Source organism: Caretta caretta, chromosome 2, assembly GCF_965140235.1.
Source record: "Caretta caretta isolate rCarCar2 chromosome 2, rCarCar1.hap1, whole genome shotgun sequence".
Taxonomy (NCBI): domain Eukaryota; kingdom Metazoa; phylum Chordata; order Testudines; family Cheloniidae; genus Caretta; species Caretta caretta.
The window spans coordinates 90,897,297-90,969,385 of NC_134207.1; positions in this window are offsets into that span (position 1 = coordinate 90,897,297).

Here is a 72,089-nt window from a genome sequence, read left to right on the forward strand (position 1 = left end):
GAAACACCACTGTGGTGAGACAAATGACCAGACTCAGAACTCCAAATTTCCCCAAAGGCTCATGAACCTCCCTTCCCTTCCAGGTAGAAAGTGAGATTTCCTTGCATAAATTTGAAGGGAGAAGTTCTGCAGCATAGCACATTCAGGACTATTGTCATAGCATATGCTATAGCGATTTGCAATGAAAGCAGATAAGAAAAAGCTTTCTTGATTACACAATACTTCATGAAATTGCTGTATTTCCATGATTTTTACTTTTTCATCGTGACTTTTCCTAAAACCTGCCATTGTTGAATCATAGCTATAATCCTTGCCAATCCCCTGAGTCATCCAGACTCATCTAATCATAGTTCTAACAGACAATTTCACTTAGCTATCCAGCCAGGTAAAACATTGGCAAACTTAAAAATATGACAAACTTATTGACATTTTCAAAATGTATACTTGGGAATGACTCCAACTGTTTCTTCTTTTTAATGTAAACTCTATAGTAACCAATGAAATATTAACTCCCAAGGATATCGGTAGAGCTGACAAAAGTTTGTCTGAAATGAAATATTTTTATTTTTCCCACCTTTTCCACTTTTATTAGTAATCAGGACAACGTGTTATTTTTTGCAATATATATTCCTGGGGCAATTCTGCACCATTGCACATACGCAGAATTCATGTCCCCCAAAGATTTTTTTTTCCATTCTGCAGAAAATAGATACTGCAGAAAGAGGTGCTGCAATTATACCTTTCACCCACCAGGGGCTGATGTGGAACCCAAAGAGAGTGCAGCTGGCTCACAGGCCGGAGCAGTCAGCCACAGATAGGGAGGAGGCAGAGGGTGCATTCCTCACAATGCTCTGCTCATCAGTCCAGGTGAGGAGACACAGGATATAGGAGGGACGGACAGAGCGGGGCACATGGGGCTGCTGGGAGGGTCACACAGATTGGTCTAGGGGCACAGGAGCTAGTGGGCTGACAGCATTGAGCCAGGGGCTGAATGGCAGTGGGGTGAAGGGGCAACATGGGGATGTGGAGGTGGTGGTGCAAAGGAGCATGGGGACAGGGGAAGATGTACTTGACTGAATGGGAGAGCCTAGGAGTCAGCCAGGGTCTGCATGGGGGAGGCTCTTCCAACTCCCTAACAATCTTTCCCCCATCCCCCACCAAAAAAACTGTTCCATACTGCACCCAACAACCCTTCATGTTCACTACCAGGCTTCTTCACAGCAATTGCTTCCCTCTCCCTCAGCTCCTCCACTACCCCGACACCCCCAAGCCCTTGCAATGCTTCTGAGAGATGCAGGAAATATGGTTCTGTACTGTAGTTTAAATGAATTATTACTCAAAGTTCTGTATTAATTTGCCTAGTAAGGAATCTATTTGTCAAAAAACATTTCCTGGATCTTTTTTTGTTATCTGTATTTTTACACATATACTTGCTGACAGGTATTTTGAAATAAATTACCAAAATAATTAAAACTGGTATGCTTATATTTTGTTATTTTAACAAATAAAATATGCAGAATTTTAAAATATTGTGGTCAGAATTTTTAATTTTTGGGGACAGAATTCCCCCCAGAAGTAAATATATATGGATGATTTTTTACCAGCTGTCAAGGTTCCTTCCCCACTCTGAACTCTAGGGTACAGATGTGGGGACATGCATGAAAGACCCCCCCTAAGCTTATTCTTACCAGCTTAGATTAAAAACTTCCTCAAGGTACAAACTTTGCCTTGTCCTTGAACCCTATGCTGCCACCACCAAGCATGTTAAACAAAGAACAGGGAAAGAGCCCACTTGGAGACGTCTTCCCCTCAAAATATCCCCCCAAACCCTACACCCCCTTTCCTGGGAAACGCTTGATAAAAATCCTCACCAATTTGTACAGGTGAACACGGACCCAAACCCTTGGATCTTAAGAACAATGAAAAAGCAATCAGGTTCTTAAAAGAAGAATTTTAATTAAAGTAAGAATCACCTCTGTAAAAATCAGGATGGTAAATACTTTACAGGATAACCAAATTCAAAACATAGAGAATTCCTCTAGGCAAAACCTTAAGTTACAAAAAAGACACAAAAACAGGAATATACATTCCATTCAGCACAGCTATTTTACCAGCCATTAAACAAAAGAAATCTAACGCATTTCTAGCTAGATTACTTACTAACTTAAGGAGTTATAAAGAGCATTCCTGTTCCCGGCAAAAACATCACACAGACAGACAGACAGACCCTTTGTCGTCCCCCCCCCCCCCCCGCCTTGAAAGTATCTTGTCTACTCATTGGTCATTCTGGTCAGGTGCCAGCAAAGTTATCTTAGCTTCTTAACCCTTTACAGGTGAAAGGGTTTTGCCTCTGGCCAGGAGGGATTTTATAGCACTGTGGACAGAAAGGTGGTTACCCTTCCCTTTATATTTACGACACCAGCAAAGCTGTTTGCTCTGTGGAACTCAATTCCAAACTTTTGAGTCTGCAAATCTGAGCTGGAGATTTAAGAAGAAGAGGGTCTTAACATCTTTTGGTTCCTGTTTTTATGTCTGACTCAACAACAGTTAGAATAACCTCTCTCAATGTGTTTTATTGTTTCTAGAGACAGGAAGTATGAAGACACACAAAACTGGGGGAGGAGGGAAGGGAGTGGAATTGAACAAACTTTTGAATCTCAAGTTCATGATTAATTCAGATTTTGCGTAAAATTTCAAGCCAGTTCTCCTCTTGTCCAAAATGGTTTGTTCAATCACTTCTGAAGTTTACTTTGTAGCAGTCATGCATCCATTACTAACTGCTGTGGGAATTCTTTTGGTCAATTTAGTCCTAATTGCATTTAAGAATCAGGAAAATTATCTCCTAGATTTACTAATATAGATATGCCACAATATTGCATGTCAAATAATTGAAATGAAAAAAGTAAATAGCTTATTTGCATTCAGGAAACAGATCCTCATGCTGTTTATATAACAAACTAAGTAAGAGATCATCTGTTACCTTTTCTTTCAGTTTTATACCCTACTTCTCTTGGGATGAAAGAGAAGATAAAATCTTACAATACGATGAATTTAAATTGCTCAGTCTAAATTCTGAGATGAGGTGATGCAAAGGCAAACTATTTGGAATGAATGGCCAGTGCCATTACCTTACTCAAAACACTTTCCTGATGGCTCCCAAATACCATAAATATATCTTATAAGTTAAGAAGATGGTAGCTGGATAAGGTGGGGTAAAAAGCCAGACTTGTCTATCATTAAAATCAGTCCCTAATCTTCAACCAGTTTGGAATACCTGTCTACAGTACAGAGCTATGAATACTTTTTCTTGCCTTCAAGACACCCTGCCTTCTATAAGTGTCTGAGGTTTTTTTCCCACGCTCCTCTCCTGACCCTCAGGTATAGACTTTTAAACCTAAATAGAATACACATACTCTCTTTGGGCATATTTGATAATGTGACCCTCAGAATGAAGACTCAGAGGCATCCAAAACCTTAGTTTTAAAAAGAGAATGAGACTGGAGGTAAACATACACATACAGTCACTATGAAAGCCTGTGCAAAGTTGGTTACTGTATGTATAAATGCATAATTAGGCATTTTAATACAGTGGGTCAAAGTCTGCTCTTCATTATATTCATGTAATTCCATTAACATCTGAATTGAACTCAGAGAACAGAATTTGGCCCATCATGTACAGTACATAGTCACACAGCACTAATGCAATTTAACTTCTCTTTTACCTTTATCATCTATCTCAATCTATCCAGCCTCTATTAAAGTTAATGGCAAAACTCCCATTGATTTCAATGGGGTCCAGGATTTCAACCCCAGGCTTGAACTAGACAAACCAACTGGGCAACATTTCCAGGGTGCTTGGCTTCCCTGTGATACTTTTGCTGGTGTCTCTTTCAGGGCAGGATTAAAGAGACAAAAGAAAAACACACACCTTAACAAGGCCAAAGGAGGCAACACTGTCTGGAAAATAATTCTGTTGTATTCTGCAGCAAATAGAATTGAAGCTTCAAAAGGAAACTTCCAGAAAAATGTGAAGTATAGTTGGTACTGGGTGTAAAATTGTTGTGCAAACTGTAGTAGGAAAGATCAAAGATAAATATACATTTCTTTCCAGTCTGTTCTCTTTACATTAAATCTTCTTAAAAATCCAAAGAGGCCCAGTAGAGATAGGTTAGTTCTCCGAGAGGAAAATCTGTATCTATCTTCTTTCCTGTGAAGGAAGCAAATCATTTTAAAAAAACAAACAAACAAACAAACAAACACACCACAAAGATCTAGGTAGGGAAAGGATGCAGTTTTTCCTCAGTAATCCAGTTATATATTTTTCTGCTATTATATAATGTTTGGGCTAAAACAACCAACGTAACTTGCAGCTAGTTGTCAATTCAATTAGATTCTGTTCTTTAACATCTCTTGCAAATTCTGTTCAAAGAACCAAAACGACAAGTAAATGTCCTTTTGTAAATGAAGTTGATTGTCTGTCAATTACAAAATAAAGAATAAATAGAGGAGTGAGAGAATGTACATGACAAATAAGCTTAATCAGCATGATCTTCTCAAGCTGTGTAACATGGTAAACTCAAAACCAAAACATAAATAAGATAAGCAGTGATTGGAGTTTAATCCAGATATTTTGTTTTTTAAAAATATTCTATGTCATTGAAGCTTAATTTTATTTTACCCTATCTAAACCTCTGTGGGTATTCTGTCTGGTGCATTTGGAGTTATAGATGGGTTATCTGGAATAAGTCTCTATAGGACACTTTTCTTGTGTCACTGACTGAATGGGCCTGTGATTTGGAGGAACAGGTAAAGAGAATATTTTCACTTATTTCTCAGAGATGCAGTGGATTTTAAGTAAGACCTGCAATCCATTTAGAAAAGTCAGGAAAAAAAAATCCACATTTTAGTCTAGATTTGTCTCTCACTGGCAACCACTGATTTATCATTATCACTTTCTGTCATTCTTCCTCTTTACGGTGAGTTATCATTATGGCAGCAGAAATAAAGTAATTACATCCTAGCTTCACAAAGGGGAAATTCACTGAGGTCAGAATTCTGTAACTGCAGCAAGAGTGGAGGTCTACTCAAAGTATTAGTGTTTATTGGTTATCTGACTGAATAAAGACTCGTAACACGAAAGGCAGCACATAAATGTAGGCTACTACAGAAAGCACTGTGAGATTGACAACAAACTTAAAAGTTATTGAGAGCTCATCTTGTCTGCGTCACTATGTGCAGACACCTCAGGGGTCTTGTGGGCAGTGGCTAGTCCCTAGCACATGACACCTCCAGAAGCCATCCTGTCTAGACCAGAGAAAGTAGAAGTGCAGACGCACAGGGCACCCATGTGGAGACATGAGCAGACACCCATCCAAGAGCAGGGGAAAGAAATGAACCTGTCCCTCCCCTTTATCAAGAAAGATGAGAAGGAAATGCCACAGTTGCAAAGTCACATTTTCCAGTCCCTTACAGGGAATAAACCACATGGGGACAGTGGGGTCCTATTTTTATTTTCAATTTTATGTACTAAAGTGCACTTTGTAACTAAGGGTTCAACATATATTTGAGCCAAGCAGGATTAAAAGAATACACTGCAGCTATCACGAGTCAGCAATTTGCAACCATTTCAAAACAGTGGAATATCACCATGGGACAGTACAAGTTTGAAATCATTAAGGAGACCAAAATCTGGAGAGAGGAAATTGTAGCAAGATTGCATTATTTATAGAGTTAAACTATTCACTGGAATGAATCCAAAGTAGCCATTATTTAGCAGTGAAACCTTGACTGCTATGAACAAGCTATTCTGTTCCATCTCATATCAATATTGCAACAGCTGGTTTTAGTAAAAAGTTTAATAATGAATTTTGGACCTGTGTAAATTATGTATTTGCTGGACTTTAATTCTGTAATTACCGCCCTTTAATAAAAATGTACACATGTAAACAGAACACCTAACTACAGTTATACAGCTCTCAGGTTTTTCTAAGAAATGTATTTCCACAACTGTGTTTTTAGAATGCTTTACTTTGTACTGGAGTGTCTATTTAGAAGGAAATTGTGAAGATTGAGACTCTCAAATCTGAATCACTCTCCAAAAAAAATTGACCCCTGTATTAAAGGGCCAATCCTATCAAGACATACTTATAGCTAGAGAGACCTTTATTAGCAGATGGACCACTTTGTAGGGTCAGAGCCTTAACATGCATTCCTCTAAAATTTTCCCTTTTTAGTCATCCACAGTGAAGTTTGCAATACTGTTTACAATCCAGGTGCAGAGGGGTTTCCACTCTGCCCTGTAAAATTTCATTTTAGGTGGGTGGGTCATTACCTTGATAGAATTTTGCTATTGCACCAATGCCTTTTAAGTGTGCAACATAGAACCTGAGAAGAAGGCTTAATGTATTTTGAGGAGTAGGCGTGGGCTCAAGTTTTATGTATTTTCCCTACCAGCGGAAAAGTTATTTTTCCTGCCTGTATAAAAATATTGGAGGTAAAATAAGGACAATTGTTAAACTTTTCAGAAATGCAGTAAGAAATAAAATAAAGGAGGACTTTCCCCCAGTTTCACTGATATTGAAAAATGTATTGCACAGCTCTGCCAATGGGAAGTGGAGAGTTCATCTATACAAGCTTACAAAACAAGCTAGAATACCTGATTCCAGCATATTAGCAGACTCAGTTTCTCCAGGTACTTGAAATGGGCCAAAGCCACAAAATTTGCATCGGGATCTGAATTTCCCCAACATTTGGGGATACTCAGCATTGCAAATCTGGTTTGGGATCATTCTTGTTCTAAGCAAAATAAAAACAGAATGGAACAGTGAAGTGGTAGTTTATCTGCAAGGAAAGTGTTAAACATTCCTCACCACAACTGCGTAAAAGTCAGAAGAGGATGTTCCTGTCCCACTAGGAATCCTCAGCCTGTAACCATGGTGGAGCTGGCAATAGAAGATGTTATTTCCTCTCAGAGGCAGAGTTGTAAGAAGTCAATTTACAGCATGGGGATTGATTTCCCAGTTTCATAGGAAGCAAGAGCATTAGGATAAAAGTCAGTGTTGTTACAAATGGTTCGTAACATGTCAGAGGTTCTTTATGTACCAGTTACAAAGCAGAAACACTGTTCTATTTTATTTCAGCATACTAGCAACAGGCCACTTCCTTGTTCTCACTGCTACCCTAACACCAGCTAATAATGGAGCTAGGACACAGCCTCAGCTATTCAAGTTTTGATTATGTCCCCAAGGATTTTAAAGCTAGCCAGTCAACTGTATGCTGGATTTACTGAGAGCAATCTGGGGCTGGGAAATTGGATTCCATCTCTTCAGATATTACCAGCAAGCTTCCCTGTTCATCTGAAGGATTAGGATAAAAAATAGGGTTCTATTGTACTATAGTAAACACTCTACTGTTGGTTAATACTTCCTGTCAGACAAAGACAAAAATTATAAACACAGGAAGATAACTGGAGAAAATCCTCATGAAGCCAAGCATTATCCTTGCACTGTTCAGGTGCGGTTGAAGTAAATGCGTCTTCTGGTTTCATGCTTGTTTTCATCTCCCCAAAAATAAAGAAGCACTCCTCTAGCATGTAAGGACCTCAGAGTATTTTACTGTCATTAATTACCTCAGCCTTGCAACATTACAGTAAAGCAGGTATTATTCTCCTCATTTCCCAACTGGGTACATGAGGCCTGAATAAGTGAAATGACTTCCCCTACATTTACACAAGCCAGTGGCAGACCCAGGAACACAACCCAGACATCCTGAGTCAGTCTTCTATTTGAAGCACTAAGGCCACTCTGATTCTTGGTATTTGGTAGGAAACAGTTTTGGAGATGATCCAACTTGATGGAGAAAGGGCAAGTCAAGCATCTATCAAACTGGAGTCAACTGGAAATCTAAAAAAGCTGTGAGCTGCCTCATCAATGAAAGCGTATCAATCATTTTGAACAAGATATATTTGCTATTAATATGGCTCAACTAAGAGATGAAGAAATAAGGTAGGATTTTCAAATGGCTGGTACATTTGAAACTGTCAGCTTCCTCAACAAAGAAACTGAAAATTAGGTCAGCTATCAAATGTGCAGTTAGCTTTATGAGTGCTGTATATAATGCTCCAAAATTTTTCAGCAACTGGAAGATCACCAATATACACATGACACTTCAGCATATGAGATGTTAAGTGGAGAGAACATTTCTCTGCTGTAGTACACTGTATAAGGGCATTTTAAGAAGATTTTAAAAGTAACAGTCATTTTCTATAGGAAATCAGTTTGCTGAGCAATCACTTTTAATGGAAGCTTGATAGGGATTTTGTAGCACACACAAATGGAAACCAAATAACATGTGGCTTAAGTGATTGGCCACCCCTTAATTGAAATAAGTGACTGGAGTTAGTGTCAAGGGAATCTGGCTTGTGTAATGAATACACTAATAAGAATCCATAAATACACACTGATAAGACTGTCAGTTTTCTACAGAAGATAGGTGTAGACAGAGATAGATTAGAAATAACTTAGATAGGTCTTCCTTGGGACCTGATCCTTGGAGAGACATTCCAGGCTGGAGACATTCACTACCATGCAAGAATTCTCAGCACCTTACAGGTTTGGGTTTAGAGATTGTAATGGCACTGTAGAGGATATAACTCTTTGGGTAAATGCAGTAAAATCTCATTCATTATGCTAATTCTCATGCTAATGAATGGGAAACTACACAATGAAAAAAGAAAAAGAACTCAAGGATACCACATTGCAAAGTATATTTTTTCTCAGCAGACATAATTTAGCCTTAAAAATAAAGATGTCTTAAAATATGGTAAACCCTCATTGTAAAGTCTTGGAGAAGAAAGAACAAACACCAGAAGGGCCCAATTTTACAACCATTTCAATAGACTTGAGCTGATCTGACAGAGCAGAATTTTGATCATAAGGTGTTCATGGTAATTAAAGGAGTGCCAGTTTTGGCACATATGTAAATAGGGCATTACCTGCTCACACACATTTTGCAGAAGATATTGTAAAAATCTTGACTATTAGTACTGAATATATGGAATCAATATGGAACAAGTTTCACATGTCTCTCATTTTTAACTAAAAATCTGTGTATAATAACTCCATGACTGACAAAGGATGTTTCAGCTATGAATACCATGTAACAATAAATACCTAACAAAACCACATGAACTATTTACAAATATGTTGAGAAACGTGCATACGTATGAATGCATCCATCAGATATATCACATGCCTGGCGGTGTAACTCGGGCCACTGCCAGCTTCCATTTTGACCCTTGTCAAAGTTAGATATTCCCTGAAGACAATGGTTCAGCCACGAGAGGTGGGGTTTTGATTAAAACAATTAGATCATAGGGTGTTTAGAACATTTTAATTTCCGTCTGCCTTTTTTGTTGTAATAATTTAACACACGTGAAGATGGGACTGGGTAGGCGATCGATAGGCTCAATGAGCCTTCCTCCTCTAGTTTGCAATGCCATCCCAGACACAGTCATCATGGCTGGCATACCTTATAAGAAGCTCAGGGAGGCAAAGACCATCAATACTAAATTAGTCTCACGGTGTCCGAGATGAAGGGCTGAGGGCAGCACTGAGAGAGCTTGCGCTGCCATTGCCTGTGTGGTGTAAGTGCTGCACGTAGAGGATTTGAGTCTCCGGTGCTGTCAATCCAGCACCTTTCACCACCATTAAAATTCACTTAAGAATTACACAATCAAAGCTATTCAATGAAAGGATCCCATATAAGCAAAACAATTTAAAGTTGATTGCTGGCATGAAAAATAGTATTCTCAGCAGGTTTCATGCTGCTCATTCTTTTCATAGCTGTGCCTTTCTCCCTACCCATATTGGCCAGTTGCTGCACCCTTTATCCAGGGCCAGATCCTCCTCATCCATTCTGTTAAAGGCATTTACACTGGGAACAGAGTTACCTGGGTTACAGCCACTTTACTATCCCCTCTGAGAGACAGGACCAGAAGAGGCACAGCTCCTTCCCTGACATGCCTCACTTTTGTTGTTGTTGTTTTAAGAGCCAGCACCAGTTTTGAACTGCTGTCTGGCAGCATGGGGAAACACTGCTGAGTGCCATAGTCCTGGCAGTTAGGAGTACAACCAAGCTGCTCCATGTGTAGTGGTGGTCATGTGAGGGATATTAGCAAGTAACAATTACAGAGGCTAGGAACCATAAGGACAACACATGGATCATTAGCTTTCTGGGTGCCTCAACCCAACCTCCAGGTCTCTCCTGACCTGAGCCCTGCTCCCTGGTATTGACACTTACAGATTTTGTATACCATAAAGGAGGTCAGGTGTGGTGAAGTCAAAGTCACTAATTAAACCTAGCATTGGGATATGTATTTCTGCAGACCTTGAATCCGCAGAGGCTTTGTCTAAATAACTCCCATAATTCGTCCCCTGGCATATCATAATTCCTTTTGTGCATCTGGGTAGGGAGCCAGCACCAGTTTTAAACTAATGTCTGGCAGCATGGGGAAAATACTGCTAAGTGCCACAATCCTGGCAGTCAGTAATAAAAACAGGCAGCTTCATATGTAGTGGCGATCATGCAGTCAGCTAGCTTAGGAGACAGTCATAGTGATACAAGTGGAGGAAGATGCAAGTGAGAAGTTATTTCTGCAGGACACTTTCTTGGAGCAGCTTCCCTTGGTGCAGAGCTCACCCCACAGCTGCAATGGCAGACCACCGACATAAAAGAGTTCCCTCAATATGGAGAAGCACGTCATCATTGCTCTCTAGAAGCTTGCCCCCCTGATTACTACCAGTCAGTAGTGAACCCATTTAGTGAAGATCAGCTCTCATGGAGGTGGGTGCTGCTATTGATAGGCTGCTGATAGGTTAGGTCATAAAGCTTGGCATTGTCCAGATGGTTATTGATGGATTACAAAGTTAGGGTTCCCAAATTGTATTAGGGCCAGTGATGAAATCTATATACCTGTACTTTGCGTCTCACACCAGAGTTTGTCATGGGAAAGTAGTACTTCTCCATGCCGCTGCTTGTTGATTACCATGGAGGCTCAGCAATATTAATGTGGGGTTGTCTGGAAAGGTACATGAGGCCTGGATGGCTAGAAATTCAGTCTTAAGCATTGTAATGAAAAACAGAACTTTAGTGCACATGAATACTGTGTACATTAATAATGCTGCAATTCCTCCAGTCATACTAGAAGACCCAGTTTACTCTATGAAGACACTTGGCCAGGAGAAAGAAGCTGTGTGTTTATACCCTGAGTAGCTGTAGAATGACAGTGGCATGGACATTTGGAAGACTGAAAGCCAGCTGGAAGTGCCTTAGGGAAAGTCTAGATGCTCATGAGCAATATCTAGCTTGTGTAATAGGTGCTTGCTTTGTTTTGCACAACATCTGTTAGACCAAGGGAGAATATCTGGTTGGTGGAAAGTTTCTGGATGTTATGAACAAGCAGAGAAGGGCCCTCTACGTGGTGCCCCAACTGGCCAGGGTTATGGTGTGCTCCTACTTTGAGGCCAGAGTGTAGCAGACAGTCCTTATACTGTAAGAAAGGAAGAGAATAGGGTGTCTCTGTAAACGTATTTCACCTGTCTGTACTAACGGGCTCACAAGAGTGAATAGGTGGTGGTGGGTGTTCAAAATTGTTCTCCTTGCATTGGGGGTGGAGTGGTGTGGTGAGGGAAGAGCCTTGCATTTGAAAGATTGAAAAGGGATTTCCTCTGAAACTGTAGAGAGTGAAAGGGGGCTCCTACTATCCTGCATGCTCCACGAGGTGCAGGACACGGCTAAGTTGGGGTGCTGGTTGTAAACACGGCACCACAGTGTTCTCCTGCCAAGGCATTTGCTTCTGCATCATTTCCAGCACCCTTTCCTGAGTGTAGGCAGTCCCTTGGAAACCTCTTACAGTGGTGCAGAAGTCCTCCCTCCATTCTTCTGCTTTGAGGTCCCTGCTGAGATGCATTAACCAGGTGAGTAAACATCTTCTCACTCGTCTTCTGTAGATTTTTCAGATGCTGATCAACTCACTGTTCAGCTGGCCAGAAACAATTCTATTTTGTGAAAAACTGAGGTTTCAGAATTGGTTTTCCATCTGCATTGGGACAAAAATCAACCCCTCTTCTAAATTTTTCTTGAAAAATTAGAGACCTATCCATCCCAGAACAGTAAATAGCCTAGTGGTTAAGGGCCTCACCTGAGATGTAGTTAACCCAGCATCAAGTCCCTGCTCTGCCTGAATCAGGAAGGTGAGCGCCATAGCCATGGAGTTACTGGCTACCTTCTCATTGGCTATTGCTGTGTGAGCAGTTGCTCTTTTTATTAAAATCAGAAATTTTATCTGTGACCTGAGAAATCTTTTCAAAGATTCAGCATTTTTCTGACAGAAAAGTGATTAGTTGAAATAGTCCCAGCTAGTTTTCCTAATAAGCATTCTGTCCATAATGGTTGTGGCATTTCAGGAGTGAGGGGAACAGAAAAAACCACCACCATAAAATAGCTATTAGCCCAGTAGTGGTCTCCATACCAATAAATGATGAAAAGTTGTGTGCCTCCCCTCCCCCAGTTGTGGGATGCCATTGTTTGGATTGCCATCTGTTCTGCCCTGTCTGGGATGCACCTGGAGATGGTAAGAGGTTTTCCACCCTACTTCTCCTTTCTATGGGACTTGGTACCAATGCTGGCTAAGGGTTGGAAGTGAGGTGGAGGGTTGGTGGGAGGGTAGCAGGAGGTAGGTTAGTAACTGCATATGTACCTCTGCAGGTTGCTCTTATGGAGCAGGATGTTACCGAGGCAGAAAAGGGATTGTTCAAAAAGCCAGTAGGTAACCCAGGAAAAGATGCAGATCTACTATGTACTGGGATGGTGCCCCACATCTGATGCACGCATGGAAGAGACATACCACCTGTACCAGTGTCTCAGAGAAAGCTGCATTCCCTTGCAATGTGTATGCACAAATAGGGCACTCTTTGCCTTAAATTCTCCTTGATAACTCCAGCAGATGAGTACTAAGTGCACTATGAAATAGACTTTTGTAGTAATTGATCTGAACACAAAGAATTAGCAATACTGTTATGAAAAGTGGCGATGAACACCTGATAATCTTTATGCATTTCAAAAACATCTCTGTAGCACGATTTTAACAATTTACCTCATAAAATGTAAAGGTAACTAAAAGCACAGGGCCGATCAAATGTTGTCAAAATGTTTTTTCCTATTGTGTTTTCTCTCTCTACCTGCTGTTACAATACAGCACATTATACTTACTAGTAGTGCTCTCCTCTGCAGCAATTTCAGGCTGGCTCTCTGCCTGAATTTCAGAGGGCATCTCTGCTGCCCGAGTCTCTAGCTTGAGGTTTGGGTTGCCAAAGGCATCTTGGATGTCTGGAGGAATCTGCTTCTGGACAAAGTAGGATCACAATTTTGTGGGGCCCTGGGCCAGAGCAAGTGGGGGTCTCTCCTTACCCCTTCTGCCTGCAGTCAACCTCCCCCCACTGCTCCTGTTGGGGAGCAGGGTCAGGGCACAGGGGCTTGCTCCACTCCGCCTGGCACTCTTGCCAGGGAGTGGGGCAAGCCCCCATGCCCTGACCCTGCTCCCCATCCAGAGAACCAGGCAGGTGGGCAGAGTGGGGCAAGCCCCGACACTGCCACCCGGCTCCCCAACAGGAACACCAGGCGGGTTGAGCAGGATCAGAGTGCCCATTTTTCTGGGATCCCCCAATTGGCTGGGGTCCTAGACATGGGGCCCGTTGGCCCAGTGTCTAATCCATCACTGCTTCTGGACAGTGTATGTGGTCATTTGGGCTATGCCTCCACTGCATCTGGGAGCGCACCTCAAAGCCTGGATTGACAAACTCACACTAGCTTCCCTCCAGCTAGCATGCTAAATAATAGCAGTGTGGGTGTTGCAACACAGTTGGCAGCTCAGGCTAGCCACTGAAGCTTGAACCAAGGTAGTGGGAGCATTTCCAGAGGTCCTACTGCTGTCCTTTGCAACACTGTTGCCCTGTCAAGCGCCTTCACTTTGCTGTGGCATTGCTCCGTGACCCAGCAGTATCCATGTTCCTTCAACTGCTCTGACAGTCACCTGTAGATCGTGGCATTCCATCAACTGCTGTTCAGATGAGCTTCAACATGCTCTTATATCCAGAGGATAAGGAACTCCAGGGCCTCCTGATGGGTCCCTGCGGAAGCATAGGCCATAGCTGCTATAAGAAGTACTGTATGTAGCTCTAGATGTGTGAATTTCTGTCCCTTTGCAATTCCAGCTTGAGGTGATATCTAGTCAAGATGGCTGTGGAGCAGTAGAGGACACAGGTACACAGACAGCTTCTCACTTCGATCAGCCTATGCAGTGTGGGATAGCAGTGCTAGGACTGCCAGAAGAAGCATCGTTAATCCAAAAATAATACAGCTGCTCTATTTGGCTACACTAAAGTTATCCTCAAATAACTCATTCTGGAATAGTTATTTCCCTTCCACAATGCATTAATGAATGCAGAATAAACACAAGATTTTTTTTTAATTATCTGGTATATGGTGGGAAGTGGGTCTCTTCTGAGCAGAGTGTCATGAACAAGGGAGAGAGAGAGAGAAAGCTAAAAAAACAAGAGAAGCTTCCACTATCAACCTATAACCTATAAGTTCATTACTGAGTCCCTGCCTAGACCACAATGCAGTGTTTGGGGGCGGGGGTTGTTTGTTTTAATTTCTAGGCTTTTATCTGTGTTGTTCCTCTTTCTTAGGAAAATAATTTCAGTTGTTTATAATGAGGGAACACATGGGGACTCTCAGTTCCTGGAGATGACTAAGTTTCTATCCACAAGGGAGAAGGGGCAAATAGGTGAAATCCAACAATCCAGCTCTTCTTGGGACACCAAAGTATTCAGGAGGGCCCCTTCCCTCTGAAGGGCCACAATTGGCAGACCAGGGATCATGCTGGTATTGAAAGACACTAAGATATATCAACTCATTTTTACAACAATTGGTAAATATCACAATGATCACTAACAAGGTGCCTTAAACTAAGTTAGATATGGATAATACTGGCCCAGTTAGAGAGTGGAGACACATCTAACAATCAGAAATACCAATCAAAAAGGTGTATTTGGATGATTTAAAACAAAGATTGAGAAGACCAATCTCTCTCCTCGCATCTGTGTGTCAGCATCATATGTTTTCTTAAACTCCTTTGCTGTGGTTTCATGATTACTATTTATTGCATCATCTTCTATTTACTACCAAGCAAAAACTGTTTACTTGATAAACCACAAAAGCCTCTGTTATTCCTTTCAGTGGAGCATTAATAATGTATCTCAATGTCCTGATCATTATCCCAGACAGCTTTTCAACAGCCGATTAACTATTTATTCTCAGGACATTTCAGATAAAATGCTACAGCCCTCTCATCATAGAAAAGCAGATGATTGGGATGGGAAGTAACTCTAGTACAGTGTATTAGGGCATGACTGCTTTCTACACTAACCTCTTAACGGCCTGATCTAACTTCCTCTGAAATTAATGGAAATCTTTCCATTATTTCAGTGAAAGTTGGATTGAGTTCTAAGCAGTATCTAGTCTGTTCTTGAGCACCTCTAAGTGACGGTGCCTCAGCCACCTCTCGGATCGAATGGAACACGTATCTAACTGACTGCATGTCAGATAAAGGAAATATTAAATACACAGAAATTATCACTATTTAATTTCAGACTTACTTGTTATACTACCTTTTATCATATGTATAATTTCCCCCTTCCTTTTGCTATCACCTCAACTATTTATGAGCAGCTCTACCCTGTGCCTTGAATTTAACCTGCATGAATGAAACGCCCTTAGTCTCTCTTCATAGGTCATACCCTCAACTACTGACAGCATCTTTGTTGCCTGCTTTGAATTCCTTCCAGTTTGCTGATGCCCATTTTATAATGAGACTCTCAAGAACACGCCTGACTGAAGCTTGAAGACTTTGAATAATCAAAGGTTAGAAGACTGGATGGTGCTGCAGAGGAGAGGTTTGCTCCCCCGTTATGCATATGGCATCAGACCATGTCTGACAAACATTTGTGAGCATGAGTTTTGGTTTGAAAACCATATCAAACCTTCAACCTAGAGTTCAGTTAGTGGATTCAGTGTTTAGAGTCTAATCCTGAAAGCTCTCCTGTGCACAGAGTCCCACAGAGTACAATTTGTAATTTAGCTAGGTCAGGTAGCCAGCCGCTAAAAAAAACCAAACCCCCTGTGTTCTTGATCATACTACTTCTTTCCAAGTTTTTAAACAGATACTCATGTAGCATCACACTGAAAAAAATTAAAAATCCAAATATAGTCAATAAGCCACATTTACTTTATGCACAAAAAAACAGTGTATTTTTCTCCACTCAAGGAGAGTGGTTGGAATTCTCTGGAAATATCAATAGGAAAGGCTGGAATTCAAAATGGAGTCAAAAGAAGAATCTTCCTTGGGTTCAGGACAATAAAATACAAGCAGAACATAAAAAATGAGTTAAGTTATTCAGTTATTTACATTTTAGGCACTGATGTGTGAGATAAACCAGCTAAAATATGTCCCTTGGTGGTTATACAAATCCAATCAATGTTTAATTTTATCAAAAGTAGGAAAGGGGATTTCTGAAGTCAGTACTAAAAAGAACAATGCCAGCATTTTTCCAAGTGAGAGTGGGCATCTGACAGCAACCCAAGTGATGTTAATGCATGCAGTCTGGTTCCGATTACTACTTTACAAAACCTCAGGATCATGAAAAATACCATTGTCAGGCTAAGAACTGCATTAGTAGAAAGTCGGCAGAAAGCGACCCTGCTTATTACATCTACTCTACCTGCAACAACCATTACCACAGCCTGAAATTCACTCACCCTACTAATGTAAAAATAAGGACGTTGATTCACCTTATTCAGGACAGTAATGTGCTTCCTGTTGAAGAATTACATCCATATTGGCCTTGGAGTTTCTAGCACACATTTAGAGAGACAATATGTACATAATAACTATAAAATGCCATTATGTTCTTTTAATAGTAGACGTGAGCTCAACTGAGTTCAGAAATATTTTTAAAAATAAAAATGTATTTTGCTGCTTGACACAGAAATTATAGACCAAAAAGACTTTAGATCTAGGCAACTTCCCCCTTAGGTTATTGGTTCAATTTATTCTATGTGAGAATTTAAAAAATAAACCTATTAAAAATTAAAGGGGTAGGAAGAAAGATACTCTTTCTTGCTAATCTTTAAGAAGCCTTCAGTAAATGGACGTGCCTCAAGTACTGGTTGCTTGTTCCATTTCTCAACCTTTGTTGTGCCTTAGACTGCCTCCGGGTATAAAGTTCTCAAGAGCCATGAAGCAAGACTAGGATTTTTTTATTCTATATTTGTTTGGATTTTCAGGTTAGTTTTAGTTCTTATGAAAGGTTCAAAACAGACACTCTGGAGAAGTAAAAACAAAGAGAAAAATTTATTTGGGCATAAGCTTTCGTGGCTAAAAAACCCACTTCTTCAGATGCATGGAGTGAAAATTACAGATACAGGCATATATATATATAGGCACATGAAGAGAAGGGAGTTACCAATTTTCTCCACTTGTAAGGTAACTCCCTTCTCTTCATGTGCCTATATATATATATATGCCTGTATCTGTAATTTTCACTCCATGCATCTGAAGAAGTGGGTTTTTTAGCCACGAAAGCTTATGCCCAAATAAATCTGTTTCTCTTTAAAGTGCCACAGGACTCCTCGTTGTTTTTTTGTGGATACAGAGGCTAACAGGGCTACCCTTTTGCCATCTAGAGAAGTAGGTTGTCTAACCCCTGTAGGTATATGACAGGTAATTACAGAGCAAGCTTCCCTACACCAGCCTGGAAATGTGCCCCCTCTACTTTGACCATGATAGACGGACAGTCCTTTCAAGTCAAGATTAATCTCTACATACAATATTTAATCCTGAAACAAACATTAACCAACAGAAACCTCCACATTTTAGATTAAAGTTGGACTGCATTGCCATGTCAGTTCTGGATCTGGGTTTTAAACTTACCCAGAAGATTTGAACAGATGCTCAGATCCAGAGTTTTGGTTCAGGCACTATTAGTATCATAGCATTCTGAATAGTCTTAGATATGAAGGTAATTTGTCCTTCAAAATTATGGGCCATAGCATGCCATCACTTTTGAAGTGCAGGATTACTCAGAAGACTAATTGCCTTCTATGATGAGATAACTGGCTCTGTGGATGAGGGGAAAGCAGTGGACGTGTTGTTCCTTGACTTTAGCAAAGCTTTTGACATGGTCTCCCACAGTATTTTTGCCAGCATGTTAAAGAAGTATGGGCAGGATGAATGGACTTTAAGGTGGATAGAAAGCTGGCTAGATTGTCGGGCTCAACGGATAGTGATCAACAGCTCCATGTCTAGTTGGCAGCCGGTATCAAGTGGAGTGCCCCAAGGGTCGGTCCTCGAGCCGGTTTTGTTCAATATCTTCATTCATGATCTGGAGGATGGTGTGGATTGCACCCTCAGGAAGTTTGCAGATGACACTAAACTGGGAGGAGAGGTAGATACGCTGGAGGGTAGGGATAGGATACAGGGGGCCCTAGACAAATTAGAGGACTGGGCCAAAAGAAAATCTGATGAGGTTCTACAAGAACAAGTGCAGAGTCCTGCACTTAGGACGGAAGAATCCCATGCACCGCTACGGAGTAGGGACCAAATGGCTAGGCAGCAGTTCTGCAGAAAAGGACCTAGGGGTTGCAGTGGAAGAGAAGCTGGATACGAGTCAACAGTGTGCCCTTGTTGCCAAGAAAGCCAATGGCATTTTGGGCTGTATAAGTAGGGGCATTGCCAGCAGATTGAGGGACATGATTGTTCCCCTCTATTCGACATTGGTGAGGCCTCATCTGGAGTACTGTGTCCAGTTTTGGGCTCCACACTACAAGAAGGATGCAGAAAAATTGGAAAGAGTCCAGCAGAGGGCAACAAAAATGATTAGGGGACTGGAACACATGAGTTATGAGGAGAGGCTGAGGGAACTGGGGATGTTTAGTCTACGAAAGAGAAGAATGAGGGGGGATTTGATAGCTGCTTTCACCTACCTGAAAGGGGGTTCCAAAGAGGATGGATCTAGACTGTTCTCAGTGGTAGCAGATGACAGAATGAGGAGTAATATAGTCTCAAGTTGCAGTAGGGGAGGTTTAGGTTGGATATTAGGAAAAACTTTTTCACTAGGAGGGTGGTGAAACACTGGAATGCGTTACCTAAGGAGGTGGTGGAATCTCCTTGTAATCAAATGCACAACTACAAAATGGGGAATAACTGGCTCGGCAATAGTACTGCTGAAAAGAATCTGGGGGTTATAGTGGATCACAAATGGAATATGAGACAAAATTGTGATATACTTGCAATATTTGCCTCATTTCTCTGTGCCTTGGTTCCCCAGCTATAAAATTAAAATAATTGTAAGATTGGACAGGCTTCTGAAGTCTATGGGCAATGATCCATTGGTGATGGTTCAGCCTGGCACTGACACTGCGTCGTGGGATATCTCTCAGATAGTAGATGACTTCAAGGAACTGAGAAGCATGCTGATGAAGAAGGTGGTCCAAGTGATCTTCTCTGAGATCCTTCATATCCTACAAGCCAAGGAAGACAGAAGGCAGAGGATTCTGCCGGTGAATCAAACTGGCTAGGTAAGTGGTATAGGATAGAGGCCTTTGCTTTTGTGGAACATCAGTCCACCCTCTGTGGGGAAAGAGAGTTCTATGGGGAAAAGGGGTTGTAGAGTTTGGCCTCCACCTCAATAGAAGGGGGACCAATCTCCTTAGGGATAGGTGGTAAGAGTAGTCGGGGGTGGGGGGGGACAATTTAAACTAATAGCAAAAGGGGGAGGTAAAAAGAGGGATGATATGAACACTCAGCACAAAATTGAGATGTTCAGAACAAAAATAATTAAGGAACCAAAATACACGAAGAGAAGAAATTCTTGACTTGTCTATACACTAATGCTAGGAACCTGGGTAACATACAAGAAGAACTGGAATTGCTCATTTTTGAGCATAAATTCAAGCTACTTGGTGTTATTGAAACCGGGGGGATGATTCCCACGATTGGAATGTTTAAAAAAATCAATGGTTATAAGCTATTTAGGAAGGATGGTGTGGGCAAAAGTGGAGGAGAGTGGCACTATATGTCAAAAATGGCATTATCTGTTTCTGAGTCACTGATAACTTGGAATAAAATTACCTTGAATTCTTATGGATTAATGTATTAACAGCTAAAGCACAAGATGGGATCCTAACTGGTGTCTGTTACAGACTACCAAATCACACCAGAGAAAAAGATGACCAGCTCCTTATGCACCTATCTATAGTGTGTGTCGGGGGGAGGGAGGGGGGAGACCGGCGGAATTGTGATCACAAGGGATTTCAAATTTGAGTGACATATGCTGGAGGTCTCATTCTGCCAGTACTAGAACATTCTTGGAATTTCTTATAGATGATAATTTTCTAACTCAAAATGTATTACAGCCAACACAGAGGAATTCTATAATAGACCTTGTCCTGACAGATTAAAAGGAACTGACCACAGAACTGAAAGTTAATGGTAGTTTAGACACAAATGATCATGACTTGTGTCACGCTGTCTAAAGCAGCTCATGAGCCTACCTCAGGGCAGACTGTCAAAAACAGGGTAAATACCCCTAACTGGTGGTGTGTTCTATAATTAGATTTCACCAAGCAATAACCAATGTGAACTCTTGGATCACTATAAAGGTCTTACCAAGTCAAAGTCAAACATTTTTTCCTGAGGCCCACGTAAGCAGTTTTCCCTGAGGCTCACCTGTGCAATAGGCACTGTGGCCCACTATTAACATTTCTTGAGGAAAATTATTCATTATATAATTACATACATATAAACTATATGTACCAGCAAGGGGCCAGTACTCACAGAGTGCATCTTTCCACTCCTCCCAACTGTGGCCCTTCAGTGCTGTGGCCTGAGTGCAGGTGTCACCCCATCTCCCCAAAGGCAGTGCATTACATTGATGCCAGCATCCCTTCCTTTACACAGCCAGGGGCAAAAGTTCTGACTTCACCCCCAAATACAGCCAAAGCTCCATGTTTCCCCCTTACCATAAGCAAGGTCCCCTGGCCTCTGCCCCCAGGGGCACTGGTGGGGGGATGACTGAGGTCCCTTGGTGTTGTCTGTCACTGGTGGCAGGTGCGGCACATTCCGCTGAGCCCTGGGACTGCCACAGCACCAGCTGAGCCCACACGGCCTGGTTCTCCTGCAGCAGGGGAGAGGATCCCCTCCAGCTGGGGAGAAATAGGGGGGCAGAGAAAGGAGACAGCACTTGTTAACCTCAGTCAGAGCAGGGGTTCATCCCCACAGCACCCCAGCCTAGCCCTCAGGCAGAGGGGTGAGGGGGCTGACGCTGAGACCAGTTTGGTCTGAGATGGAGGACACTTATGACAGATGGCCCATGGGGAAGAGGAGGGGAGTGGGGGGGCAGGGCTGTGCCATATGAAGAGTTACGGTTGTTTTGGAAGGGATGGGGCAGCCATGTTGTGGGAAAGGGAGTTGGAATGTGGGGGGAACCCCAAGTTTGGGAGAATTGGGCAGGGGAACCCTGGATTTCGCAGGGGAGCCCCCAGTCAGCAAATGGCTGAGTGAGCCCAACTGCCGGGGACAGGCGAAGGATGCTCTCGCTGGCAGCTTCTATGGATAATTGATGAGGGCACCATGAGAAGCCTGGGGGTGGGGAGGGAGGAGGGTTTCTTAGCACAGGCAGTGGAGACAGGAAGGGGGAGGAGATAGGTCAGTGCCCTGGAGAGAGGGTCCCCTAACCCTCCACTGCAAAGCAGCACACCCACACCCCACCACTGGGAACAAAAATGGAGAGGACAGCCCAGTGCACAAAGGGGTCCCCGATACTCCCCACTGCAAATAGCAACACACACACACTGCTGCCTGCAAGCCAGGTGCTGAGGAAGGAAGAAACCTTTTAGCTGTGCTTCTGCTGCTCCTCTGACCCCAGCTTTCCCTCTCCCCCACCCCAAAAACTCTCTCTCTTCCAGACTCTCTCCCCACGCTCCCCCTTACACATGCTCTCCATGCAGGCTCTGTCAGGCAGGACAAGCAGACAGAGCTATGTGCCTTGGAGCTTTGCTGAAGAGCCAGGGTCAGGAGGGGAGTGAAAAGAGGCAGTTTGGGGAGACAATGCCCTACATGCTTCCCAATCTCCACCCCTGCTGGAAGACCACCCAGGACTGTGGACCATGGCCCATAGCTTGGGAACCCCTGCCTTAGACCCTCAGTCTATCTTGCCACCTAGCCAAACTGGACTTAATGATAAATGGTCACTTACACCAAAAAAATCACACCACATTCAGGTTGCTTCCAGTCCCAAGAGACCAGGCACTTACCCCAGATCAGTTAGTACCCTAGATCTGACACCAAAGATAACACCTTTAGCTAATCCTGTAATAAACTATCTGGAGGTTTATTAACTAGGAAAAAGGAATAAGAGTTATTTACAGGTTACAGCAAGCAAACATATACACACAAATAAGTTACCATCTAAATCCTAAGAGTGACAGAGTTGTAGTGATTTGTTAATTCAAAGTGTCTTTCCGGGTGGACCCAGGAGGCAGCCCTTGAGAATCTCTGGCTTCAGTTTAGAGTCTCTGGCCCTTCAGAGTTCAAACAGCCGCAAAGATGGAATTTTTACTGTGGCTTTGTTTTATTTTCTTTTTTCAGCATCCAAGTTTGCAGGACAAGCTTCCTTGCACATAGCATTTCCCAGGCATGATAGGGTCATTAACCAATCTTTTATATTGCAATGATCCTTGATGGCCAGTCTGATTTGATAGTCCTCTTGGATAGGCAGGGGGGATGATTCCCATGACTAGGTTCCCAAGTTCAGAGCAAACATTTTCAAAAGTATAAAGTAAAACTTAAATATTTTCTTATAGCATGGAATACAGACATTGCAAGTGAGATGAATATAAGCAACTTACAAGCATTTCATAGAGTCTAAACACTAAATACCTTCTTGTAAGCTAAAAACTAGTCTGAGCAAAACTAACCTATAGGTGAACTAGTCTGGTCTCCAGCTATACATTTTTCCATTCTTCGCTTATGCCTGCAGCCTGGGTAGCATCTGGCCTGCCAGCAACACAACTTGATCACACTTACAGTGTGCAAGCAGAATAATTCCAGACCAGTAATATATATATTTGGTGCTTTAATAGGGCCAATTTCACAAATCTGAAAATAATTGAGCCAAATCAGCTAGGAGGAAGAATTTAATCAGAAAAATATGAATGATAATTGGAATAATTTAAGAACACACTACTAGATGCCCAAATAGCCACTCTCTCAACTTGAGGAAGAAGGCTGTGCAGGTTAAAAAACCCTAATTTAGAGGGGCAGTGAAGGTAGCTATAAAAATAATATGCAACACATGGAAGAAAGGGGAAGCTGACAGTAATGAATATAAATCAGAAGTTAGGAATTGTAGCAAATTGATAAGGGAAGACAGGGGGCACAAGGACACCTCTATGGCCAGCAGAGTTAAGGACAATAAGAGGGAATTTTTAAAATATATTAGAAAGAAAAAGAATCATGGCAATGGTATTGGTCCATTACTAGATAGAAATGGTAGAATTATCAGTAATAATGCAGAAAAGGCAGAAGTGTTCAACAAATATTTCTGTTCTGTATTTGGGGAAGGGGGATATGAGGCAATCTCATTATATAGCAATGATAACATTCTTCCCATTCCACTAGTGTCTCTGAAGGATGTTAAACAGAAGCTACTAAATTTAGACATTTTTGAATCAGCAGGTCCAGATATCTTGCATCCAAGAACTGGCTTTGCATAGAAGAACTGGCTAAGGAGCTCACTAAACCAATGATGTTGATTTTCAATATGTCTTAGATCACTGGGGAAGTTTCAGAAGACTGGAATAAAGCTAACGTTGTGCCAGTTTTTAAAAGGAAAAACAGGATGGCCTGGATAGGCCTTTTAGCCTGCCATTGATCCCAAGCAAGATAATGGAGTGGTTGATATAGGACTAGATTAAGAAAGAATTGAAGGCAAGGTAATTAACGTAAATCAACATGAGTTTATGGAAAATAGATCCTGTCAAACTAACTTGATCTCTTTTTTGGATGAGACTAAGTTTGGTTGATTAAAGGTAATAGTGTTGACATAATATACTAAGACTTCTGTAAGATGTTTGATTTGGTACTGCACAACATTGTGATTAAAAAACTAGAATGATCTAAAATTAACATGGCACATATTAAATGGATTATAAACTGGCCAATTGATAGGTCTCAAAATATAAATGTAAACTGGGAATAGTAGTTAAATGGGTCTGTTTCCAGTGGGGTCCTTCAGGGATCGGTTCTTGGCCCTATACTATTTAACATCTTTAGCTATCACCTGGAAGAAAATACCAAGCAATATGCATTTTAATAGGGCTAAATGTATACACATTTGGGAACAAAAGAATGTAGGCCATACTTACAGGATGGGAGAGACTATACTGGGAAGCAGTGACTTTGAAAAAGATTTGGGGGTCATAGTGGATAATCACCAGAACATGAGCTCTCAGTGCATCTCCATGGCCAAAAGAGCTAATGCAGTCAGAGGATGCATAAATAGAGAATCCTAAGTTGGAGCAGAGAGGTTATTTTACCTCTATATTTGGCATTGGTGTGACCACTGCTGGAATACTGTGTCACATTCTGGTTCCCACAATTCAAGAAGGATGTTGATAAACTGGAGAGGATTCAGAGAAGAGCCACAAAAATGATTAAAGAATTAGAAAGCCTCCTTTATTATGATGGAATCAAAAAGCTCAATTTATTTATCTTAACAAAGAGAAGGTTAAGGGGTGACTTGATTACAACCTATAAGTACCTATATGGGAACAAATTGTAACAATGGGCTATTCAATCAAGCAGAGAAAGGTATAACACAATCCAGTGGCTGGAAGTTGAAGCTAGACAAATTCAGACTGGAAATAAGGCATACCTTTTTAATGTTGAGAGTAATTAGTCATTGGGTCAATTTACTGAGGATCATGGTAGATTCTCCAGCACTTGAAATTTTTAAATCAAGTTTGAATATTTTCTAAAAGATATGCTCTAGGAATTATTTTGGTGAAGATCTGTGGCCTATGGTCAGACTAGAGTTCACAATGGTCCCTTGTGCCTTTAGAATCTATAAGGATAGTTAAGTAGTAAATCAGGCTACCAAGGGAGGTTCTGGAATTCCTGTCATTGGGTTTTAAGAACAGGTTAGACAAACACCTATCAGGATGGTCTAGGTATACTTGGTCCTGCCTTAGCATGGCGGAGATGGAGTAGATGACCCCTCGAGGTCCCTTCCAGCCCTACATTATATATGTGAATATATACACAGGACACCAACACGCACATACACATCTTTGAGGATGATCTTGCAATTAAGACAGGAACTGTCAGAAGATCTGGGTTCTATTTCTAGCTGACAACTTAACGCTAGAAGTTAATACTTTGGACTTTTATAACCCCTCCACCCAAATGATCTCAAAATCCTTTAACAACATGAATGGACTTACCCTTACAACACCCCAATTAGTTGTGTATAGCTCAATTTTACAGATGGGGACCTCAGGCACAGAGAAATTAGGCAGAAGTTTTCAAAACTGACCATTAATTGTAGGTGCCTCAGTTTTTGAGTGTCCAACTTGGTTGGGTCTGGTTTTCAGGAGTGCTGACTTCATTCTTTTAATATGAAGGGGTATTCGTTAATGGAGATTGTTATGGGCACTGTTATTAGTCATATGTTATTGGATTTCTGATACTATGTTTAATTACTGTGGAAGTGTTCAGAGCAATAAGTGGAGTAGTTTTCTACAGATTAAAATACATCAATGAAACATGTTAATCTATGATCCTGTATAAATAAATAGTTCAAAATTCTGTCATTGGTAGAGATGAGAGTGTGGGGGATGGCACACTCCAAGGACATCACCACACACAAGAGGAGTTTTAGTTTCCAACTGGGGGGAGATGGGGGTGGGGAAGATGTCTGTATGCACAAGACAAAAATATTTGTTTTGTAGTTAGATTTCTCATCAATTGTCAACTAAACATTTTTGAGAAAGCCCATGCACTGTGGTGTAGCCTGCAATTTTGTGGCAAGCCTGTCATTAATTAAATACCAAAATATTGAAAGGAGCTGTTTTCCAAAGAAGCAGACTGAAAGACTGACACTATGGCAGTCTTAGAACCCATAAAATTCCCAAAAGGTAGTAACTATACTATAGACAGGCCTTAAGCATTATCAATAATGTGCTGTCTGCATCCCGATCAGTGGGACTGGAGTTGGAGGGCCCGTGTTCCTGGTTATTGATGGTATGCCAGTGGAAACAGAACACGGGGAGTTAGGCTCAGCCACAGAGTAGTCCACAGGGTTTAATAAAGTTCCATTTATAAACTAAACCTGCATTTAGCTTTACTCTTTGTGAATGAAGCACTGTTTAACTTGCAGTGCCCTTACCACCAGTGGAGTGGCACCTACTGGGAATTACAAGTCCTAAAATTGTCCAGTAGGATGAAAGGATATAGGGAGAACAGATTTTCTCTACTTGCAGCTTATCAAGTTTCGTTTCCCCCCTTTCCAAATTCCAGTTTGTTACATGAGCACTGTGGTCTTGGGCTGACAATACTGTAGTACCCTTGTTTCATGCTTACACTTAGGTTTAATTTTTCTGTCTCTCCCCCAGCTTGGCATGGCTTGTTGCATTATGAAACTATGTCAAATGCAAAGTTGCATTAAAATAGCTATTTCATTTCATTGTTTTTATGAACAGCCTAACAGTGTGAAATCCCTTTAAGGAGCACATTTAATTAGTTATGTGAGTATTTTCAGTCCAAAGACCCACAAAGTCTTTGGGCCCACAAAGTTTCATAGTGGCTGAGTTGTCTTTTTAGTAACAAAGTTACATTTACCTTTTAGACTCCTGCAAATATCTAGCTGGTCCTCAACATTCTTTACCAAGGTACTGAAGACAAGTGAACTCACCTCACACACATGCACACTTTCAGCTGCTGGTTTCCTCATCTCCCAATCAAAACAATGCCCTTTCTGTCTCCCTGACATTCCCAGGAAGTGCCCGCTGATTTTCCAATCACATTCTCTTCGCTGTTCCCACATGCTGTTATTACCTCAAGCTCCCCACCCACTTCACATATCACTAGCTACACCTCCATCCTGGTTCCTCCACAAACACGCAGCTGGAATTTCCAGCTTAACTCACATTCTCCCTGCTGCTTCCCAGCCTTAGGATGGAGTCAGGAATTTTCACAAGGGAGGTAGCTCACTTGGGCAAATAATTGGCCTTGATTTCCTTAGGGACAGTCTGCTTTGAAGAGTCTGGATCATTGTAGGCTGCTGGTCTGTCTTTCCCAGCCCAGAAAGCACTGCCTACGTCTCTTTCACATCCTTCCCTCAGGACACAATTTATAAATGTCTAGTGCCATAAATACAATCAACACAATGATGACTATTTCCATTTGAGCATTTGATTGAACTCTCTCGTGTACAGCAAGATCCATTAATGATGTTGTGACATGCTGTGTGTTTTAAACTGTGCTTCACTTGAACAGCTGTATTAGAAAGACTGTGCTCTAATCACAGTGCATTATATTTTGATGTTCAGAATATTAAAACTATTACAGTACATTTCTAAAAGTGTCAGCTTATTCTCATTTAGAACGTAGGAATTGCCATACTCTATGAGATCAACAGTCTAGCCCAGTATTCTCTTTCCAATAAGGGCCAATACCAGATGCTTCAGAGGAAGGTGCAAGAAGCCCTGAAAGGACAATTATGGAATACATTATCCATAAAGAAAATTTCTTCCTAACCCCAGACAGTTACTAGTTGGTTTATGTCCTGAACCATTAAAGCTCATTTCCCTCATACATTTTTGTCCTGTGTAATGTAATTTGAGGTATTAAGTGTATACATATCTAATCCTATTTGAATCCTGCTAAATTCTTGGCCTGATTATTGGCTTGTAGCAGTGAAGTCCATGGGTTAGTCATGCATTTTCTATAGAAGTTTTTAATCAGTTATTTGCACAAAATGTGTCCCTCATATCAGAAATGTTCTCAGCAATTATTCAAAGTAAGGCTGGATCCAGCTTTTTAGTCATTTCAGAGCAACAGCCCTATGTTTTGGAAAAACATCACTGATGCTGTTCTTTTCAGAATTTTAACCTAGGGAAAACCACTGCTGGGATTTTATGTTGGCCTGTCTAGTTTGCACGAGTTCTTCTCACAGAGGCCATTGTAAAGTGGCTTGCTGTTAGAGATGGACCAAAACAGAAGTAATTTATCCTAGCCCCCTGTAGCCCACATCCCAGGATGAACTAAAAGGGTTTGACTAAAATGTAAACCATCCAAGTTTTTGTTTGAAATAGCAAAATCCAACTGATGAGATATGTTAATAAAAAAGGGATAGTTTTTAATTTTGCAATATCTATTTACAAGCCTTACAGGATAAATGTGCCTTTAACCCTCAGCCCCATGGTCTTCTCAAGGATGTGTCTTAGCTCTCACCTCTCTCTGAGCAGGGATCCATGTCCATCTCCCTTAGCACCAGGAATTTTAAGCTGTAGCCCCCTTGCACTTCACTGTGATTATTCCAGGAAGGCTTGACAAACATCCAGTCCCTACTCTTTAGTTTCTGTCCAAGAGCAATGACAGTGATTTGCCAGTAACCTGAACATCCCTTTCTTTTAATCACACCCCTGCCCAGTGTTTTTAGTCCTGGAGGAGCTGTGGTAACCCTCTCCCATGTAGAAGAACAGAATCCTCTAAAGATATTGCATGTGGTGCAATATCAGTCACATAAACCATGAGGATGAAAGTCTCCATATAAATAGGGGAAGGATAGTCTTATACACAAGTTTCAGATTCAGGGTCAAGAGACCTGGAGTCTATTCTCACCTCTGCCACAGACTTTTAGTCTGACCTTGAGCAAGTCACTTAAAGGAAGCATGGTAAAGATAAAGCCTTCTTTACTGCCTTCAGATGGCAGCAACAGTCTCTCTCCATCCCAGGCCCTGTGAATGTCAGTGACATGCTGTCCAACATATGCAAAGAAAAATTAAAGGCCACCCGCCATTTGGAATGTATTGTGGTAACAGGCAGCACCTTTAACCCACTCGCTTCTCACTGCCAGGGACACGCCCACTGCACTAAACTTAAGCTATGTTCCCTAAGGTAATTTTTGCAGCTTTAGTTCAAGTTTATGTGGAAGATTTATGACAGATTAACCAGGAGATAGTAAGAGAAAACAGACTTGCACTATGTTAATCATGGGAAGAACCAAATGTCCCAGCTAACAGTGAATTGTGGTTTAGCTATGCCAGATTGATACTGTCCTATTTCTACCATAAATCAAAGTTCACCACATTCCCCAGGTTAACCTCTCTCAATACTTCTACTAATTTAAGCACTATGAATTTGAGTACTGCAATCAACACTATGGTAAACATCCCATTTGCTTTCTATCACACAAGTCATACGAGGCAAGCCATGCTGCATTTTGGACAAGAAATGCCATTTTGTACTGTCTTTTACTGGAGGCTTTCAAAGCTTCTGTATATTATTTATGAATGACAAAGTGCTAGATATTTTTAGAACACAACACTGCTACTATAGACAAGGAGGCTGTTGTGTTCACCTATGGGATGTTTTGCTGGAGTTTAGGTTTGTAATGTTCTGGTGCCAAAAAAAAATGAAGAAACTTGTATTTCTTTGATGGGACCATGACATAAGCTAAAGTTTAATCATCACACTGATTAAACATTTCAACATTGCAAGATGTTCCAGAGCACATATAATCTAGACCACCTGCTTTCCCAATGCATCCAAAGGTCCCTGATACAGAATAACCTTTCGTTTATTGCTTTGAATGAGTGTTCTGGTTAAATGGTTTACAAGAAACATATAATGCAAGTGGTAATATTTTCCTTTATATCATAGAATCATAGAAGATTGGAGTTGGAAGAGACCTCCAGGGGTCATCTAGTCCAACCCTCTGCTCAAAGCAGGACCAACCCCGGATAAATCATCCCAGCCAGGGCTTTGTCAAGCCTTAAAAACCTCCAAGGATGGAGATTCCACCATCTCCCTACGTAACCCATTCCAGTGCTTCACCACCCTCCTAGTGAAATAGTTTTTCCTAATATCCAACCTAGACCTCTCTCCCACTGCAACTTGAGACCCTTGCTTCTTGTTCTGTCATCTGCCATCACTGAGAACAGCCTAGCTCCATCCTCTTTGGAACTCCCCTTCAGGTAGTTGAAGGCTGCTATCAAATTCGCCCTCACTCTTCTCTTCTGCAGACTAAATAAGCCCAGTTCCCTCAGCCTCTCCTCGTAAGTCATGAACCCCAGAACTCTAATCATTTTCGCTGCCCTCCGCTAGACTCTCTCCAATTTGTCCACAACTTTTCTGTAATGGGGGCCGAAAACTGGACGCAATACTCCAGATGCGGCCTCACCAGTGCCGAATGGAGGGGAATCATCATTTCCCTCAATCTGCTGGCAATGCTCCTACTAATGCAGCCCAATATGCCATTAGCCTTCTTGGCAACAAGGGCACACTGTTGACTCATGTCCAGCTTCTTGTCTATTGTAATCCCCAGGTCCTTTTCAGTAGAACTGCTGCTTAGCCAGTCAGTCCCCAGCCTGTAGCAGTGCATGGTATTCTTCCATCCTAAGTGCACTTGTCCTGGTTGAACCTCAGATTTCTTTTGGCCCAATCCTCCAATTTGTCTAGGTCACTTTGGACCCTATCCCTACCCACCGGCTAATCTACCTCTCCCCCCAGTTTAGTGTCATCTGCAAACTTGCTGAGGGTTCAATCCATCCCATCATCCAGATCATCAATGAAGATGTTGAACAAAACCAGCCCCAGGACCAACCCCTGGGGCACTCCGCTTGATACAAGCTGCCAACTAGACATCGAGCCATTGATCACTACCCATTGAGCCCAACAATCTAGCCAGCTTTCTATTCACCTTATAGTTCATTCAGCCAATCCATACTTTTAAAATTTTTATTCTTTGCTGGCAAGAATACTGTGGGAGACCGTATCAAAAGCTTTACTAAAGTCAAGATATATCACGTCCACCGCTTTCCCCATATCCACAGAGCCAGTTATCTCATCATAGAAGGCAATCAGCTTGCTCATGCATGACATGCCCTTGGTGAATCCATGTTGACTGTTCCTGGTCACTTTCCTCTCCTCCAAGTGTTTCAAAATGGATTCCTTGAGGACCTAGTCCATGATTTTTCCAGGGAATGAGGTGAAGCTGACCAGTCTATAGTTCCCCAAATTCTCCTTCTTCCCTTTTTAAAAGATGGGCACTATATTTGCCTTTTTCCAGTCATCTGGGACCTCCCTCAATCGCCACAAGTTTTCAAAGATAATGGCCAATGGTTCTGCAATCACATCAGCCAACTCCCTCTGCACCCTTGGATGCATTAGATCTGGACCCATGGACTTGTGCAAGTCCAACTTTTCTAAATAGTCCTTAATCTGTTTTTTCACCACTGAGGGCTGCTCGCCTCCTCTCCATACTGTGCTACCCAGTGCAGCAGTCTGGGAGCTGATCTTGTCTGTGACGACAGAGGGGGAAAAAGCATTGAGTACTTCAGCTTTATCCACTTCATCTGTCACTAGATTGCCTCTCCCCAATTCAGTAAGGGTCCCACACTTTCCCTGACCTTCTTCTTGTTGCTAGCATACCTGTAGAAACCCTTCTGGTTACCCTTCACATCCCTTGATAGCTGCAATTCCAGTTGTGCTTTGGCCTTCATGATTACACTCCTGCATGCTCGAGCAATATTTTTATACTCCTCCCTAGCCATCTGTCCAAGTTTCCACTTCTTGTAAGCTTCCTTTCTGTGTTTAAGCTCACTGAAGATTTTTCTGTTAAGCCAAGCTGGTCACCTGCTATATTTGTTATTCTTTCTGCACCCTCAGTAAGGCTTCTTTAAAATACAGCCAGCTCTCCTTGACGCCTTTCCCCCTCATATTGGCCTCCCAGGGGATCCTGCCCATCAGTTCCCTGTGGGAGTCAAAGTCTGCTTTTCTGAAGTCCATGGTCCATATTCTGCTGCTCTCCTTTCTTCCTTTTGCCAGGATCCTGAACTTGACCATCTCATGGTCACTGCCTCCCAGGTTCCCATCCACTTTTGCTTCCCCCTACAAACTCTTCCCGGTTTGTGAGCAGCAGGTCATGAGGCCCCTCCTCTTGACCTGTATACTTCAGTTTGCTTTAGACATCTCAGACACTTTACAGTTTCGGAATATTGATTATTCTAAAGTAAAGAAGCTGCCTTTGATATACCCTTCCCCCACCGCCCAAAAGCATAAATAATCCCATTTCAGACAAGGCATTGTGTTTCACGCTCTAAGCTTTATGTCGTGGACTCAGAAAAGCCTCAAGAAGAAAAAGTTGTTCTTTTGATAGATTGAATCATTTAATAAAATGAAAGCTAGATCAGAGATGTGGCAGCTAATGCCATTTTTTGCAGTCTGTTTTTCATCAAGAATTTTAATACTCTGTATAGTTACAGTAATTAAATAGTTGTGGCTGCTTTACTGTTTCAAGGCAGCATTAACTATGAAAATGCATTTAACAGTTCACTTTAGTCTTTAAAAAATCCCAAATATAATTTGGGTATTTAGGGCAGGGATCTGTGCTAGGTTAAAAAATTCTCATATCTAAATAAGGTAATCCCCACTGATTCTCACTTTGCTTAAATGCAACTCAGTAATGATCACAAAAGAGCAGTAGTCTTGTCCCATTTCTCAGCAGATGTTTCATAGTGTCTGCACTCAGAACTCGTATCACTAAGATTTAATTACTTTTACTCAGCATGTTAGTAAATGTATTGTAATATACTCAGTATCAGTATTACTATTACTATTAAGAGCTAATGTATAGAGCTGCACATTGGAAACCATTTTCAGTTCATGTGTTTAGTACAAGTGTTATTACACTGACAAAACCCAGGAACTATGCACCTGTTCTCTAACGCCATCTACTGGCACCTTGCACACTCATATGCAGCTATAAAGCACTCTTGTAACAATTACAGTTAAAACAAAACTGCATCTTTCAAAAAAAAGGAACAAAGTGTGCTTGGTGAGGCACTATCCTTGATCTTTCATCATATTTGTTTGAATACTCTCTAATTTGAAACTCTGTTGCTCTGCAATGGTTCACCAAGTCATAGAGTAAGTTACAGAATGTTGATATACTGTACCACTCTTCCTAGCTTACAGGGACTATCTAGCAAGGAGGCACTAGAAACACAATGCTGGATCATGCTGCCGCCAGACCAACAGAGGCAAGAGTTAGCAGCACCATAGTTTACCTGAAGATGATTAGAAAAAAAGTGTGCTTGAACTGATTTGATAATTTTTAGGTATCTCTTCTTTCTATAGTCTAATAAGGACTGGTTTCAGTTAATTTATTAAGGTCTAACTTGTGATGTTCAACCACAGTTGGAAGCGGGGAGTGTGCCACATCAGGAGAGGATCTGGGTGGGATTATATATACACATTTACTAAACTCTCTAGTGAGAATGGGAGAGTGTACCCTGGGAAGTTGCAAAGGGCTCACTTCTGCATACGCAGCCAGTACAGGGACTTAGACAATTTTACTGGGGAGGGGACTAGAGTTAAAAAAAATAAAATAGCTGTTTAATAGCACTTTAATGAGCAGCATTTGTACACAACTACATTTATCCACTTTTAATAAAGCAAGATAAACAAGCTTCTGTTTCAAACTCAGTATTTCCTTTATAGATGCGATCCCTAATTTTTTGGGGGGTAGCTGGCGTCCCCCCAAGCTTCCAGTTCTCTATCCGTTTGCCGCATTTTTACGCCCAGTGCCAACCCACACTGAAGCCCTGAGTGCAGAGAGGGATCTGTCCCTATGCTCCCCTAGTGGAGAGAGACTGCACAGGAGGAAAGGGGGGAAAGAAGGGTCATGATGTCCTCCACCCACTCCAGCCCGTGCCACAGCCAGATACAATCCAGCTCCAAGTAAGTGAAAGCTCCAGTCCTGTATATAGCTCCTTGTATTGACGGCAATAGGTTTTTCGTCGGTGATTTCAAATGGAAGCAGAATCTCAGCCCATTGATTTTAATGTGGACACAAGAACAAATGGATATAAACTGCCCATCAACAAGTTTAGGCTTGAAATTAGGTCAAGGTTTCAAGCCATCAAAGGAGTGAAGTTCTGGAACAGCCTTCCAGGAAGGCAAAAAACTTTAAGGGCTTCAAGAACGAATTTGATAAGTTTATGGATGGGCTGGTATGATGAGACTGCTCTGAGTCTGTGGCGCTGGAACTAGAGGTGCTGTGAGTGCTGCCGCTCCCCTGGCTTGAAGTAGTAATAACTAATATATGGTTTCCTTTATCAGCACGCCCACTATAAAAATTGTCCCAGCACCCCTGCTTTGAGTTACTACAGAGAATTCTTTCCCAGCTGTTTAGCTCCTGGGCCTTGCCCACATTCTCAGGGTCTGACTGCCATATTTGGGGGTCGGGAAGGAATTTTTCCCCCAGGCAGGGGTGAAAGAAAGATAAAATACTTACTGGTACAGAGGCCCGGCTCCAGGCCCCTGGAAGGGGCGGGCCTTGGGCAGAAGGGGAGGGGTTGGGGGTCAGCCTCCCCCAGCCAGCAGTTCCACGCTTTCTGGCCCACGCCGCTCAGGGCTCCGGTGGCAATTTGAAGGGCCCGGGGCTCTGGCCGCCACAGCAGCAGCCAGGAGCCCTGGGACCCTTTAAATCGCTGGGCCCCAGGGCAGCTGCCCATTCCCCCTGTTGGTGGCCCTTGGGGGGTGTGCAAAAGGGGCAGTGACGTTAAAGCGCTGCCACGGCAGCACTTTAACGTTGGCTGCGTATGGGCCGGTACCAGCGGACACTTCTTATCAGTACGCCGTACCGGCCTGCAGCGGCCACTTTCACCTCTGCCCCTAGATCAGATTGGCAGTAACCCTGCACGGTTTTTCACCTTTCTCTGCAGCATGGGTCACTTGCTGGTTTAAACTAGTGTAAATTCTCTGTAACTTGAAGTCTTTAAACCATGATTTGAGGACTTCAGTAACTCAGTCAGAGGTTAAGGTTCTATAACAGGAATGAATGGCTGAGGTTCTGTGGCCTGCAATGTGGAGGAGGTCAGACTAGATGAGCACGATGGTCCCTTCTGCCCTTAAAGTCTGTGAGTAATTCCTCAGAAACACAATCATTATTCTAACACATTCTTTTCTTTGCCACCTTGAGGATCAAAGGGAACGGTGTATTTTTTATTGCATAGAATCAGTCTGTGTATTTTAAGTTGAGTGGAACCAGGGCCAGATACTCAGCTGGTGTAAACTGGTGCAGCTCTACTGACACAACAGTGTGGATTTGAATCCTCTGAGGATCTAGCTGAAAGTCTGTTGTAGCTACACATGTTCTGTTCATGTAGTTTATTAAGGGAAGGTGAATGTAACTCATAACGAGCTACATGACCCAACAGTTGCATTTTGAGCAGGTAGTCAAGTAAAACAGAAGAGCCCTGAACCAGCTGGCATGGATAAGCAGGGAGGAGAAGCTAGGGAGAAAGAAGGCAATAGGATGAAAAGAAATCTCGGTTTAACATGAAGGTCAAACTAATAATACAGCATTCTTATGAGAACCTCCACTTTGTACCCCAGTACGCTGCTCCCCAGTGGGTCTGATGCCCTGTGACTTCAGTAGCACGGTGTTCAGCACTAGGTGAGCAAACAGAACTCAGCTGCCAGCCAGTGTGGGTGCATTAGCACTCCCTCACCATGAATACTCACCATTGGGAACCCAACATTGACTTTCCACTAATATGCAGCAATCGTCACTAAAAATTCACTATTTCAGCCAGCTTACCTGCCAGGGTTCTCTTTTGCTAGAATAGTCACAGGAAGCAGAGACAAGAATGATGCAAACACAGCTGAACCAAGTAAGTTTCAAAATCTGAATGGACATTCAAGGAACATATTTTGCAAGATCTGCAGGTGCATGCCTTTGGGAAACAGAGCTGTTCAAATAAAGGCAATTAAACACCGGGGTGAAATCCTGGCCCCATTGAAGTCAATGGCAAAATTCCTAATAACTTCAGTAAGGCCAAGATTTCACCTCATTTATTTTAAAAGCCCTTTTGTTTCAATAAGAGCCTAAGAGCAGTACTCAAAATACTATGCTGATGAGGACTATACAAGTACTTGGAAAGATACAGCAATAATTGCTGAGCAGTTCTATATCTCAGTTAGTTCTGTCTATTGTTCCCAGGTAGTAGAAACACCTGGTGACTTTTCAGTAGACACTAACTCAGTATAACAGTGATAGGTGATTGTTATTAAAGAGATCATTTTACATTTGCTCTTGGGAGGGAAGGAAATTGGTTTGTAAAATTCCAACTGGCCTAAAAAAGCAGACCACATCTGCTGGAGTCACAGGCAGTTTGAGAGCTAATGAACAGTTCTGTTCTGACAAGTACAGTAAGAATGTGTTAGGTCAGTCAGTTTCCGTGGTTTGAATCACATGTTCAGCTGATTGTTCACTCTGACCTCCAAATCTTTTTCTGAGTCACTGCTTCCCAGGACTGAGTCCCCCATCCTGTACTTGGTCTACATTCTTTGCTCCTAGATGTATGCATTTACATTTAGCCATACTAAAACACGTTTGCATGTGCCCAGTTTACCCACCTGAATTAGTCACCTGTCCTCCTCATTTACCAGTTGCCCAATTCTTGTGTCATCTGCAATCTTTATCAGTGATTGTTTTATGGTTTTCTTCCAGATCATTGCTAAAGATGTTCAGTTGTGTGGGTGTGAGAACAGATTCCTGAAAGACCCCACTGGAAACATCTACTCGATAACGATTCCCTGTTTACAATTACAAGTTGAAAGCTATGTGTGCCATATTAATTCTATATCATTCTAGCTCTTCAAGCTAATCACTGAAATCAGCCTCTGCTTTGCAGGGAGCAGAAAGACCATTCTAACATCATCTCCCTGACTGGCCTCTGAAAATGGAGTTGTGAGAAGAGCGAGTGAAATTTTTTGGACAAAACTTTTCCCCACTAAAACAAAACCAAAAAAAAAGGCATATTTGGGTCAGCCAAAACATTCAAAAAAATCTAAAAGCAGTGTTTGACATTTTCTAAATGGAATATTTAAATTTTTCAGTTCCAAATGACTGTTTCAAAGTGTTCTTAATTTTATTTTTTAAAACTTTTAAATATTAAATGCTCAAAATTGAAAAAAGTTTCAGTTTGGTCAAATAGAATATTTCGTTTGACCCACAATAAGGGATTTTTAAAAAATTCAGTTAGCCAAAAAAGCATTTTTAAAAAAGCATTTTTCTGTTGGCCCCAAAAGGAATTTCGTTTTCAGTTTATCAGAAATGCCATCAAACCCATAAATCTCATATTTACCCAGCTCTTGCTGAGAGCTAGGGCAATCTCGATAACATTAGCCAACACATAGGCTACCCCTGATCAATGCAAGCCATCCCCCTACCTCATCCCTTGTTACAGGGGTCTTTCACAACGAACAAGAGGATGATGGAAAGGAAGAATCTTTTTTTTCAAATGGGAAACATGATTATAAAACCATGGATGGCAGACTCAGAGGCAGAGGTAATACATGAAACTAAACTTTGATTGTACTAGATTTAAAGCTAACGTCCCTATAGTGTCACAACAGATCTGAATTTAAATACACAAAAGTTTAGGAATGATTGACTTTGAATTTCTACAGCAATCCTTACACATGTTTATAGAAACACAACAAGAATGTATGCTTTACATCTTAATATATATTGAACGGTACAAAGTGGCCAAAAACAATTGTTTTGGAAACTATACATCTGAATTACCTCACTTTTGTCCATTTGAATTCTTAGCCATAACAATACAGTTACAATTTTGAATTAATTCTTTTGTAATTAAAAAACAAAAATTAAAAAACTCCTGGACTGTGATAATCAGCCAACTAAAATCTTGTTCTCTTGTGTATTTGAATACACAATGCAAGACTTATTCTCACATGTATATAAATCTCTATCTCACACATTCAAATAAATGCAGCTGTGTTTATTTCAGTGTGCAGAGTTCCAGATGCACACATGCTCACATGTATATCTTGAGTTCTGCACCTTATTACATTACAATTTTCCATTACATTTTTCTAACACTTAAAACTGAGTGTTACAGAGCCCTCTGGAATATGCCCCAGTACATTCAGAACTCACCCAGAGAATGCAGCCTGCAACTCTGCTGGCCACCCAAGTTTGAACCACTGTGATACAGCTCTATAGCTTGTCTTGGAAGGAGAGAAGGCTTTCACTGCACGCTGGGGTCTATACTACTTACAAACTGTTGGATAATATAATTATATCAGGTGTATTATACTGATGTGAAATCTGGGTTCCAATAACAACCACACACAATACTGAATGAGACTAAACCCCATTAGAAACCTGCAATTCTGCAGGCAAGTACTATGCATGTATCAAGAACTATGGTGATTCCATCTACTATTTACATGACAAAAGAAAAGCCAGCTTCTGGCTTCATCTCAGTCAAAGCAATATACTCCCTCCCATCACAGAGCACTGGGGCAAGCTCCCTCTAAAGTTAAAATAAACAAAGGATTAGAAAGATAGAAAAGTTTCAGAGTAGCAGCCGTGTTAGTCTGTATCCGCAAAAAGAAAAGGAGGACTTGTGGCACCTTAGAGACTAACAAATTTATTTGAGCAAAGCTTATGCTCAAATAAACTTGTTAGTCTCTAAGGTGCCACAAGCACTCCTTTTCTTTTTAAAAAGATAGAAAAGAAATTTGAAAGATAAATATGGGGGAGACTCATACATAGCATAATTTTCACATTTCACCAGCCCTAATATACCCACTAACACTCACAATACAATCAGTCATTAAAAATACTGCATACTGCCTGCTGGAAAGAGAGAGAGAAAAAAGTTAGATTACAGTACCAGAAATTTCACAGACGCCTCAGGTTAGTGTATAAGTAATACAGTGAGACATGCAAAACACAGGCAGACTTAGAAAATACAGTAAGTGAGCACAATTTGGAAAAAAAAAACAGACATAAGGTTCACTGGAAACGCAAGCACTGATTTGTAAATGAGAGTGAGAGATTTCCTACTTCTGCGTACAACATACACGAGAATACAATACTTATTCAGATGATCAGATATTTCCCACTTAAAAACAAAAAACAAAAACACACGAGGCAAAAGAAACCCTATAACCATTGGTGGAAGGGATAAGAGAAACAAAGTTATGGAATGTGAAAATTTAAGATCCATTCAGAAGTTTGCTTCCTTCAAGGCCCCTGTGGAAGAATTATTTAAACTATAATGGTACTTGAGGTATACAAGTTTACTTTTGTGAACAGTTTGTGTGAATCATGCTGTCCCCTCCCAATTAAGGTTTCTCCCGAAGAATAAAAGGCAATTTATTTTTTAAAAATTCATTTCTCATTACAGATAACATTAAAAAGAACCACCATTAGGCCTTGTCTACCAGGCATGGCAAAGAATGCCAGGAGGGTTTGATCTGTAAAGTGCACTAACATGCTAAGCTCTAACTGCCCCACGCAGAGCCTGCTGATGTGCTCTAAGATGTACCTAATTCACAATAACTTTATCCTGTTAAAACCTTCCTTAGAAAAGGATCGCATGCTATGTTGTAATTTATTATTAAACTACACTGGCATGGCATGTCACCAGACACTTGTCTTTATTACTAAATAAAAGTCAAAGGCAAACTGGAAATCCTTACAGTGTTATTTTTGAGTTATGTAACCACAAAAAAGAAAATGTAACATGTTATAAACGTCTCCAGTCAAGTTTTAAAGTAATCTTATCAAGAACTTTCCACAACAATTGACGTTGGGCCTGAAAATTTCAGACAAAGGGGTATTTTTTCTGAAAGTTACAAGCACCTGAAAACAGGCTCCTGACATATAAATCTATATTGCTACCATGAGGCTTTACTCATAGTTAAGCATTTAAACATGAAGTGCAGAGGGAGAGAGTCCAGCATTGAATCTTTTCCGGTGTATACACTGAGGCACTGTACTGTATATATATCTCCAGTAGAACTCTCATTCAGCTTGTAAAGTTTGATTCCATACCAGGCATACTTCATGGAAACAGTTTAAAAATATGTCTCCCACTGAATAGCAGGTGGTACTAGCCTACAAAACATTTTTTGGCCAAGCGGACAAACCAGCTGAAATATTTCACATGTAAGTACAAGAAAGACATATAAACTTAAAGAACTTGTCAGTCTGGCAGGTTTGCAGGCAGAGACTAATAGCCTTCATTTTATGAAGGAATCTTTATCACTGTAACAAGACATGAACAGAGAAGGGGAGACTAGCAATTGTCAATAATACCAAAGAGAAGAAAAATACCTTTATTTTCTTGATGCCCAGATGGGTATATGGAATTACACATCATTTCATTTTTGGTCCCAGACAGTTTCCTGGCTGCATTAGTGACGCATTACTTATCTGCATTTAAATTGATCTTGGTCAATGTGTAGGTAAAAAAGAGAACTTGAAAATATTGTATAAGCTATCAGATGTTTCACTAAAGTGCACTTACTATTGGACACTGAAGGCTTGTTTAGATGGCACTGCAAAGCACTGTAGAGGGGTGTGATTTGTAGAGTACTCTAACTACCTCATGTAGACCCTGCTGGCATGCTTTAAAAGGTACTTCGTTTCCATTAATAAGTTAACCAGAAGTTAGGTACCTTTTATAACACCCCAGCAGGGTCTACATGGGGTAATTAGAGTGCAACACGTTAGAATGCTCTACAAATCTCATGTCTCAGGAGTGCTTTGCCGTGCCATGTAGACAAACCCTGATTCTATATCAGTGATACAAGAGTATAAGCTCTACTATCATGTTTTAGGGTATGTCTACACAGCAGTTAAAAACCCATGGCTGGCACAAGAAAGATGACTCGGGCACATGAGTCTGTTAAATTTCTGTGTAGACATTCAGGCTCAGGCTGGAGCCCAGGTTCTCGTACCTTCCCCCCTCATAGGGTACCAGAGCTTGGGCTCCAGCCTGAGCCTAATGGTCTACACAGCAATTTTACAGACCCGCAGCCCAAGCCCCATGAACCCGAGCCAGCTGACTTGGGCCAGCCACAGTTATTTAATTGCTGTGTAGTCGTACCCTGAGTCTAGTCTCTCTTTACGTTAGGCTTCAATTCAGCATGCACGTGTAAAGGCAGTATGGTTTAGAGAAACCAGCAAAGAGTTGGGAGTCAATAATTGCAGAATTCTAACCCTACCTCTGTCACTGACTGTGTGGCGTTGGGCAAGTCACATATTTCTCTTTGCCCAGTCTGTAAAATGTTCCCATCCTGTTCTCTGACACAATCCACACACTGTGTCGAGTCCAAACTGTCCCCCATCCCCAGAGATTAAACACAGAAATTAGTAACATAATTAAGTTCAGTTTAGACCTACTCCTCAGGCTTCACTAAGTCTAGGGAAGTACTCAACCCACTACCTAGATCCCCTCTCTCCACAGACTGTAGCCATCTGCCTCAAGGAGTCAGCAGAACCCAGCTAACCCTTTCCCAGCAGGATCAACACCTGCTATTAGGGTGGGGTTTCTCAACCAAAGATTGGAGCTGTGAACACAAAGAGCCAGGTCAGTGCTCAGTATTATTCTTATATCTCATCCTTGATAGGGGCTTTCTCTCTGGGGTATACCTAGAATTGTGGACAATTCAGAATCCTCATAATGCCGTAAGTTCAGACAACATCACTAAAAGCCACACTGTGGAATTTAGCCACCCTTAACATGAAGGAACCAATTCAAGAATAGTTCAAAATCTCTGAAGTCCATTTACATCAGTAATATTTAGTGACAGTCAGAATACCTTGCCACTCTTGCTGTTACATTTTAGCTCCTTATTAATTTCCTTCTCTTGTAAGATCTTGTAGTTATAGATTATTCCTTGATAAAATATTTCAGAAGGTATTCAAGCAAAATATGAGACCTAGAAGCATCATAAGAGGTGTAAGTACGCATTTTGTCAAAATAAACTACCATTCATTCCATATCATTCAGTAATTATTTATTTTCACATGAAGGATGCCATGCAAGTGCTTGCTCATAACACCTAGTACTAGCTACAAATTCTTGAGGATTGCTTTGTAATTTTTGATCAATGTACTAACACGCATGTTATCTACATCTCAGTCTGGATGACAAACAGCAATTATATTTATTCCGTAAATATAGTGAATCATAGTTAGATAGGCTAGCCAAAATACTCAAGGAACATCACCGTTCCTTTTAGTGGTCAAAGAACAAACTAGGTGAAGTCTGAGGAATTGTCATAAGTGTCAAATAAAAGCATTTTATTTAGTTTTTACTCTTGCCTGGTTTTTACAGCTATTGCATGAACATAATTCTTGTGAAAGGTATGCTTATGTACAGAAAAATCTGTAACCAAACAGTTATTGTAAATATTTGCCTGTTTCACATTTTGTTCAAGCAAAATATACCACAACTGCAGTGCTTAATTTGTAATGAAAGAGGTGCCAGGGCTCAAGCTGGATGGCCAGAGAGCAGCGGCTGCTGGCCAGGCACCCAGCTCTGGAGGGAGCATGACCACCACTAGCAGCACAGAAGTAAGGGTGGCATGGTACGGTATTGCCATCCTTACTTCTGCACTGCTGTTGCTGGCAGCAGTGCTACCTTCAGAACTGGGCAACCAGAGAGCGGTGACTACTGGCTGGGAACCCAGAGGTGCCGGGGCTATGAACTGCCAAGCCTAGAGGTGCCAGACTCAGCCCTGGCAAGCCCTGGCACAAATTAAGCACTGTGTCTTTAAAACTGTCTCCTTTTCATACAAAATTTGCTTGAGGATTAGTATTTGCTATGAATTAATGCACAAGGCTCTGGCACATGGTTTTAATTTTTTTTTCTTTGTCATTTTCAGCAAGTGTCTACTGCAATCCTGGGAGGCAGCACTTTTAAGCTGACTTGTTTTTAGAAGTGTGAGTTGACTGGCATCCAGATGATTGAAACTTACTTTGAAAGAGGTAAGAGAAAAATTACAGCCAGGGAAATACAGAAGAGACTAGAATCTTCTGACTGACTAAACAGATTCACTCCCATTAATCTTAACAGGAATCTGCAGTCAGCATGATCGCATAGGAGGGAGACTAGGCCCCAGAGCATAGATGTGTGGCCTTATGCTGCCTGTGGAGGGAGAGGCCAGAGTCGCACTTGCACAGGAATGCTGAAACAAACACTTTGCCAGTTTGTCGAGTGCTAAGTTTTTCCAGTTGCTAAACTGATTTTAAAATAATGTTTGTTCAGTGTTAACGCAGCATTGTGAATAAGGACTAGGTACATTTTAAAAACTTTTATAATGCCATTTTTGGCTTGAGGCACCTCCTGATAGTTTTATTGATACTAACCCCTGCATTTCCAAAGAGTTGCATGGTATTCACAGTCAGACATTCACCATTACAATTAATGGGAACTGTGGGGCTAAATCCCAAACAAGTGTTAGAAAGCAGCAGAGAGAATTGTAACTTTGGTCAGAAGTTCAAGAACAGGTACAGCAAGAGGTACTGGGAGTAAGAGGAAGAAAAAACTTTTTTAGGAAAACATCAAAGATCAAGCCTTTGTAGGTGACAGGCCAAGAGGGTGCCCTAAAGGTGAGCAATGTTCAGGTGGTCTTTCTGGACCATGATATCTCAATTAAGGCAAAACAATAAGAAAAAAAAAAGGATTAGTGAGATGTTCAGTTAGACCTAGAGTAACATCTCTCTGTGCCCTTCTTATGACTAGAAATAAGACAAGCATTGTACTGAGAAAGGAATTATTTATGTGTATAGGGGCAATGGGATGAAAGAAAGGCTGAATGGTAATAGGATTTATTAGACTGTGGAAGAGTCTCCCAAGGGAAGCAACACAAGTCTCCTTGCTTGAGACAATAAAAAAAATAAATGGACAAAAGTACTAGAGAACACCTCTGCACTGATGGAAGAATGGACATGATAACCCACCAAGACTTTTCCAGCTTTAATTTCTTGATTGACAACTGCCAGTTTAAAAATCATAGTTTAAATTGCTACTTATAATGTGAAAGGACCCAAAGACCCAATCAGGATTGGAGCTCTATTGTTTTAAGCACTCAGGAAGATATGGTACCTCCCACAAAAATTAATATATGTAATAAAACTAATGTCCTTACCTATACCAGAAATACCTTCACTTTACACCTGAAGTTTTTAAAAATACTATTTATTTTTCACTACTTATCTTGTTTACTTTTTGCATTTTGAGAGTTTGAACAATGAAACCACACACTTCTGTGCAGTTTCACTTCAGGTTCCCAGTGCTCCCAGGTTGAGTTGACAGCATTGGCAAAGAAAGTTTACCAGTAATTACTTCTACTACAATTATTTTTTTAATAATGTAAATATTTGTCAGTCTTAGGTTTTTACCAAGCTTTTTACAAAATGTAAATTTGGGGCCAAATTTGAGTTGACAGTGTCCTTTTGAATCTATACTTGTTAAACCAAAACCAAACCAATTTCAAATAAGCTGGTGACTAAAGTAGTAAATTCAATTTAAAAAGCAACAGTAATTAAGATAAACAGTAAATAGTTAATTTAATATATAATAAACCAAATAGTGGGCCCGTAGCTTGCAGGATCATTACTAGGAATGGATGTTTAAAACACACAGGAGCTGGGATTTTGCAGAAAGACCAAGTGAATTCTACATGCCATATCCATGCATTGGGAGGATTGAACAACGAACCTGGCTGTGTCATCCAGTGGCGAGAGTCAGGGGCCAGGGGTAGGGGAATGCAGGTCCTCTCAGCTCCACCACATTCCAGGCCAGGACCCTGTGAATAAACAGCTCAAATACATGGCCTCAGGGCACGCACCCTTACACCTGCTCCCTGGGTCACTTCCTACCCTGGCTTCGGTTCCTCCATTGGTGCCACTGGTCTGTTTCTGGATTCCCCCCAGGAGTTCTCGCCAATTGCACTTCAGGTGGTCTTCCTCTATCAGCAACGGTCCATCATTCGCAGCGTCCGTGGAGTGAAGGGCCCATGGCAGCTTTGCCATGGGGGTTGGTCTCAGCCGGATGCAGCCCCAGTGGATTCTCTGAACAAGCCTGCAATGCACAACTGCTCCCCTGCTCTGCCCACCCAGACTGAGCTGAACTGCTCCCTTCTGAGCCTGCCTCCAATGTGGGCATGTCCAGCAGGTGTGGCTAGGTGGGGCCTTCTGGCCTCAGAGCTGTTCTTTAAACACTCAGTTCACCAGTGTGGGGCTCACTCACCCCATCCCACCATGAAATGAACTATTATAAAAACTGGACTACTTGAGTATATAAGAACATAGGAATTGTCATCCCAGAACAGATCAATGGTCCATCTAATCCAGTATCAGAACTGACACCCCATCCGTTCTTTAAAATACAAAAATCAAACACTGTACTATGCTAAAAATGTACCTCATATATTTATATGAATAAAGATTTATAATTTCTAGCAAATTGTGACTTAATATGTTTGCTTGCACCAAATGAAGCTGGCTCTCTTAGTCAAGGTTAAGATGAAGTAGGGGGAAAATTAATTGATTTTCCCTAATCCCTCATATGTTCTCTACAGCATTCACCCCTATGGTATATAGATTTTCCCCGTTGGTTTGTGAAAAAAGTTGTTGTTGGAGCCCATTGTTAAAATACCGTCAATACATCATTGCCCCAGCTGGGTCTCATTTTATCTCAGATTACTGTAGAATATTGTATTATTAATATGTTACATACTATATTGGATGATAAAATATTTTATTCCAGTACTGTAAAATACTGCAGCATGTTTTTTTTTAAATAATTTCTTGACATAGGGATTGATAGTCCTCTTATAATTTTAGCCAGGAACAAAAAAGTGAAAATTTTATACACGTCCCCTCATTAAAGTGACCAGAGCATTCAACATGTGGAAATGGTAATAGTTAAAACAGCAATGGATCCAGATGAATTACACTCAATATCTTCTTAGCTGCTTCCCTGAGAAATAAGAGATTTGATGGTAGAAAGCAACAATTTTTTTTAAAAGAGGAAAGTGAATAAATGTCTTTTTTAAAATACTGTTTTTATAACATGAGAAAATCTGGCTTTTGCCAAGATGATTTTACATTTAAATTAGTTCTTACAAAAAAAATGCCCCAGTGCCATGTCTCAACTAACAGGCTCTGGCTGGCTGCCCATTCACAACGGTTCCTAGTAAGCAATCTCCCAAAGCACTGAAAGTCCCATAGACAGCCTCAATGTTTCATTTCACAACAAAAGACCAATAGCTTTGTTGAGAGGTAACCTTGTAGAATCAAATGGCTATAGGACATGTACTACATGTTGGAACCAGGAGCATGTGTGGACACATGACAAGGATAGCGAAGGTGGTGGGACAAAGGAAAATGGCCTCTGGCCTGGTGAACGCAAGGTGAGTGGGCAGAAACTGAGGGAACCAGGAAAGTACAAAGGTGAAGTAGAATATGAAGAGTATTTGAGGAATTTTATAGGCAAAGTGAGGTATGGGGACTATTCAGTTCCAGGGTGTTCAGTGTCAGGTTGGATGAGCAGGAACAGTGATGTCAGGGAATAGTGAGTTTTCTGTCATGAAGGAGGTAACTTAAGCAGCACTGCTGGTGAACCAAAGGCCTTACCAATGGGCAGAGGATAACAGGGAAACAAGTCAACAAAAAGAAGGAAGGAGACAAACATTTCAAACATGGATGCATAAAGCTAGAGCATCTAGATCAGGGATAGGCAACCTTTGGCCCTCGGCCCTCCAGGGTAAGCCCTCTGGATGGCCGGGATGGTTTGTTTACCTGCCGTGTCCACAGGTTCGCCCAATCGTGGCTCCCACTGGCCGCAGTTCACTGTCCCAGGCCAATGGGGGCTGCGGGAAGCGACATGGGCCAAGGGATGTGCTGGCTGCCTCTTCCCACAGCCCCCATTGGCCTGGAGCAGCGAACCATGGCCAGCGGGAGCTGCGATCAGCTGAACCTGCGGACGCAGCAGGTAAACAAACCGGCCCGGCCCATCAAGGGGCTTACCCTGGCGGGCCACGGGCCAAAAGTTGCCGATCCCTGATCAAGATCTATATTTATGAAAATCAGCCACTTTGACTGAGGTACATAGGTGCTGACCTCTTGCAGCTCCAGAAGAAACCAACTATTTAGATAATTAAATATGGTTTTAGCGGACTAACTTTAGACAGCTTGTGGTTGAAAATTTTAGCCTTAGAGCAAAAGGAGTAGCAGCAAATTATACCATTTTGCCAGCTGATTGCATATGAATGCATAAAGGGCTCCCATGTCTTTGTCCTAGCACAGTGGAGTTCTGGTTCTTCACAAGAGCTCCCAGGCACTACAGTAATACAAATATCTGAGGATTTCTCAGTTCTGCTCTCTGGCATGTACAACACCACAGTGCTTTTCAGCCTTTAATCCTTCGACTTTTAAAAAGAGAAATCATCTTCAGCATTCTGCACTGTGGTAGTGAAGACAAGTATACTTGTATTTAATATATTCCCACCTCTTGCTCCATCATGCCAAACTGGAGCCAGACTCTGTTCCCAGCTCCTAAGCTTTCCTTGAGGGGATCTAGCTGAAGTCATATGTAGTAGCAGTGGCCTGTAGTACCATTCATCCCCTAGGAACTAAGGGCCATCACAAACCTCACCACCTTCCACTCTAAGTACAAGGCGCACTTCTTCAACCTTGTCTTCGCTAACACATAGTAGCATGTACATATAAAAAAAGAACAAAAAACCCTACCAAAAACAGAACACTACACTGCACATACATTTCTTCCTCTGAAGACAAGACAAAGAACCACGTGACAGATGTTGGTCACCTCACTTAATACACTACTGGAAGGTGCTCCAATACTATGGTGATAAGAGCAGTATAGGAACCTATGCAGAATTACAGATGGTCAGGAGGCTGTGATTGTTGTTCTCAGATGTGAATCTCACAACACTTATTCACCCCTTTTGTTATTTTCAAACTAGTTTACAGCTATAATAGATCACATACAAATGCAGGTACCTAGATAAAGATAACTTTAAAAGATCATCAATCTGACTTTCTGCTAGGTGAGAATTTACTCCCCCACACTGACAAACTTTGGTTCCAGTCCTGAAGACAATGCGAGTTTTGCTGTTGACTTCAGTGGAAGCAAGATTAGAACTTTCTGATGCAATGTTTCACCCTGGAACAATTTTTCATTGTCAAATTCTCTGAAAAATTAAGTCAACAACAGAACCAGCAACAAAATACTAACTCTCGTGTCACAAGAGTACTGACATGGTGATAAATGGGCTGTCCAATTACTCTTAGAACACACTTATTAAGAAGGATATGAATTGTTCTTCACTTCTAACTGCCATACGCTTGGAGATCAGCATTTTTCTATCTCTGTGTATCTATCATGGCCTGGGTTGTTGTGATCAGTTCTTATTTTCATTAAATCCAGGACAAAACAAGTTATTTTAATGTTGTTCCAGTTTGTGACCTAGACATTTGTCCCGTATGACTGAAACTACTCCCCTGAGAACTTTTTCCTATTACTAATTTATTAACTGATATCTACAGGAGTTTCATAGATTCATAGATTCATAGATATTTAGGCCAGAAGGGACCATTATGATCATCTAGTCTGACCTCCTGCACAATGCAGGCCACAGAATTTCACCCACCACTCCTAAAAAAGACCTCACATCTATATCTGTGCTATTGAAGTCCTCAAATTGTAGTTTGAAGACCTCAAGGAGCAGAGAATCCTCCAGCAAGTGACCCGTGCCCCATGCTACAGAGGAAGGCGAAAAACCTCCAGGGCCTTCCAATCTGCCCTGGAGGAAAATTCCTTCCCGACCCCAAATATGGCGATCAGCTAAACCCTGAGCATATGGGCAAGATTCATCAGCCAGATACTACAGAAAATTCTTTCCCGGGTAACTTGGATCTTACCCCATCTAAAAACCCATCACAGGCCATTGGGCCTATTTACCATGAATATTTAATTACCAAAACCATGTTATCCCATCATACCATCTCCTCCATAAACTTATCGAGTTTAATCTTAAAGCAAGATAGATCTTTTGCCCCCACTACTTCCCTCGGAAGGCTATTCCAAAACTTCACTCCTCTGATGGTTAGAAACCTTCGTCTAATTTCTAATCTAAATTTCCTAGTGGCCAGTTTATATCCATTTGTTCTTGTGTCCACATTGGTACTGAGTTTAAATAATTCCTCTCCTTCTCTGGTATTTATCCCTCTGATATATTTATAGAGAGCAATCATATCTCCCCTCAACCTTCTTTTAGTTAGGCTAAACAAGCCAAGCTCCCTGAGTCTCCTTTCATAAGACAAGTTTTCCATTCCTCGGATCATCCTAGTAGCCCTTCTCTGTACCTGTTCCAGTTTGAATTCATCCTTCTTAAACATGGGAGACCAGAACTGCACACAGTATTCCAGGTGAGGTCTCACCAGTGCCTTATATAATGGTACTAAAACCTCCTTATCCCTACTGGAAATACCTCTCCTGATGCATCCCAAGATGACATTAGCTTTTTTCACAGCCATATCACATTGGCAGCTCATAGTCATCCTATGATCAACCAATACTCCAAGGTCCTTTTCCTCCTCCGTTACTTCTAGTTGATGCGTCCCTAGCTTATAACTAAAATTCTTGTTATTAATCCCTAAATGCATGACCTTACACTTCTCACTATTAAATTTCATCCTATTCTGGACATCTGTCTGTAATTCACTTCCATTTGCTCTCTCAGTTGCCCAGACCACCAAATGTATCTACAAACAAGGCTGGATTTCAGCTGCTGGGGGAAACACAATTGTGTTTTAAAACTAACATATTATTAGAAGATGACTTTTGTTTTCTGAAGGAACAAATTCAGTTATTTCAGAATATATTAAAAGCGGACATCTAACAGATGTCACGAACTGGCCTCGTGCACTCTGATGCTTTCACCTACTCTGGATTTCTACTAAGGGCATTTGTCTTTAATAATCAACACTATACCTATGACTTAAGCGTACATTTTATTAAGACGATTTATTTCAGAGAGTTGAAAACGATTTTCTAAAATCATTAGTTAAAATATGATCCCTGAGTCAAAACAGTTGCACCTTGTAACAAATCCAAGTATGATACTATGAACAGCCATAAATCAAGGCCTGCATTGTGGACTGAACTGCGACATTGCCCCAGACCATGGTCCATCTGGCCCCTAGGTTAATAGGTCACTCGCACAGGGCCACTGACTCATAGAGAATAAACTCTCATGGTATTTTGATATTTCCACAGCTGGGCCAGGCCACATTCGCGGAGCCAAATCCTGGTTTTACAGAACTCAGTGGGAGTTTTGTCACTGATTTCGATAGGATCAGAATTTGGCCCAGGCAGAAGTAAATTAAAAGGGCATCAAACATTACTTGGGTGATTCTTTCTGACCTGCTGCATTTTGCAGGACTGCTCCATAAAATCATTCCCTCTCATGAGTTTTCTAACATGTTCTTGACAAACTGCAGTAATAATGCCTGCTTTGGTAGCCTGTTTCATTTCCTCATTTGCTGAAGTAAGAACCTTTGTCATTAATATAAAAGGAAGGGTAAACACCTTTAAATCCCTCCTGGCCAGAGGAAAAACCCTTTCACCTGTAAAGGGTTAAGAAGCTAGGATAACCTCTCTGGCACCTGACCAAAATGATCAATGAGGAGACAAGATACTTTCAAAAGCTGGAGGGAGGGAGAAACAAAGAGTCTGTCTGTGTGATGCTTTTGCCGGGGACAGAACAGGAATGGCGTCTTAGAACTTAGTAAGTAATCTACTAGATATGCGTTAGATTATGATTTCTTTAAATGGCTGAGAAAATAAGCTGTGCTGAATAGAATGGATATTCCTGTCTTTGTGTCTTTTTGTAACTTAAGGTTTAGCCTAGAGGGATTCTCTATGTTTTGAATCTAATTACCCTGTAAGGTGTTTACCATCCTGATTTTATAGAGGTGATTCTTTTTTACTGTTTCTTCTATTAAAATTCTTCTTTTAAGAACTGAATGCTTTTTTCATTGTTCTTAAGATCCAAGGGTTTGGGTCTGTGGTCACCTATGCAAACTGGTGAGGATTTTTACTAAACCTTCCCCAGGAAGTGGGGTGCAAGGGTTGGGAGGATTTGTGGGGGAAAGACGTTTCCAAACGGGCTCTTTCCTTATAAAATAAACCCAGTCAGACATTTGGTGACAGTGGAAGTCCAAGGGCAAAGGGTAAAATTTGGGGAAGTTTTAACCTAAGCTGGTAAAAGTAAGCTTAGGAGGTTTTCATGCAGGTCCCCACATCTGTACAGTTCAGAGTGGGGAAGGAACCTTGACAACCTTATATTCTTGTTGAGCCTAAACTTTTCCTGCACTCGTTTCATGTCAATCTCCTAGCATCATAATGTAAAACCATACTCTTATTTTAAAAAGACAAATGCACCAAAACATGTAAACTAATTTAAACAAAATTAAAAATTTTCCTAGAATCACAGAAAGTAAGTCTGGGAGGGACCTTGAGAGATCATCTAGTCCAGTCCCCCATTTTGAGGTAGGACCAAGTATAACTACTATCCCTGACAGGTGTTTGTCCAACCTGTTCTTAAAAGCCACCAGTGATGGGGATTCCACAACCTCCCTTTGCAATCTATTCTAGTAGGCAACTATCCTTCTAGTTTGAAAGCTATTCCTAGCATCTAACCTAAGCCTCTTGCTGCAGATTACTTCGTGTCCTACCTTCAGAAGAAATGGAGAACAATTGAGCACTATCCCCTTTATGTCAGTCCTCAACATATACTTGAAGACTTATCCAGTCTTTCCTCAGTCTTCTTTTCTGAAGGCTAGACCTCAGTGTTGTCTTAACCTTTCCTCATAGGTCATGTTTTCTAATTTTATCATTTTTGTTGCTCTCCCTGGACTCTCTTTTATAAGCGCACTTCCCATTCCATTATCCAAGTCATTAATGAAAATATTGACTAGTACCAGACCCGGGACAAACCTCTGTGGGACCCCACTAAATACGTCCTTCCAGTTTGACAGTGAACCGCTGATAACTGCTCTGAGTATGGTCTTTCAGACAGTTGTTGTTTGAAAAGATCAGTTAAGGCTGATTCCCCACTCTGGCACTTCAAGTGCAGAAGGTAGGGCCCACAAGGACTCTAAAAATTAATACTTGCCACTCCAGGCTTGTATTAAACTCCCAAGGTTACAGCTTTTCTTTGTCCTTGGATGGGTAGATGCTGCCACCACCCAAGTGCAAAACCCCTTTGAGAACCCAGGAAGGCACACTTGGGAATTCCTTCCTGTGGGGTACCCTCAAGCCCTTTCACTGCCCCGCCCCTCTCTGGGGAAGAGCTGAGAAAGAATAAACAAAGAAAATCAGCTGTTGCAACCAGCTAATAAAAAAAACGTGCACAAACCTCTTAAGACACAGAACTCCAATCCTGTTCTTAAAAAAGGTAAATTTTATTTAAAAAGAAAATACATCTGAAAATGCAGGCTATTGCTAGATTTTAAAAGAGCATTAAAAATAGCTCTTTTGAGGTCCAGCTTAAAGGTTACAAGCAAAACAGAAGCACTTGGGGTTAGCACAGAGGAAGCCACAAGCCATAAAAAAAATAAAAGGGATAAACCTAGTCGCATCTATCTAGACATTTCCTAATCTACTTACATATCTGGGGTTTTAAAGGAGTAGTTTCTACGTATGATACTGGTGATTTTTCATACCTGGCTTAAAGCTTCTCACAGCATCGCTGCTCCCTGTCTGCTTCTCCCCGAGAACTAGACAGAGACAAAAGGGGAGTCTTGTTTCAATTTTAAAAAGTTCTAGCCTTCCCATTGGCTCTTTTGGCCAGGTGCCCTCTCAATTCCTTTTACCTATGCATCGCAGTGAGACTTTTAACCCTTTACAGCTAAAGCAAAGTAGAGAACAGCTACTAAGAGGGATTTTATAGATAACTGGCTGGCTAACTCCATAAAAGGGAGCTTACCCCTCGCCCCTTCATTTATCACAAGATCATGTATATATAACAAGAAATCTGGCCATATCCCCACCTTTAATTAGGAGAAATGCATTTTTTAAACCCCTGCTGCTGTGAACAAAAATGGCAATTTAGGAGGAGTGAGAAATCTACCACTCCTTTCCTCTCTGAAAAGGGATAAGAAGGAAAATGGAAAGGGCTACAAAGGGCAAGACAGGCTTCACAAAGTGGAGCAGTGCCGTTTAGCCATCATTCTCATGTGTTCTTTGAGATGGGAAATAAGTATTTGGAATTGACACAACTAAAGAGAATCTGGAACCAAAATGCCTCCTCCAAACACCATCTCCAAGTTCAACTAGAGTTGCAGCAAACTGTATTATTTGAATGGGACCCAGCATGTACTAGGTACTTTACAGACAGATTGAAAGCTCTACAGGACAAGAATTTTGTCAATCAAAATAGAAAGTGTGAAGAAGAGGGGTAATGAAAAGTGATGTACTCAAAGAAGCTAAGCATGTGTCATGTAGTTCCATAATGTGGAGGATTTTTTTCAAATGCACTTGGGACCCAAAGCCAACTGGAATCAAAGGGAGCCTTTGCACTGACTTCAGTGGGCTTTGGATCAGTGTCTTATTCAGTAAATAAAATTAGCTAGTACCTCAGCTGGGAGATGGGGGAGGGTGAATGGACTGGGGTTTACAGGCCTCCTTGAAGTAGTGTGTTTTAAATAAGGGACTTGAAAGAGAGGAACTATAACATTAGTAAGGTTACCTCATTGTTTATCCTGGAGACTGTTCTAATGATGCAGATGGATTTAGGAAACCCCACAGAGTATAATATTCTGAAGAGAGCTGGTGTAACAGGGTGGTCTGTTTAAGAAACTCTCTTCTTTAATCTAGGGTCTAGGAAGGTGGGCTTTCAGGGAACTGCACAGTAGGGGTTTGGGGTTACTTATCTTCCTTCTGCCCTACGCACTTTTTTGAAAGCTGACATTCCTGAGAGAAAGGCTACTTAAGGGGAGGGTGACATTGCCATTCCTTCCCCTCTTCAAGGCCCAGGGGACATTTCCATTTTAATTCTTTCTTTCTTTGCACTGATACACTCACACATACTATAAGAGAAGTGATATAAAGAGAATTAATGAGATGCGGATGGCATATGAAATATCAAACCATGATAAACCATCTCCTTTTTTCTTCCAAATCACTACAGTTTTTTCCAATCCTTCCGAGAGCAGAAAGGAAACATTTATTTCCCTATTTAAAGGGGTTTATTAAGTAGTTCAGTGTGGCTGCACCTCAACAAGTGAGATAAGAAATTAGCATCACTCAAAGAAAGGACTGAGATTAAGGCTGTCTAAGTTTAAAACACTTGCCAGCATAGCGCTTCAGTGTAGACACTTGCTATAGCAATGGGAGGGGTTTGCAGGAGTAAATCCACCTCTCTGAAAGAATTTTTCCATCGACCTTGCACTGTCTACATGGGGATTTAGGTCAGTTTAACGATGTCAAATCAGGGGTGTGGATTTTTCACAGTCCTGAGGATGTAGCTGGATTGATCTAATTTTCTAGTGTAGAACAACCCTGAGTTTAGTTTGATCTTTACTGAGCTGTAGAAGAAACAAGAGGCTTATCTGAATAGATCAGATGAAAATAAGAGGGCTCTCAAATCTGTCAGCTACTTCCTGATTGTGGGCTGCCATTGGGACAGACTAGCTATAGCTAATTAAATCACAGGTGTGTCGATAGCCAGTCAGGTGGAACTGAAGCAATGTGGGGTAATTCTGCCATAGAAAAACCCTGAAGCAGATGTGTCTTGTATATCAGTTGGGAATTCCAAAGATCCAGAACAGTGGAAACAAGTTTCCAGTTAACAACCAAACCGAAGGGATTGATGCTAGAGGTTTTGGATTTGCTTTGGCCTTTAGGGAAGCTGCTTGCCATGGTTGTTTTGTCTCCTTAATATAGTATTGTTTATACATCTTACTTCCTGTTGCTTGAAGTCATCATTTTGCTAGCATAGCCTAGGCTCTTGTTCGGCAATATCTGATAAACTGATATTTAGGATTTACTGATATGGACCTACTAGAAATTCATTTGTATTCTATCAACAACCAGAGGCAAACCAGTCACTCACAGGCTCATACCTGGATTACCAACAATGTTTTTTGTACATCTCATTCTGAAGAGAGCAGTTAAGAGTTGATAAGATAGGAACCCAATCAAAAATACTGCACAGGAACTTGAAACTTAAACTATAAATGAAAGTTTTGGTTTAGAAAGGATGATCTGGAAAAACGATACTCCTCATGATTATGCAGGTATAATCACGGTGACTGTCAATGTTTACAAATTTCAATCTTGTCTAGCAAGGTCAAAATTTAAAGATAGTTCCTTTAATTGTACACTACATTAGACATTTTAAATTGCATTAGAGGCATCTACAATCATTATATTAGCAGACTTTCGATTTGATGGCCCACTGATAAAAACTTGAAAGCATTCTATACCTTCTCAATATTTAAGTACATAATGGTAATGTAGGAGAAATTAATGTTTATTTTATCAATACAATATCAAGCATGACCCATGAATCATGCAAATCAAAACATAAATCATGAATTACAAGAAAAACTTGTTAACCTAACAAAACACTCCGCAAGATTCCTTAGTATATTTGTTCTAAACTTGGACACATTGACAGAACAGTATGAACTCTTATCCAATACTGTAAACGCTAAAATAGGAGGTAATATGTAAATTGTATCATTTGTAACAAGACTCATCAGGCTTTAATTATTCAATATGTAGTGCCTTTAATGGATGCAGTGCTCAAGAAAGGTGCAGAATTCAAACTTCTGGAGCCTGTTTACAGAACAAGCACAACATGAGCACAATTTTGTGCCTACTACAGCTTAGATTGGTCAGGAATTTACATGCTAAAACAGATGTATTTTAGATAAACTAAAAATACCAATACATAAAATAATCAGGCAAGAACTGGAAGGCCAAAAATAATGACTAGGGATAAATTCACTCCATCTGTCACTCAATAGTGGAAAACAAGAAAGTTAAAATTCTACTAACACATGCACAAAATTTCCTAAGCTAAATTCTGTGTTATTTACACCATGGGCTACCCCACTAAATCTGCATGGTGTTTCACCCTGGGCTCTAGACTGTTCATCTCCTTCAAATCTCTCACCTAACAGTAAATAAAGTTGCTAATATGTCTATTATCTGTACTACAGTAGAGTTTAGAGGGCACAGCCAAGATTGAGAGTCTATTTTACTAGGCATTGTACATACACATAGTAAGAGAAAGTCCCCATCCAAAATAATTTATTCTCTAAAGAGTCAAACAGCGAGAGGTGAAACAGATGTAGAAAGATGAAGCGACTTGCTCAGAGGTCAGTGGCAGAGCTGGGACTAGATTTCTAAGCTCCTGACTCCCAGGCCAATGGTCTAACAACCAAGGGGTGCTGGGGTTAAAGGCAAATTCATCCTATTAAACATGTTGTTGTTCAAAGAATGGAGATTTCACGCTATAGAAGTCAAAGCCCCTTAGCCCGGTAACTTACTTCCATTTTACACATGAACTAGCTGATAAACACTAAGGGTAAGGCCCAGGTTCTTAAAGTTATTTGGGTGCCTAACTCCTATTTATTTCACCTCTGAGGATCTGGACCTAAGTGACTTACACAAGTTCACATAGTAAATCAGTGATAGAGCCAGGAATAAATCCAGGCCTATTGATGCCCAGTCAAGTGCTCATTTAACAAACTACTGCTGTCCCAGTTGTCCCAAGAGTGCTTTCCATTTGAATGCTGCCAACACAAATTTTAAAGAAATAGCAGAATCATGTCTACTGCTATACTTAAAGGTCTGACTAATTCACTAAGGTAAACATCTGAGACAGGGTATTATTACCCCTCATGTTACAAGACTGGAAGCTACTTCACTTCTCTGCTTTAATTAGCCAAAGGTTACAGAATTGAAAATCAGGAAGTTCTGAATTTTATATCTATACTCATTCCTCTGGACCATGCTATTGGCCTAATAAAGTTTTTAGAAAGTGGTTTTGGCATATTCTTAGGTGTCAATCTAAACCAATATAGTTATACCAGTATTACCCTCTGGTAATACACTTCTGTATGAGTGGGGTTTGTTTTGTTTTTATTTAGCTTATATTGTTAGTGAAGGGGTTTAAGCTCTATCAAAGAAAGCCACTCTATGCCAGAATGTAAATGCCCGTGGGGGTGAGCGTTATTCTTTAATAGCAGGCTGTTGGAAAAAAACTAGCAGGAAGGCAAAACAATAACTCAAGATGAGACATGCTTCAAACACCACTTTAACGGGGGCTGTCACAAGGCAATGTCTCCACTATTAACTGTGAATATTCTGCTTCTCAGGCTCCAGCCAAGTTACACCATTTGTTTTGCCAGTGCTGGGAACCATCAGATCTAAAGGGCAATAAAGAGCTAAAAGGACTCTCTTTGTCAAGATTTGAGGGCAGCAGTCAGGAACTGTTTAGGGGAACAAACACCCACAGCTATCCCCCTGAATATCTGAAGAATCTAGACCTTCCTAGGCTCCCCTCACAGGGCAGAAAGGCTTAAGAAAGATAGATAGTAGTAGTGTCATCACAATAGCTCCTAGGAGAACCAGTCACAAACCAGGACCCCATTTTGCTTGACACTGGGCAAACAGATTAAAAAATAGGACCCACCCCAAAAAGCTTACAATCTAAGTAATGCAGATAGTCCTTTTATTGTTTGAAAACCCTTTTTCTGTTATGTGTGCTTTGTTCCTACAGTTAAGATTAAATAATACTTTGGTTTAAGAAAGCTATCTGATCACCTGAATTAACCACTAGTCACAAGCTCCCATAGGGAAGAGTCACAGGTACTGAACACAATCAGACCTGGTGGGTATGTACAGTCAATAAATAGGGTAGTGTAGCCCAGAACCCAATCTAAAAGTGGAGAATCACATGAGTACACCCCAGGAGAGGTGCAGGCAGGAGGCCTAAAACCTGAGGACGGTGTACTCAAAGAGACCAGAGCACATCAGAGGTGGAGACGTGCATGAAACTGTGATACAGGAGTCTAAGGAACTGTGGTTAATCAAGCACCATAACCATAATGTGTGTATTTGTGCAGTTATTCTTTCATTGTTGTATGCAGTGTTGTTGTAGCCATGTCGGTCCCAGGATATTAGGGACAAGGTGGGTGATAAAAGATATCTCACCCACCTTGTCTCTCAGTTATTCTTTCTAAGAGTTAATGAGTATAAGAAGAATAGTAAGCAGCAAAGTTCAGAGGTTAACCGTTATAAAGAATAGTTAATGCATTGCGTGATCTGTGAACCCTGCTGGGATTTTCCATTAATTCAATATTCTGCTTCTTGATTGGTGCCCATTCCACACATAAATTAATAATGCTATAAAGTAGGAGTTTAGGCATCTTGGAAGAAAGACAGCTACAGACAGAATAGCCATGCAAATTAATTGAAATTAAAGATTCTATATAATATCATTTTAACTCTTAATTGTACAAGATCGTCTTTGGTATTTACTTGAAATGGGAGTTTCCTGTGCACCATATAATCAAATTAGAACTATGGATGATCCATCCATCTGCATTGTTTGTTCTGAATTATATTTTTATCTTAAATACCTTGCTCATGGGCCACGGAGCCAGGGGAGCCAACCAGCCATGGCCCAACCTGAGTGGTGCTGTGATCCCGTGGACCAGGCTGAAATACCATTCACCCAGATTTGCAGGTGGTGAGTTTAGGGGCTTCTGGGCCAGGCTGCAGATGGGAGTGCCTGAAAGGAAAAGGGGAAGGTTTGGGGGAGCAGACCTATGGTCCCTCTTTAAATGTCAGTCCACAGTCCCTGCTTCTAGTTATATAGCAATTTTTATTTGGAAGACTCCTAAAGACTTTTACAAACTGTAAATCTGTATTTACAGAATTCACTTACCCATCATGAAAAAGCAGCCACCTCTCTAGTGAAATACAGTCTGTCCTGAGCTGCTTCTTCAACTCTCCACTTCATGCCCCCTCCCCTATTTAAATTTTATTTATTTATTTAATTAACAAACACACTGTTCTGTCATGAATGGCCAGGGCAAGAACCAGGGCGGGAAGTGTAGCAAATATTTTTCAAAGCTCCACCTATTTGAAATTCCAAAATGAGATTCCACTCACAGTAGATCATAATATGATCCCTCTTTTCTTGTGTGCTTTGATCAGCCATGAAATATTTAATGTTCACATACAAATTGTCATAGTTATACTTAACCAGAGCCATTGTTTTAAGCTATCTGCAGATTCAGGAACACATCACTGCATCAGTTCACATTTCTAAGGTTCGTTTGCAACCGTGAGTACAGAGGAGTTTTGGTTTCTTTTTAAATTAAAATTCAGATTCAGAAGCACAAAATAGCAGCCTGCAGAGGAAAAGTACCAATTCAGCCAAGTGCCCCAAACTGCTAACTGCTCCTACCTTTGCCATGCTCGGTCATCTGTATTTTAGCTATGTAAACTAAAAGTAGATTCCCAACCTCACATAGGCAGGGATCCTGCCTTCTTATGTATTTATACAGCACTATGCAAAACTATGAAATTATATTTATATAATACCACATATTTCAGCTATTTTAACCAGCAACACTGCACATTTTTTAAGAAGGGGAAGCAAAAAATAATTTCTCCAAGTACTGTGCAGGGAACATTCAGGTAGACAGAATTCAATTACACCAGCTGGAATTTTTCTAGGACACATAGGCTAACAATTACTCTTGCCAAAAATGCCAATGGCTCATATTAAATAGTCAGGATCTGGGGTTGGTTTTTTGTCTTATCCAAATAAACGGATCATCAGAAAGCTCTGAACAGAAGTCTTCAACAAAGACTGAGTGCATAACCCCAGTTACAGTTGACATTTACTCATCAACTGGGAAAATCTAATAATCCCATTGGGCTCCTTGAAACTACAGACATCAGTGGAGAGGCAGGGAAGGTAGAAGGTTTAAAAGAAACTAGTAAAGGGAATGCTTTTGCATGGTTTTGCCTTCTAGCACATTTGCAAAAAGGAAAGCCCTGACTTTTACATCAACCACTGGCCAAAAAAAAAACCTTTAAACTGTCCCATTTGTAATCCATTATTTAAGGCTCATCAGCATAACCCATCATAAGAGTCACATCAGTCTTGCACACATGAGCCCTCCTAAATAATGGATTGCAAGTGAGGACAATGTGAGGATTTTTTGAGATGGGAGCTAAAGGGTGTGGCTTGTTTGTTCAGAAGCTTGAGAGGCTCATGGGAGTTATTTTTCTCTGTCTTTTAATGCCTTCAAAAGCAGGGCCAGTAAAGAACACTCCACAGCTGTATGACTGTGCCCATGTTAGGCCACACAGCTGAAAATAGGCTTCCCTTTATAAGGTGTTGGCCATGGGCATGAATGATTGAAGTTTTGCACAGATGTTAAATTGCCCTGAGGGTCTCACAATACTTTTAATCATATGCTTTAAAAACAAAACCCTCAAACAATACCAATACTGAAAAGCACTGTTCCTTTTACAGCACTTTTCAAAGGATTATGAATTAAAGAGCTTCTTGTTTTGTTTTCACAAGAAACAGCAGGGTTTTTCAATTAACTGAATATGCCTTTATACTGGATACAGGCCAAGCATGGCTGATCCCATCACTCACTCCCTGTAATCTGTGTGATATGCTTTATGCTCTCTCATCTACTTTTATCTATCCCTTACATTCTTTGGCAAGGCTGGGCACTTTTCAGATGCTATGGGGCAAGCTGAAGAGAGAGCAGTGCTAAAACATAAGGAATGCTAAGAATTCATTCACACAATAGTTCCTTCCTCCTCAACAACACTTTAACTCAATTTTAGTAAAAAGGTAATATGGAGATGGAGGCATTTGATTGAAATACTGTTCACTCTAGATTGGTCTGTGCTAAGAGATTTGTGGAATTAATAAAGCCTCAGTAAGCATTTATTCCAGCCCTTATCCATATTCTCAGCCAGTTTTATTGTATTTCACTTATAACTTCACTAGGCGCTTGGATCCAGTCCTTCAGATACTCTTTTCTGTGACCTTCAGGAGAAAGCCTTTCACCACTACAACATATCTCAGCTAATCAGAAGAAACAGCAGGTAACAAGTTGTATATACAGTCTCAGTTTGGCATTTTGTGACATGTGTGTGCTTTACTGGGCAACTTTAACATTCTGTGGATATAGTTTTTGCATGAAATTTCCTAGGTTTGCTTTTTCTTCTTTTCTTTAAGAAAAATAAGTTCCATATTCTGGATCTATATGACTAGACATCACAAGAAGATTACCATCTTTGACAGATTCAATAGCCTTAACTCCATCCCTGGCTACCTCAGTAGCTGCTAGCTACAAAAGCTGTCTGGCTCAGCCAGCCCTTTCTTTGCAGTTGCCAGCCTGTTGCAGCAGAACTCTTGTGAAGCTGTTAAAGGTGGGAAAGGTGGTTGTGTAGCAGAGTTATGGCAAAGCAAGAGATCTCCACAAGTCATTTTTTCCATTTTTTGCACAATAAGTGAATGAGGAGGAGAAAATAAAGTATACTGCCTGGAGGTGGCTAATCTTTTGTAATGTTTATTAATCAGAATTTATCATTTGTTTTCTCAGCTGAAGCAGTTGGCTGGGGAGTTAGAGGCAGTCCATTCTTGGAACATCTCCACCTACTGGCAGTACATTGTGATAACAGGGAAAGAGGAATTTTAAAAAAGCCTCTGTTCTTAGAAGACGAGGAGGCAATAGAATCATAGAATATCAGGGTTGGAAGGGACCTCAGGAGGTCATCTAGTCCAACCCCCTGCTCAAAGCAGGACCAATCCCCAATTAAATCATCCCAGCCAGGGCTTTGTCAAGCCTGACCTTAAAAACTTCTAAGGAAGGAGATTCTACCACCTCCCTAGGTAATTCATTCCAGTGTTTCACCACCCTCCTAGTGAAGAAGTTTTTCCTAATATCCAACCTAAACCTCCCCTACTGCAACTTGAGACCATTACTCCTTGTCCTGTCCTCTTCTACCACTGAGAATAGTCTAGAACCATCCTCTCTGGAACCACCTCTCAGGTAGTTGAAAGCAGCTATCAAATCCCCTCTCATTCTTCTCTTCTGCAGACTAAACAATCCCAGTTCCCTCAGCCTCTCCTCATAAGTCATGTGTTCCAGACCCCTAATCATTTTTGTTGCCCTTCGCTGGACTCTCTCCAATTTATCCACATCCTTCTTGTAGTGCGGGGCCCAAAACTGGACACAGTACTCCAGATGAGGCCTCACCGATGTCGAATAGAGGGGAATGATCATGTCCCTTGATCTGCTCGCTATGCCCCTACTTATACATCCCAAAATGCCATTGGCCTTCTTGGCAACAAGGGCACACTGCTGACTCATACCCAGCTTCTCGTCCACTGTCACCCCTAGGTCCTTTTCCGCAGAACTGCTGCCTAGCCATTCGGTCCCTAGTCTGTAGCTGTGCATTGGGTTCTTCCATCCTAAGTGCAGGACCCTGCACTTATCCTTATTGAACCTCATCAGATTTCTTTTGGCCCAATCCTCCAATTTGTTTAGGTCCCTCTGTATCCTATCCCTGCCCTCCAGAATATCAACCACTCCTCCCAGTTTAGTATCATCTGCAAATTTGCTGAGAGTGTAATCCACACCATCCTCCAGCTCATTTATGAAGATATTGAACAAAACCGGCCCCAGGACCGACCCCTGGGGCACTCCACTTGACACCGGCTGCCAACTAGACATGGAGCCACTGATCACTACCCATTGAGCCCGACCATCTAGCCAACTTTCTACCCACCTTATAGTGCATTCATCCAGCCCGTACTTCTTTAACTTGCTGACAAGAATACTGTCGGAGACCGTGTCAAAAGCTTTGCTAAAGTCAAGAAGCAATACATCCACTGCTTTCCCTACATCCACAGAACCAGTAATCTCATCATAGAAGGCGATTAGATTAGTCAGGCATGACCTTCCCTTGGTGGATCCATGCTGACTGTTCCTGATCACTTTCCTCTCATGTAAGTGCTTCAGGATTGATTCCTTGAGGACCTGCTCCATGATTTTTCCGGGGACTGAGGTGAGGCTGACTGGCCTGTAGTTCCCAGGATCCTCCTTCTTCCCTTTTTTAAAGATTGGCACTACATTAGCCTTTTTCCAGTCATCCGGGACTTCCCCCGTTCGCCACGAGTTTTCAAAGATAATGGCCAATGGCTCTGCAATCACAGCCGCCAATTCCTTTAGCACTCTCGGATGCAACTCGTCCGGCCCCATGGATTTGTGCACGTCCAGCTTTTCTAAATAGTCCCTAACCACCTCTTTCTCCACAAAGGGCTGGCCATCTACTCCCCATGTTGTGATGCCCAGTGCAGCAGTTTGGGAGCTGTCCTGTTAGTGAAGACAGAGGCAAAAAAAGCATTGAGCACATTAGCTTTTTCCACATCCTCTGTCACTAGGTTGCCTCCCTCATTCAGTAAGGGGCCCACACTTTCCTTGGCTTTCTTCTTGTTGCCAACATACCTGAAGAAACCCTTCTTGTTACTCTTGACATCTCTTGCTAGCTGCAGCTCCAGGTGCGATTTGGCCCTCCTGATTTCATTCCCCCAGTTGTAGTGGCGACAGAGTACCAGGTGCACTTGAGGAAGGAAAAAACTTCTGTGCATGCTGAGAAAGCAATTCACAAATGCTCATATTTGCTCCAATCAAAACAAATTTCCTCTTGAACAAGATCATGCCAATATCCTAGATAAATACTATTTCCATACCAAAGTTCAACTTTCACACCACAGCTGCAGGGCTGCTAAAATAATTGTGCAAAAAATAGTTATAAAATGGGAAGTGCCATTTCACCTCATCCTTACATTCAAAGGGGGGAGGGAGACCCTAAACTTGATTTGTTCAAACATTCAAAAACATCACTTTTCTGGCATTAATGATTAACAAAAGTAGTCACTTCATCTATAATGAGCCTGATGTTACAAATAAGGTATTTAATACTCAGCTAACAGAAAATACATTATTGGTTGTGCAGGTATCAACACCTATAGTTAAAGATGCCAGACAGTTCCCATTATAAGACTGTTTTCAGTTGCTTTTAACTTTGCGAAACTTTAATTATCTGGGCTGAAATTTTCCATGATGGGTGTCAGGCTCCATCTGAATTTTTCTTTTTAAGTGTCCATAAAAAAATGGTTCAGCCATTTACGAGAACAAGACTGAGGGGTGGGGGAAATGCATGGTTTTACCTGTTAACAAATTGCTTATAAGATTATTATTAGACGCTCTAGATCCTCCATCTCTTGGAATGGTGACCTGAAGTTTTTCAGGAGGTTGCACTGATGTCAGGAATGTCCTTTTTGCTGTTGCTGTCAAAAGCTGCCCAAGTTTGGTCAAGTTATGAGCCTCTGAAAAATTTCAGTTTGTACATAAGTAGAAACTTGTTAGAGTTTGGCTGATAAATTCTGTGACGAGTCCATCTGTACTGAGCATGCTTCATGTGACCAGACTTCACATGTGCCCTCCCCAAAGCAACTGAGCATACTCTGTCCTGGGGCTGCAAGGACTGAGCAAGACTTGCCCTACAATTGCTGCTCCAGACCACAGTGGCATCAGACACAGGAACAGAGACCAAGGTGATTGAGTCTTTTGTCCTTTCAAGATCCCCCTGCTGGGAACCCAAAGAAGGAAGAAGCTGTCTGATGTCTAACATCAGTACTGGGCAAATTAGTTGAAACAATACTAAAGAATAAAATTGTCAGACACCTAGAAAACATAAATTGTTGGGCAGAAGTCAACATGGTTTCTGTAAAAGGAAATCATGTCTTACTCATCTATTAGTGTTCTCTGAAGGGGTCAACAAACATGTGGACAAGGGGGATCCAGTGGACATAGTGTGCTTAGATTTCCAGAAAGTCTTTGACAAGGTCCCTCACCAAAGACTCTTATCCCATGACAACTTAATTTACGCAAGAGGGAAGATCCTTTCATGGATTGAGAACTGCTTAAAAAGACAGGGAACAAAGAGGTGGAATAAATGGTAAATTTTCAGAATGGAGAGGGGTAACTAGTGGTGTTCCCCAAGGGTCAGTCCTAGGACCAATCCTATTCAACTTATTCATAAATGATCTGGAGAAAGGGATAAGCAGGGAGGTGGCAAAGTTTGCAGATGATACTAAACTGCTCAAGATAGTTAAGACCAAAGCAGACTGTGAAGAACTTCAAAAAGATCTCACAAAACTAAGTGATCGGGCAACAAAATGGCAAATGAAATTTAATGTGGATAAATGTAAAGTAATGCACATTGGAAAAAATAACCCCAACTATACATACAATATGATGGGGGCTAATTTAGCTACAACTAATCAGGAAAGAGCTTTTAGGGTATGTCTACACTACGGAATAAGGTCGAATTTATAGAAGTCGTTTTTTTAGAAATCGGTTTTATATATTCGAGTGTGTGTGTCCCCACAGAAAATGCTCTAAGTGCATTAAGTGCATTAACTCGGCGGAGCGCTTCCACAGTACCGAGGCTAGAGTCGACTTCCGGAGCGTTGCACTGTGGATAGCTATCCCACAGTTCCCGCAGTCTCCGCTGCCCATTGGAATTCTGGGTTGAGATCCCAATGCCTGATGGGGCTAAAACATTGTCGCGGGTGGTTCTGGGTACGTATCGTCAGGCCCCCGTTCCCTCCCTCCCTCCGTGAAAGCAAGGGCAGACAATCATTTCGCGCCTTTTTTCCTGAGTTACCTGTGCAGACGCCATACCACGGCAAGCATGGAGCCCGCTCAGATAACCGTCATCCTATGTCTCCTGGGTGCTGGCAGATGCGGTACGGCTTTGCTACACAGTAGCAGCAACCCATTGCCTTCTGGCAGCAGACGGTGCAGTATGACTGGTAGTCGTCCTCGTCGTGTCCGAGGTGCTCCTGGCCACGTCGGCTGGGAGCGCCTGGGCAGACATGGGCGCAGGGACTAAATTTGGAGTGACTTGACCAGGTCATTCTCTTTAGTCCTACAGTCAGTCCTATTGAACCGTCTTATGGTGAGCAGGCAGGCGATACGGATTGCTAGCAGTCATACTGTACCATCTTCTGCCGGGCAGGCAAGAGATGAGGATTGCTAGCAGTCGTACTGTACCATCTTCTGCCGAGCAGCCATGAGATGTGGATGGCATGCAGTCCTTCTGCACCATCTGCTGCCAGCCAAAGATGTAAAAGATAGATGGAGTGGATCAAAACAAGAAATAGACCAGATTTGTTTTGTACTCATTTGCTCCCCCCTCCCTCCCTCCATGAAGTCCTGCCTGAAATACAAGAGGGAGAGATAGCTTAGTGTGTTGAGCATTGGCCTGCTAAACCCAGGGTTTTGAGTTCAATCCTTGAGGGGGCCATTCTGTGTGATAGTTGTTTTTGTTTCTCCTTGATGTAAAGCCACCCCCTTTGTTGATTTTAATTCCCTGTAAGCCAACCCTGTAAGCCATGTCGTCATTCGCCCCTCCCTCCGTCAGGGCAATGGCAGACAATCGTTCCGCGCCTTTTTTCTGTGCGGACGCCATACCAAGGCAAGCATGGAGGCTGCTCAGCTCACTTTGGCAATTAGGAGCACATTAAACACCACACACATTATCCAGCAGTATATGCAGCACCAGAACCTGGCAAAGTGAAACCGGGCGAGGAGGCGACGTCAGCGCGGTCACGTGAGTGATCAGGACATGGACACAGATTTCTCTGAAAGCATGGGCCCTGCCAATGCATGTATCATGGTGCTAATGGGGCAGGTTCATGCTGTGGAACGCCGATTCTGGGCTCGGGAAACAAGCACAGACTGGTGGGACCACATAGTGTTGCAGGTCTGGGACGATTCCCAGTGGCTGCGAAACTTTCGCATGCGTAAGGGCACTTTCATGGAACTTTGTGACTTGCTTTCCCCTGCCCTGAGGCGCATGAATACCAAGATGAGAGCAGCCCTCACAGTTAAGAAGCGAGTGGCGATAGCCCTGTGGAAGCCTGCAACGCCAGACAGCTACCGGTCAGTTGGGAATCAATTTGGAGTGGGCAAATCTACTGTGGGGGCTGCTGTGATGCAAGTAGCCCACGCAATCAAAGATCTGCTGATATCAAGGGTAGTGACCCTGGGAAATGTGCAGGTCATAGTGGATGGCTTTGCTGCAATGGGATTCCCTAACTGTGGTGGGGCCATAGATGGAACCCATATCCCTATCTTGGCACCGGAGCACCAAGCCGCTGAGTACATAAACCGCAAGGGGTACTTTTCGATAGTGCTGCAAGCTCTGGTGGATCACAAGGGACGTTTCACCAACATCAACGTGGGATGGCCGGGAAAGGTGCATGACACTCGCATCTTCAGGAACTCTGGTCTGTTTCAAAAGCTGCAGGAAGGGACTTTATTCCCAGACCAGAAAATAACTGTTGGGGATGTTGAAATGCCTATATGTATCCTTGGGGACCCAGCCTACCCCTTAATGCCATGGCTCATGAAGCCGTACACAGGCAGCCTGGACAGTAGTCAGGAGCTGTTCAACTACAGGCTGAGCAAGTGCAGAATGGTGGTAGAATGTGCATTTTCTACGTTTAAAGGCGCGCTGGCGCAGTTTACTGACTCGCTTAGACCTCAGCGAAACCAATATTCCCACTGTTATTACTGCTTGCTGTGTGCTCCACAATATCTGTGAGAGTAAGGGGGAGACGTTTATGGCGGGGTGGGAGGTTGAGGCAAATCGCCTGGCTGCTGGTTACGTGCAGCCAGACACCAGGGCGGTTAGAAGAGCACAGGAGGGTGTGGTACGCATCAGAGAAGCTTTGAAAACCACTTTCATGACTGGCCAGGCTACGGTGTGAAAGTTCTGTTTGTTTCTCCTTGATGAAACCCCCCGCCCCTTGGTTCACTCTACTTCCCTGTAAGCTAACCACCCGCCCCTCCTCCCTTCAATCACCGCTTGCAGAGGCAATAAAGTCATTGTTGCTTCACATTCATGCATTCTTTATTCATTCATCACACAAATAGGGGGATGACTACCAAGGTAGCCCAGGAAGGGTGGTGGAGGAGGGAAGGAAAAGGCCACACAGCACTTTAAGCACAGCACTTTAAAAGTTTACAACTTTAAAATTTATTGAATGACAGCCTTCTTTTTTTTTTGGGCAATCCTCTGTGGTGGAGTGGCTGGTTGGCCGGAGGCCCCCCCACCGCGTTCTTGGGCGTCTGGGTGTGGAGGCTATGGAACTTGGGGAGGAGGGCAGATGGTTACACAGGGGCTGTAGTGAGAGTCTGTGCTCCAGCTGCCTTTGCTGCAGCTCAACCATACACTGGAGCATACTGGTTTGGTCCTCCAGCAGCCTCAGCATTGAATCCTGCCTCCTCTCATCACGCTGCCGCCACATTTGAGCTTCAGCCCTCTCTTCAGCCCGCCACCTCTCCTCCCGGTCATTTTGTGCTTTTCTGCACTCTGACATTATTTGCCTCCACGCATTCGTCTGTGCTCTGTCAGTGTGGGAGGACAGCATGAGCTCGGAGAACATTTCATCGCAAGTGCGTTTTTTTTTTTCTTTCTAAGCTTCACTAGCCTCTGGGAAGGAGAAGATCCTGTGATCATTGAAACACATGCAGCTGGTGGAGAAAAAAAAAGGGACAGCGGTATTTAAAAAGACACATTTTATAAAACAGTGGCTACACTCTTTCAGGGTAAACCTTGCTGTTAACATTACATACATAGCACATGTGCTTTCGTTACAAGGTCGCATTTTGCCTCCCCCCACCACGTGGCTACCCCCTCAACCTTCCCCCCTCCCTGTGACTAACAGCAGGGAACATTTCTGTTTAGCCACAGGCAAACAGCCCAGCAGGAATGGGCTCCTCTGAGTGTCTCCTGAAGAAAAGCACTCTATTTCAACCAGGTGACCATGAATTATATCTCACTCTCCTGAGGATAACACAGAGAGATAAAGAACGGATGTTGTTTGAATGCCAGCAAACATACACTGCAATGCTTTGTTCTACAATGATTCCCGAGTACGTGTTACTGGCCTGGAGTGGTAAAGTGTCCTACCATGAAGGACGCAATAAGGCTGCCCTCCCCAGAAACCTTTTGCAAAGGCTTTAGGACTACATCTAGGAGAACCACGAATGCCAGGGCAAAGTAATCCTTTCACATGCTTGCTTTTAAACCATGTATAGTATTTTAAAAGGTACACTCACCAGAGGTCCCTTCTCCGCCTGCTGGGTCCAGGAGGCAGCCTTGGGTGGGTTCGGGGGGTACTGGCTCCAGGTCCAGGGTGAGAAACAGTTCCTGGCTGTCGGGAAAACCGGTTTCTCCGCTTGCTTGCTGTGAGCTATCTTCTTCGTCCCCAAAACCTGCTTCCGTATTGCCTCCATCTCCATTGAAGGAGTCAAACAACACACCTGTGGTAGTGGTGGCTGAACCCCCTAAAATGGCATGCAGCTCATCATAGAAGCGGCATGTTTGGGGCTCTGACCCGGAGTGGCCGTTCGCCTCTCTGGTTTTCTTGTAGGCTTGCCTCAGCTCCTTCAGTTTCAAGCGGCACTGCTTCAGGTCCCTGTTATGGCCTCTGTCCTTCATGCCCTGGGAGATTTTGACAAAGGTTTTGGCATTTCGAAAACTGGAACGGAGTTCTGATAGCACGGATTCCTCTCCCCAAACAGCGATCAGATCCTGTACCTCCCGTTCGGTCCATGCTGGAGCTCTTTTGCGATTCTGGGACTCCATCATGGTCACTTGTGCTGATGAGCTCTGCATGGTCACCTGCAGCTTGCCACGCTGGCTAAATAGGAAATGAGATTTAAAAGTTCGCGGTTCTTTTCCTGTCTACCTGGCCAGTGCATCTGAGTTGAGAGTGCTGTCCAGAGCGGTCACAATGGAGCACTCTGGGATAGCTCCCGGAGGCCAATACCATCGAATTGTGTCCACAGTACCCCAAATTCGAGCCGGCAAGGCCGATTTAAGCGCTAATCCACTTGTCGGGGTGGAGTAAGGAAATCAATTTTAAGAGCCCTTTAAGTCGAAATAAAGGGCTTCATCGTGTGGACGGGTACAGGTTTACATCGATTTAATGCTGCTAAATTCGACCTAAAGTCCTAGTGTAGACCAGGGCTTAGAGTCATTGTGGATAGTTCTCTGAAGATGTCCATGCAGTGTGCAGTGGCAGTCAAAAAAGCAAATAGGATGTTAGGAATCATTACAAAAGGGATAGAGAGTAAGACTGAGAATATTTTATTGCCCTTATATAAATCCATGATATGCCCACATCTTGAATACTACGTACAGATGTGGTCTCCTCATCTCAAAAAAGATATACTGGCATTAGAAAAGGTTCAGAGAAGAGTAACTAAAATGATTAGGGGTTTGGAATGGGTCCCATATGAGGGGAGATTAAAGAGGCCAGGACTTTTCAGCTTGGAAAAGAGGAGACTAAGGGGGGATATGATAGAGGTATATAAAATCATGAATGGTGTGGAGAAAGTGAATAAGGAAAAGTTATTTACTTGTTCCCATAAGAACTCGAGCCCACCAAATGAAATTAATGGGCAGCAGGTTTAACACAAATAAAAGGAAGTTCTTCTTCACACAGTGCACAGTCAACCTGTGGAACTCCTTGCCTGAGGAGGTTGTGAAGGCTAGGACTATAACCGGGTTTAAAAGAGAACTGGATAAATTCATGGAGGTTAAGTCCATTAGTAGGTTATTAGCTAGGATGGGTAAGGAATGGTGTCCCTAGCCTCTGTTTGTCAGAGCATGGAGATGGATGGCAGGAGAGAGAGATCACTTGATCATTACCAGGTACCCTCTGGGGCACCTAGCATTTGCCACTGTCGGTAGACAGGCTACTGGGCTGGATGGACCTTTGGTCTGACCCAGTATGGCCATTCTTATGACTTAGAATGAAGATAGGTGAGGAATGGGGAGGGCTGGGGAGACAGGGGCAACTAATGAGGTAGGGGTACCTCACACAGCAGCTTCTTGCACTATATACCCTGATTCATCTCAGAGCAACGCCCATCGTATGTGCTGAATGAGGTACAGTCCTATGGGGAAAAAATGTGTTCATGTAATTAAAGACTATCATAAAAACAAGATGCCAAATTAAGATTGCATAGGCAACCTTAATTCAGGTATTTCTTAACTTTGAATGCTTGACTTTGCTACTTTAATGGTCTTCTAAAGTATTTGTTTTACACACATGCTTAACTTTAGACAGTAGACCACTGTGAGGCCATTCACAATGCCTTAAGTTAAGCATGTGTATGTCTTTGTAGAAATAGGGCCAGAGGGCTAAGGAATTCTCTAGGTACCCAAGACTTCCTTGCAGGAAGCAGCTACACAGATGGAAAACACACCTGTGAGATGGAGTTCCTGAGCTCCAGCAAAGCTCTGAAAGAAATGCAGAACTGGGGCTATATTATGCAAAATATATAGCTCTAAATATATAATCCATTTTAATGTTCTATTTTTAAAAGAAAATTAAAAATGTGATTCTTCTATAAGTATTTAGGCTAATAAAAGTGTATAGAAAATGCCTACTGTTTAATTGGCATACTATTAGTAAATATTCTGCTTATTTGGAACATATTTGGCCAATGCCAAAGGATTAAGTGGTGTTTAACCAGATGTTAAATAGGTGTGAAATACAGAGCTCCAGTCTTAACTTAGAAGTTGCCAAATAAAGATTAAAAGAATAAGATTTAAATGCAGTGAATATTTTTATTCTTGCACTTCGTTCAGTGGGGTACTTATTTCATTTT